Source organism: Euphorbia lathyris, chromosome 8, assembly GCF_963576675.1.
Source record: "Euphorbia lathyris chromosome 8, ddEupLath1.1, whole genome shotgun sequence".
In the NCBI taxonomy this organism is placed as follows: domain Eukaryota; kingdom Viridiplantae; phylum Streptophyta; class Magnoliopsida; order Malpighiales; family Euphorbiaceae; genus Euphorbia; species Euphorbia lathyris.
Genome location: NC_088917.1, coordinates 41570716 through 41642804, shown reverse-complemented (window position 1 = coordinate 41642804; position 72089 = coordinate 41570716). Strand labels below are relative to the sequence as shown.

Genomic DNA, 72089 nt, shown 5'->3' with positions numbered 1-72089 from the left:
TTGAGGATTTTGGTGATAAGTGAGCCTAACCTAAGGGTTCCAGTACTTCGTTGAAAACCACCGATGAGAAAAACTGGCATGTTGATCGGCTGGTAGGTCAGCATGTGCCGAATGAAGCACTGCTCAAAGTTAGACGCTGAAGATGTGGAGTTGACCTTTGGAAAGAGGAAGTTGGTCAGTATGTAGTGTGCCATTTTCTGATGCTGACCCATAAAAGTACTAGCGATTTCCCCTGAATGACCGGCGGTTTTGCAAAACTCAGTGGGATACTTAATTTTACCGTGGTCATTCGTTGTTCTGAGTTTAGCTCCTTCGGTTTTCAGCTTGAGCAGTTTGGCAAGGTAAGGAGGGTTGATAAAGATGTCTTTCCCTTTGACCTTGGTGACCATGTAGTCACTGTTATCATCAGCAACTCTCAGGTTAGCGTAGAATTCCTTCACCAACTCTGGGTAAGTGGATTCTCGAATAGAGAATAGCTCGGTCCAGCCATTCTTAGAAATCCACTCGCAGAAGGGTTGCTCAGCTTCAACAAATCCCTTCGAGAACCATCGGGAGTGGTCAATCTTGTATCCCCTTACACTTTCGTAGACCGGTGTGTAGGTTCTCTCTATTGGTTTCTTCCCCTTGTCCTTCTGTTTCTTTGACGATGTAGCTTGGTCAGCCTGGGGTTTCTTGCTTGGGGTAATGACCTTAGAATGGTCATGCTGACCTTGTTCTTGAGACTTGGTGGGAGTCTCGCTATATTCCTGCTGAGCAGGAGATGGAGGGTTTTCATCGGAGCGGTTATCATCGTAACCGGCACCGGAGATATTCTGAGAATCGTTAGACATGATTCTTAGAGATTTTTGAGAGGTTTGGGATTTTTAGAGAGATAGAATTTGATTGCCAGAATTTCTAAGTGTAAAGAGGTAGAAGTGGGAATTCATCCGCTATTTATAGGGGTGTCGAGTTGATCTGAAGCGTTGAGGTGGCGGTTTGACCTGGAGATAATCAACCGACAATGATTCTGGCATTTATGACACAATCGGCGCATGTGTTTTCTAATTATTGTGCTTACGTCATCCTAGGTGGCTATTTAATGCGCGTGCTAGTATTAATTCTACAACGGATCTTTTACTCAGCGTTAAGAATGTCATACGTTTGGTATTCTGAGTAGTCAGTTTTACGTAGAATAATTATTCGTGTGCTTAGTAACTCAGCTTAAGATAATCACTCAGTGTGTGCATTTACTCAGCATGGGGGATTTCATATCATGTTATACTCAGCATGCAATAGTTACTAATTTAGCACGAATTACTCAGCATGGTAATCACTCAACGTTTAATTTAAGCATAGAATTTTATTGAAGAGGATTAAACATACCGATGGCTTCTCTAAGTATGTTGAATTGCTCACGAGCCAGTGGCTTGGTGAAGATATCAGCAAGCTGCTCATCCGTTGGGACATAGGTCATCTTGATCTCTCCCTTGAGTACATGGTCTCTGATAAAGTGATGCCTTATGCTGACATGCTTCATCCTGCTGTGCTGGATTGGGTTCTTTGATAGATCAATGGCACTTTTGTTGTAACATTTGACTTCAATTGTTTTAGTCTGAACACCATAATCTTCCAGCTGTTGCTTAATCCAGAGAACTTGAGCAACACAGCTTCCAGCAGCAATGTACTCAGCTTCAGTGGTTGACAGGGCTACTGACGACTGCTTCTTACTGAACCAAGACACAAGACAGCTTCCAAGGAAATGACATCCTCCTAAGGTGCTTTTTCATTCAAGCTTGTCTCGTCCGTAGTCAGCGTCAGTGTATCCAATGAGTGTGAAGTCATAAGTATTGGGATACCATAAACCTGCATTCACTGAGCCTTGCAAATATCTAAGGATTCTTTTTACAGAGTTCTCAAGTTCATACTTCTTCAATATCTCCTTAGCATACTTGGTTTGACTGATGAAGATGCCATTTTTCCCTTGTTTGATTTGACGTCCAAGGAAGAAGTTGAGTTCTCCCATCATTGACATTTCAAACTCAGCCTGTATCTGCTTACTAAATTCCTTGCACATGGACTCATTAGTGGCACCAAAAATAATGTCATCAACATATATCTGAGCCAGTAGGGTATCTTTACCCTTCCTCTTAATGAATAAGGTTGTATCAGCTTTACCTCTGACATAATTTCTAGTCAGCAGGAAACTGGTCAGCCTCTCATACCAAGCACGTGGTGCTTGCTTGAGACCATACAGAGCCTTTTTGAGCTTATAAACGTGGTTTGGGAACTTGGGATCCTCAAACCCTGGAGGATGATTAACATAGACTTCCTCGTTTATAACTACATTAAGGAATGCACTCTTAACATCCATTTGAAATAACTTAAAGTTCATGTAACTAGCATATGCACATAAAATTCTTATAGCCTCTAGCTTTGCCATTGGGGCGAAGGTCTCACCGTAGTCAATACCTTCTTGCTGACTATAGCCCTGAGCTACAAGTCTTGCTTTGTTCCTGACTACATTCCCTTGTTCATCTAGCTTGTTGCGGAACACCCATCTTGTTCCTATGGTCTTCTGGCTTCTTGGGTTTGGCACTAAGTCCCATACTTCATTTCTTCTGAACTGATCAAGTTCTTCTTGCATTGCACCCATCCAGAACTCATCGTGCTCAGCTTCAGAGAAGTTCTTTGGTTCCAGAACTGAGACGAATGCTACATTGCTGAGGTATCTCCTGAGTTGATTTCTGGTCATCAGGGTGTTTTCAGAAGCATCAAGAATAGCACTCTCTGAGTGTCCTCTTGGTATTCTGATCTCCTTTGGTAGAGTGATGTCTTGAGCTGGTTGTGTTTCAACAATCTCTGCAGGTATAGATTGGTCAGTGAAGACAATTTGAGTTTCGCTTTTACCTTTGGTCAGCCCTTGAGGTAGTGACTCAGCGGCTGTTTCTTGGTCAGCAGGTGCTGAGTATGGATCATCCTCAGTCAGCTGCTTATCTTTTCCTGCAGGATTAGTTTCATCGAACTCATCGTGCACGGATTCTTCTAAGACCTGAGTTCGTTTATTGAAAACTCTATATGCTTTGCTGTTTGTTGAGTAGCCTAAAAAGATAGCTTCATCAGCTTTTGAATCAAACTTAGCAAGGCTGTCTTTAGTATTTAGAATGAAACATTTACAGCTGAAGGCACGAAAGTATCCAATGTTGGGTTTTCGTCCTTTCCAAAGTTCGTAGGGATTCTTCTTTAATATGGGTCTGACTAGAGCCCTATTAAGTATATAGCAAGCTGTGTTGACAGCTTCTCCCCAAAAGTACTTCGGAAGCCTACTCTCACTCAGCATTGTCCTGGCTATTTCAACCAATGTTCTGTTTTTCCTCTCAACTACCCCATTCTGTTGAGGCGTTCTAGGAGCAGAAAAATTATGGTCAATGCCGCTGGCTTCACAGAATTCAACAAACTGTTGATTTTTGAATTCTCCACCATTATCACTTCGGATGTAAGCTAACTTTAGGTCTTTATCATTTTCAAGTTTTCTTACTAATGTTGAAAACGTCTCAAAGGTTTCATCCTTGCTACTCAGCAAGATGATCCAAGTGTACCGAGAAAAGTCATCTACAATGACCAAGGAAAATCTCCTACCACCCAAGCTCAGCGGCTGGACTGGTCCGAAGAGATCGAAGTGTAGCAACTCGAGTGGACGCTTGGTTGAGACAATGTTTTTACTGTGAAAAGATTTTTTTGTTTGTTTTCCATACTGACAAGCATTGCATAATTGATCCTTTTCGAACTTAAGTTCAGGCAATCCCTCAACTAATTGCTTTCTTGCTAATTTGGCCATGAGGTCCATGCTTACATGACCAAGTCTCATGTGCCATAGCCAGGAATTTTCTTCCTTTGACACTAAGCATACATTTTTTGAAAATTTCTTTTCCAAATTCAGCATAAAGACATTATCAACATGAGGGGCAGTTAAAATTACTTCATTTGTTTTTCCCTCGAGTATTTTACATCTAGTGTTATCAAATATAACTTTTCTGCCATTGTCACATAGCTGAGCTACGCTCAGTAAGTTATATTTAAGTCCATTGACTAGGGAGACTGACTCAATAGTAGGATTACCACCAACGGTTCCTGACCCTATTATCTTACCCTTTTTGTTGTCTCCGAAACTGACGCTTCCACCTCATTTACGCACAAGTGTGATGAACTGAGTTTCATCACCAGTCATATGCCTCGAGCATGCACTGTCAATGTACCACATCTTTGACTTCTCAGCACATCTCAGGCTTACCTGCAATATAGCTAGTTATCTTTAGGTACCCAAGTCTTTTTGGGTCCTTGTTTGTTAGGATCAACAGGTGAAACATCATGTTTAATCTTATGACGACACACTTGGATAGTGTGCCCATTTTTCCCACAGAAGTCACAGCTGACCTTCCGTTGGGGATATCTCGTTGGCTGGTCAGCACCCCAATGCTGAGCATGCCAGCACACCTTTGTGGTGTGTCCTTTCTTCCCACATAAGTCACACTGGACATTCCGCTGAGGATTCCATCTCTGTTGACTAGTACTTCGGTACTGAGTGTTCAGAGGAATATTTCTTTTATTCGGAACCTTGAATTGATTCTGAATAGATGTGATGTCCTTTCTCAGTTTCTTAGAATCTTATTGGACCTCAGAGTCAAACTTGTGCATAGTTTCTATGTTGCGATGCAAAGTTGAGTTGTCTTGGAGAAGATATCGAAGGTCACTGAGTTTGACCTCTTCTATATCGTCACATCGCTTGCTGAGTGCTCTAACCTTCTTTTTACACTTTTTGATAAGTGTGTAGAGGTCACTCAGGGCATTTATCATTTCATTTCTAAGCAGGGGTAGTGATATTACCTCAGTTGAGTGTGCCTCATCGTCAGATGCAATGGAAGGGTCAGCATGCTCAGAAACACAAGGCTTAGCAAGCTCATCAGCCATGAAGCAAATCTTTGCTGACTCAGTGGCATCAGCTTCTGATGATGATGACTCATCACTGTCACTCCAGGTTGCCACCATTGCCTTCTTGATGTTCTTCTTTTCCTTCCTCAATGTAGGATAACTTGATTTGATATGGCCAGTTTGATGACATTCAAAGTATGTGATGGGCTTTGAGCTGTCCTTCTTGTACTTGCTGTCGCTGGACTCAGCTTTGTACTTGTCAAACTTCTTGTAAGGCTTCTTGGAATATTTATCATTCTTTCTGAACAACCTTTTCATTTTTCTAGTGAACATGGCCATTTCTTCATCGTTTGTTGAGCTCCCATCAGTGGAGTCAGCTTTCATGACAAGAGACTTTTTCTTCTTGTCCTCAAACTTCTCCTTCACCTCAAAGTTCTTCATTGAGATCTCATGGGTCAGCAGAGATCCAATGAGTTCATCATACTTGTAGGTGGTCAAGTCTTGAGCTTCCTCAACAACAGTTTTCTTGGCTTACCAGCTTTTGGGAAGACTCCTCAGTATCTTCTTGACTTGCTCTTCCTCAGTAAAGATCTTGCCAAGTCTTTTGAGTTCGTTGATTATGTTTGTGAATCTTGAGTTCATTTCAGAGATTCCTTCATCATCATTCATTTCAAACAGCTCGTACAACCTCATGTGCTGGTTCACCTTGGACTCCTTAACTTTGTTGGTTCCTTCATAAGTGACCTCCAGTTTCTTCCAGATTTCCTATGCTGACTCACAACCTGAAATTTTATTGTACTCTGCAGCATCTAACCACAGTGAAGCATGTTTATAGCCGAAGCATGATTTTGTAGCTTCTTGAGGTCATCTTTTGTCCACTTAGTCTCAGCTTTAACAACCGTTTGGCCGTCAACAGTTTCAACAGGAACAAATGGGCCTTGGACTATAGAAAGCCATGCACTCATATTTGTTGCCTGAATGAAGTTTTTCATTCTGTTCTTCCAAAAGGTGTAGTTAGACCCGAAGAACAGAGGAGGCCGAGTAATGGACAGTCCCTCAGGAAGAATCTGAGTCGTCTGATTTCCTGGGAGGAAACGAGTGTTGTTCTCAGCCATTGTGGGGATCAGCTCAAGATACTTATATCTTGCTCAGTGAGCTTTTAGGCTCTGATACCACTTGTTGGTCCCGTGTAACGTGACAAGATTAGTTTCGAGGGGGGGGGGGGATAGGAACTATTCTAAATTTTTTTCCGTTAAGGCTGACTTCTTTTCTTTGAGAAAAGGGTTACACAGCAGTGCTGAGTAGTTTAAGACACAAGCTTAGTCAACTGGTGACTAAGTCTGTTTCTCTTCTTGAATCAGGAAATAACACTTGAGTCTATTCCTGAACTCAGCTTCTCAATGCACTTAACTCAGCGTGAGTTCGTTACTTGGTCAGTTTTATAGTAAGCAATATATAAGGGAGTTAAGGGTTAGAAATATGTTACTCAGCAGACATATCCTGGTTCGGCCTCTCTACCTACGTCCAGTCCCCGGAACTCGTTCCGAGCTTTTTGAATCCTCTACTGAGCTCTTTAAAGGTAGAGCATGAAACCTTTTACAACAGAAGCTGAGTATACAAGAGTACCTTCCTCTATTCCTCTACTCACTCCTATTACTACTGCTGAGTACTATAACCGAGTACTCAGCTTCTCCTTTCTATACTTTTAGAAATGATAAGTGTTTGTCCTAAACAACAATTGCTAAGACACTTTAGATGAATAAAATCACTCTAGACTTTTACACAAGATTGGAATTGGTGTAAGATTTGCTTTGCTTTTCTCACAGAACTTCAAGTATCAATTTGGTCAGCGTTTCGACTTAATTGAAGATCTGCATCGAATGAAGCAATTGAGAGGCCTATTTATAGTGACACTTCAAGCATCGGTGATTTTGAAATTCGAAATAACCGTAGGAGGCAAACGGCTTCCTGTCGCTTTCACTCAGTATGTGCTCAGTGTCCTTGGCCAATCAGATTCTTGTATCTTCTGTCTTCGGCAGTGCTCAACAGCTTTTCGTCAGATGGAACAGAATGTTTCCACATTTATAGTAAAGTCTTCCAGACAGCTTCCTGCGTCTTCTGAGCTTTACCCAAAATAGAAATACTTTGTCTTCAAGTTTGTTCTGTTCTACCGCTGACCTGACTACCTTGTCGCTCAACTCAGCAGCTTCGTCTTGAAGCCATTTAGATGAAGGCTTCTCGATCCTTCTTCATGCTGGGCTGGCGTTTTACTTAGAACGACTGCATTTTGTCTTCCTGGGCCGTGAGGTCTTGATCTATAGACTTGGGCTTGACTTTCTCTTGTGGGCCTTTAGGCTTTTTATCTTAATGTCTTATAAGTCAAATAACTCAACATTGAATGAACACATTAGTGTGAATAAATCAAAGCATTTAAATTTAATGTGTTGGAATATTTTTATCACTTACATAAATAATTTTGTCAAATAAAAATCATGTGGAAAGGTGTTTCAACACCCGGCAGTACAGTTACGGGCAAATGGAAGGATACCAAGTTTGTTGGAATGTATGTATGTTTGAGTGCACTCAATTCAGCATTCAAGGCAGGATGCAGAAAGCTCATATCAGTTGATGGCTGGTGGTTGAAGGGATTGTATGGAGGCTAATTATTGTCTGTTATGGGCATAGATCCCAATGATTGTATATTCCCTATAGCATATGCAATGGTGGAGACAGAGAGTAAGGAAACATGGACATGGTTTCTGGAATTACTAGCTAATGGTTTGGAAATAAATAACAGCAGCCAGTGGACATTCATGTCTGACAGGAAAAAGGTAAGTAACTCATAACATTGTTTTTGGTTTTCAGTAATTTGATGATGGTCCATATTTATATTGGTGTGCATTGACAGTGGCTGATTGGAGCAGTTGAAATGCTTTCCCAGAAGCAGAGCATAGGTTATGTGTACGTCATATGTACACCAATTTCAGGACGAGATTCAAGGGGAAAGAGTTAAAAGATCTTCTGTGGCATGCTGCAAAGGCACCATACTTGGACTAACATGTGGAGTGGCTGAATAAGATAGAAGCAATTTCACCTGAAGCAAGAGAATGGTTAAGATAGAGGCCTAGTGAGCATTGGTCAAGGGCTTGCTTCTCATTAAGGTATTAGGATGCACATGTATAAGTTGTTACTGATATAATACTTGACTTTGTGTAACTGTGTAATTGTGTATTGGCAGGGCGCAATGTGATATGCTATTGAACAATTTATGTGAATGCTTCAATAAGTATATACTTGATGCAAGAGATAAAGGCATCATTACAATGTTCGAGATGATTAAAGTAAAGCTTATGAAAAGAATTAAGAGCAAAGCTGAGCTAATGAGGAGGAGTAACAGAAGATTTTGTATAAGATATTGAAAAAACTGGAAGCAAACAAGGATTGGGCTAGACATTTTAAGCCAACCTTCTCTGGTGGTCCTAGAGTACAGATAAATGGCTTAGGTGAGCAATATATTGTGAACTTGGATGATCGTGAGTGCAGTGTCAGAAGATGGCAGTTAACAGGTATACCTTGTTACCATGGATGTGCTGCCATAATTGCACAAAATGATGATGCAGAGAACTATTTAGCAGATTGCTACTCAGTTGAGACATATTTGAAGGCATATGTACAATTTTTAGTGTTATGTGTGTGAATGCTTACAATAGCATATTTGACAGTGTGTTCTACTTCGTATTTACAGGTGTATAACTTTATAATTGAGCCAACTAATGGCATGGACATGTGGCCAGAAGCAGATTCAAGATTTCCTACTGAACCCCCATCCGCAGTTAGAACAAAGCGTGGCAGAAAAATTAAAGTGAGGAAAGAGGCAGAAGAATTAGAGGAGGCAGCAAGGAAGGGCAAATTGAGTAGAAAGGGGAACATGTACATGACATGTAGGAAATAAGAGGGTAAGGGTCATAACAAGAGGACATGTTCATCCCAAGGACAGCCATCAAGTGCCCCGCAGGTAAAGGTTATAGAAATTGTGAATGAGTTGTTATTCAATTTATAGTAAATTGTGATTGAGTTGCTATTGAATTGCTAGTAAATTATGATTGAGTTGCTATTGAATTGCTAGTAAATTGTGATTGAGTTGTGTAATTTAGTTGAGTTGCTATTGAATGGATAGTAAATTGAGTTGCTATTGAATTGGTAGTAAATTGAGTTGCTATTGAATTAATGGTAAATTGTGTTGCTATTGAATTGTTATTGAATTTTTCTCAGCCAAAGAGGGCAAGAACCAGTACACACATGCCTTCCAATGTGCCTAGCCCAGCTGCACAACCAACATCTGTTCATTGGTTTATGGATGTAAGTGTACCTCATATAGCATTCTGTGCTAAATGCTGTAAAATTGATGTTGCACTTTGTTAAGAGGCTGATGTTATTAAAATGCTTGCTGTAGGGTTCAAGCTAGAGCATTCCCCCAACTCAAACCTTAACTAATGCTGGTGGACCATAAAGTGAGGCACGCACTCAAGATTCAAATGCCATGGCCTTGAGTGTTACTTGTTCTGTATATTCTGGAACCTGTTTTGGTGTGTTTTTGCACATGTTTTTGGTGTTATGGCACATGTTTTTGGTGTTCTGGCAAGTGTTTCTGATATGTTCTTTAAATTTTTGGGACCCGTTTTTGATATGGTATGTGTATACCCAATAGTGCCTTTGTAAATCTTTGGAACACATTTTGCTCAATGATAGCAATCTCTGTTTTTTTATCAATGAAAGCACATGTTTTTGGAACATATTATAGTTTGCTCACACTCAAAAGAGAAGTGTTGGTTTTAAGCACATATAAGTGTATTGCCTAATGCCCCGTAATTATGCCCCATAATAATGCCCTTTGTAAATAATGCACCTAAAACCATCATTTCTATCTAACCCATCAATAGCTTAGAAATACAGCTACCAAGAAAAACAGCATAAAAAATCCCAACCGAGTTGCACATTTGTCCTCTCTTGCTTTCTTTCTCATTTCTCTGGCTCTGGATTAGTTTCACTCCTCCCTCTATTTCTCTTTCCATTGGCATGTCATTATCATCGTTTCGTTCTCTTCACAATTCTTCAATCTCTCACATTCTTTCTCAATTTTATCTAACTTCCGCAGTAATCCCAAGATGACAGATTTTGCCATTTCGTTCATTGGAGGATCCATCCACTCAAAGAATTTACAAGCGTTTCGAGTCTGACAAAGAGAAAAAAAATTAACAGAGCTTAACAGATCACAGAGAAGAGGACGATGCAAATTTTTGATTTAGAACTAACTTACCCCAAAATTCTTACAGTTGAAATATCTTCTCACTGGGTTTGAATCTCTCCAAGACGTTGAGAGAGGTGTTTGGATTCCGCAGTGGCAAATTCATCCTCCCCCAAAGTTCTGTACATTCTGCGCAGAGGATGAAGAAGGCTTATCTTGGATCTTTTTTTGAGTTTCGCAGCCCCCAGCCCTTGCGTTGCGTGTACAGGTGAAGCCCGCTATTTTTAAAGATTAGGGTTTTTCCTTTTTTGTTTTTTTTGCAGCTCTCGCGATGAAGAAGAATCATGGATGAACGAGGAAGACGTAATGTCGGATGAAATAGGAGAGAGGAGAGAGGAGAGAGAATTTATATGTTTTATAATTTTTTTAAGGGAAATAGAAAAGCGATGTAAAGGTCTTTTCGCATTAATTGGGAAACGTTTTTAATTAGCTGAAAGTGGAAATAGATGATGTGGCAGCGTTGACCTTAGTTGACCAGTCATAATAACCGGATGTACACTTTAGTGTGAGGTCATCTGAAGTTTGTACAATTTAGTATGCAAAATTAAAGGTTGTACACCAAAGTGTGATAACAGGTAAAGGTTGTACACCACGTATGTAATTGTTGAGCGATTTCCGCAAGTGCACGGTTTCGCTTGTAGTAATAAGATATCGATCCCACAAGGAACGTTTTTCAACAAAAACTTATTTAGGTGTAGATTAAATACGGCTTAAGGTTTATATTAATAGATAATCGTTTATTTGAAATTGGTTTTGAGATTGATTGAATAAGAATTAGGGAAGAATATGTAGAATGTTAGAAATCAATTCTGTTTGGAGTATGAATTACAAAACAGAAACGTTTAGTGTTTAGAAAAAGAGAATAAATGTATTCATTTGCATTAAGCAAAGAAAACAACTTTAAACTTTGTATAAATTATAAAAATGTAATAACGTAAATTCCTTCAATTAAAGGGCTTTGAACTGCAGACAATCCTCCTACGGTCAGGTTAGATTGCTACCTTAACCAAATTAATTCTCGAAGAATGAATTTGCCTAAGTGTTCAACTAAGTTTCCTTGTAAAGATATTGAATTTAACTACGTTTTAATGAAAACTCCAGAACTCACTTCGGATCAATTACAGAAGTGCTACATAAAAATTTATTGAATTGCATGAACTTTATTAGATGAAGTATGAATTTGATACAAGTTTACAGAGAACAAGAAGCATAGAAGCTTTCGTCGACTTTCAAGTTCCGGGTCGTCAATCCTTTCCTCGAACCTTGATAGAGTTTGTCAGGCTCAGGGTCGAATCCTCTACTTAATCTTCTCGCTGAATCTTCGGAATAGAGATGGGTCGTCTACTACCAGAATGTAAACTAATATAAACTAACCTAAATCTAAATCTAAATGCTACTGTGTTTGTAAGTATTTGATAAACAATGTGTGTACATCAAATTGCTTTTTACAAAATCGAACTTTCCAACTCTGAATCGTTTAACTCAGAATTTCTGCATTAATTTTGTACTAAATCTTAACTCTAAAAAAATCATATATCAACTCTGAAATCAACTCTTTATTTATAGATGTTGAAGAGTCGAGTCTAAGGAACGTATCTACTGCGAAGGGACGTTCTTATCCAATCGAACGGACGCGTTTCTTTGAAAACGAACAAGTATATGTTGTGCTGCCTGAATTTCTGAACTTACCGAGAATGTAAATTCTCAGCCGAGAATGGAGAAACATTTTTTCAGCCTTCGAACGAAAGGGGGAAGTGTCTGGGTGACGCGTGTCGCGACCGAGAATGGAGGATTCTCGGTCGTGACACGGGATGTTTTTCTCCGTTTCTGACTTCGTCCTCGTCCTCATTTCGGTGCGTTTGATTTTCGTCGTCTTTGACTCTTTTTGTAGGGTTTTCCTTTGTTTTTGACCTCTTTTCGTTCCTATTTGGATTTACCATATATTTAGGTACCTTGCATGAAAGAAACATATTCGGACGTAAAAGTACGCTAAATAGATATAAACAGCACAAATTCGTAGTGAAACTGATGTAAATATTAATGATATTTTAGGTATATTTTGGGCTTAACAAATCTCCACACTTAATCTTTTGCTAGTCCCGAGCAAAATTTCACTGAATTTATTCTTTAACTAACCTCTTTATGAAAATAAAACATATATCTTTGTATTTCATTTTAAATTAGTTAAGCCGAAAAGACTAACTTCGCATGGCAAATTTATACGCAAAATATCAAACTAACTTAGAATAAAAGCGATTTATCATTCATCTTGTATTTCCAATTTTTAAATTGAAGTATTCAGGACGATATATAAGCACGCATGTTATTGAGTCTTTCGTCTCAATGCATTTCAAAGCACAAAATTTCCTTTCCCAAGACCTAAACTATTGCATTAAAATGAATTGAATAAGTACTTAGGTTAATTTATTTGCTTAGTTACGCCCGAGATAAGGGTGGTCTCGATCGTAACTTAATATGCATTTATTATTTGCTTTTGTGTTCGCTTAAGCGGTACCGACCATGCCATGGGTGGACGCAATCGTTACGTTAAACTTAAACACGCTTAATTTTTGTTTTAAAACGTTCCTTCCATACCTCGATTGTGATAAGGGTGATCGCAATCGTGGCCAAAAGTAAACGATACTTCATTTTTCTTCCCTTTTATACCTCGATTGTGATAAGGTTGGTCTCAATCGTGGCCAAAAGTTAAGAATACGACTAATTAATTATCATGAATTATAAAAATTAAAATTGTAAATTGGGAAAAAGAAAAATAACACATTCATCCTATATTGACTTAAAATTCAACATGTATTATGGCTAAAGTTTCCTTAAAAACTTCAATTGGTGTTAATGTAAGACGAAATCAAACCGAGCTGAAAATTGTTAGTTCAATTTAATGCCTATAAACCTAATTGAAAATTAAAAATAAGATTTATTGTATCATGATATAAAATAGAGATCGGAAATAAAGAATTTATTTACTTAAGTACATTTACTCGAGACATTTTTACTTAAAATCGTATCGAAGATTTGTGAAAAATTTAAAAATATTGTCCGTATAGAAATATTATTTCTATTGATAATGATAACCTAAAAATAGCCATAAGTTAAATGTCGACTTATACATATGAAAATGTAAGGTTATAATGATATTACTTAAAATAATGTCATTTTGAAAAATACTATGTAAAATACTATGTTTTGAATAAAACGTTGCAAAATGTGTTGCATTTGCATCAAAGAAATGTTGCCTTTTAAAAAATGTTAAATGTTGCGTAAAAATTATTTCGTTGCATTAAGTCGTAATAAAAGTTAAATGATATATGCAATATCTCCTCCCACACTTAAATTGGACCATGTCCTCATTGGTGCAAAAATCGATAAAACACGAAAAATTATACGGAATAACTCATACGGAATAAGATAAAAATTAAAGTCATCTTAAGAAAATAGAAAAAGCATTCATCATAATTGAAAAATAAAATTGTACCAAATAAAATGGAAATAAAAATTGTACCAAAACATAACAAAGGAAATGTTAAAGAAAAGATAAAACCTAAGCATGTGAAGGTGAATCCGGTGGAGATGGTGAAGTTTCAACGTTTTGACGATGGAAGAACGAGAGCATCCGACGACGGGTGGACTTGTGCTCCCTCCTCAAGTTGTTGAAATTGTCATTCATTACCATATTGTTCTCAACCAAATCATCAATCCTTAAATTCATTTGTCGATTATGTGAATTGATTTGGTTCAAAATCCGCCTTAAATCAACCGGATCATCTTCTTGTGGTGCTTGGGGTTGTGCTTGTGGTGCATCCTCCGCTTCCTCCTCTGCTCCTCCTTCTTCGGTACCTACAAATTGAGAACTCGAAGCTCCTCCTCCAATATTACCACGAAGATGGTCAATACGTGATTCATAAACAAAAATGAGAGGACATGAAGAAACCAATAAGTGAGCTCGTTCAAGAGCCAAAATATTCAAAAGCGGAACATAGCCATGGTAGGTAGACATATCATAATCGGCCAATTCTCCACGTGCACCCAAAACTATAACGGTAATAAAATTACCTAGAGGGACTTGAGTAATGTGAGCCCTCGAAGCACGATACAAATTTTCAAATAGCATACCAATGCTATCAACCCTTAAACCCTTCAACAAGCAATAAAAATCGAACAAATCCCGAACTTGAATCTTGGAACTCTCAACACGACCAAACAATGAAAAACTCAAGAATTTGTGAAAGAAAAACAAACAATTGTCCTTAATCATCTTGGTTGAAGTATTTTTTTGAATAAAAATGGTCTTAACCCGAAAGAGTATTCCAAATTGTGTCATTATCAAAATCCTTAGGCTTGTCAAAGAAATCACTAGTAGGAAAACCAAACATATTTCCCATTGCTTCATAATCAATAGTGTAAGTCACACAATTGTTTCTAAAGGTAATGAAATTCTTCTTGTTACCAATTTGCAAAGTGACCAAAAATTCCACAATATACTCCGTAATACTAAGAAATCATTGAAGCAAAAGTTTGCCAACCAAAAGTATCAAGGTAAGCAGTAATCCGAGTAGAGAAGTTTAACTCTCTTACCGAATCAAAATCAAGAAAGTGCATGTCCACAAACTCCCTCTTCGTATTTGAAAAATGAGTGAAGCGAGCGGCCTCTTCCTCGGAAGCTATATCAAAATAAGCTCCACAACGTATACGAAGGCGATTGGCTTCCGTAACCTTGGGTTTAATTTCGACAACTTTGGTTCTAGGCATGATGATGGTGTTAGGGTTTGAAAATAGAGAAGAAGAGATGTAGAGAGAATAGCGAAAGGTTAAAGAAGAGTTGGGAATGGTAAGGGTTAATGAATGAAAGAGAAGGTAGATGAAAGGGGTAATTGATTGAGAATGGTGATGAATAAATTGGGAAGAGTAAAAGTTAGGTATTGGGAAGAGTTTAGAGTGAGGGATTGGGTAAAAATTGAGGTGATGTGATGTTTGTGTAAGGAGTAGGTATATATAGGGTTGAATAGAGTGAATTTTAGGTAGATTAGGAATAGGAATAGGCAAATTTTAGTGCCAAAATCGGACTCTACATGCCATATAACACGCGTGTCGCGACCGAGAATCCGGATTCTCGGTCGCAACACGTCAATTTCAGAGAGAAAATTTCTCTGAAATTGGCTCGTTTTCACTGATCTCACCGAGAATATTTAATTTTCGGCAGAGAATTCGCCCCTAGTGGCTGAAAATCGCGCATATGAACTCTATTCGTGCAATTTTCTGAGTAATTACACTCTGAAATGAATTAAAACTGTACCTGTACTTAAAAATGCAATTTAAAAAGCATTCAATACAAGGAAAACCAAAGGTTTGTCCTTATTAATGGGGGAATAATGAACAATTATGAAACATTAATGCTTTAATTTAGAGTTAATGAATCATTAACGTATATTGAAGTATATAAGTTAAATGAATCTTCTTAAATGAAATAAATACAAGTTCATGTATGTATTAATTCATTTTAAAACCTTAAACTGTTAAACAAACGAATTAAGTATGATTCGGATACATAATTTGATGAAATTATGGACATATGTGTTAATTATTATGGAAGATCATATAAGTTCATTAAATCATTATCATGTTCATATTGTAAGAATGATTAGAATTGATTAACATGAAATGGATTTTATACAGATTGATTCATTATCGTATAGAAATTGGAACAGATATATAAACCAGAATCAAACTAAGAAACGAACTGAAATGAATAGAAATTTTATTCAATAACACATATTTACGAATTAAACAACATATATGTTGGTCTCGTGTAATTAGTTCCAGGGGGGTTAGGAACTAATGTAACTTTTTCGCTTAATTATGCTGACTTAATTTAATTCTTTAAATTACTTTACTCAGTTTTGGTCAGCAAGGCCGAGCGAGATGTAACACAGCTTTAGTCAGAGGCTGACTAGAACCGTTTTACTTGTGAGTTGGGAATTAACACTTAAGGTCAGCTTCCAACTCAGCACTCTGATTACTCAGTGTCAGCTTATCAATTTATATCCTGAGTAATTTAAGCAAGCAACACATACATATATATATGAAGAGAAAGGGTTAGAAATTACTCAGCAGACTTATCCTGGTTCGGCCTCACCGCCTACGTCCAGTCCCCAGAATCCTTCCGGGATTTTTCAATCCACTACTGAGCTCTTTAAAGGTAGATCACAAACCGTTTACAAAGCAATTGAGTATGCAAGAGTACCGTCCTCTATTCGTCTACTCAATCCTACTGAGCGCTATAACCGAACACTCAGATTTTCTCTACCACTGAGTACTAAAACCGAGTACTCAGCACCACTCTCTCAATTTTTACAATTGATACAAATTTGTTCTTTCTAGATAAAGAACACTTTAGATGAATACAAATTCAATCTAGACTTTTACACAGAGATAGGATTTGGGTGTAAGTATTTTCTTTTCTTATTTGTATGTGCTTGTATGTATGCTTTTCTTTTTGTACTTCGGCAAAGGATCCAAGTGATGAACTTGTCCTTTTATAGTGAAATCTGATGCTTCAATCATTTGAATTTGGATGTATCCGTTGAGCATACTCAGCAGATACTCTTGAGATTTCCCGATCCAAGTTATCGATTCTGTCATCCGGGCATAGGATTGATGATACATCCTGAGCAAGGCAGTGTCATATTGTTGACATTGAGTGTTTGTTTGCCGGACCTGCGCAAGGGTGGTTTGAGTGCATTGCAGAATCTCATTTATCTTCACTAGGTCAGTGTCCATTTCCTCTTTATTCAGGTTGAGTAGGCGAATGGCTTCACCAATCTTTTCGATGGAACACTGAGAGGAGGAGGAGATAAGGTCACGAGCTCCGGTCATCTCAGAGGTCAGTTGGGAGAAATGTTGATTAACCTCAGCAGAGGTTGCATATGTTGAGTTCACAACTGATAAGGCATTGAGTTGACCTTGGATGGCGTTCATATGATTTACCATCATCAGTTGGAGTTCGGCCAGCTTCACTATTGACTCTTGCTTGGGCTGTTGAGATGCGAACGATGTCATGACACTCATCAAGTCTTTGAGACCCTTGATTTCAGTCAAAAGCTGAGTGACAGAGGAGATATGTGTTGGCTCAATATGACCAGACCCAGCAGTATCGGCATTAGTTTGATGAATATCCTCAAGTAGAGCTTGAGCTGAGTCGATAATCTTCCTGCCAGACTCAGAAGCATTTAAGTAGGCATAGGATTCATCAGTTTGTGGTTCAGAGGCCGGAATTTTGTCAGCACCGGATGGAGGAGGTGTTTGGTGCTGAGAAGTAGAGGTGCCAGCTTGGTCAGCAGCTGCACTTTTAACCAGGTCAGCAGCAGGAGCTAACTGATTTTCATTCTGCTTTGTTGGAGTAGGAAGAGGTGGATCAGCAGAGATATTGACCTGCTCAGTGTCGGTCTGAAGTTGAGTAGTTTTTGAAGGTTGAGGCAATTCAAGACTGATTTGAGCAGGAGTTTCCTTTGCTAATTCATTGTTTTGAGCAGCAGGAACTTCGAGCACTTGCTCAGTGGAAGGTTGAGCAGAAGTGTCGGCAGAGATTGGACCCTTAGGAACTGTTGGGTCGGCTTGTTCCTCAACTCGAGAAACAGAGGCTTGTTTTTCCTTGAGTTGTTCCGGAGTGGGCTCAGTGACAGTGGAGAAGAATTGGAACTGAAGCTTGGTGAGGTCAGTGATTGGATCTCTGAGTGGGGAGTCATCCAACAAATCAATGAGGTTGGGCTTTTGAGCCTTGCGTTTGAAGCGCTTGTCCGTACTGTCCTTAGGAGTTTTGGTTGGTTGAGTAGGATCAGCAGGAATAGACTCAAGGGACGCAGAGGAGGAGTTAAGGTCAGTACCAAGGCCTTCCACAACCTTTTCCTTCACTGGTGACTCAGCAAGATGCTCAGCTTGGTCAGCATCTACTGGTTTACTTTGCTCAGCAGCAACTTTCTTCGCACTAGAGATTATTCTCAGCTTCCTCGGAGCTGTGTTGATATCTGATAACAACCCAAATTATTCTTGAATAAGGAATAAGGGAAAATTAATAGAAATAATGGCAAACCATTATTCATTCTAAAAGAGATATTTATGCATGATTAATATGGAATTAATGACAATTATTGCAGGGGTGGATATGCAAATAATGGAGAAAAGTAAGGAGTTTCTATCATTATGCCAAACCACGTGGACCATGGCGAGATACGCCCGATGAGAGCGAGTAGTGGAGACCCGCCATAGCTCTCAAGGAAAGCGTACATACGCCTTGACGGATCTAAGAATACCAAAAGGCGCCTCTATTACCATCCATGAATGGGAATAAATACAATTAAATGGCAATAAACAGCCATTAAAGGGGAATAAAGGCTTGATTGTTCGAATACCTCAACTCTGAGGGTTTCAATGATAAATGCTGGGATTAATGGAGAATTGATAGTAATCAAAGATGGGTAATGACACGACTCTTCACCTGCTTCCCCATTAATGCTGAAGGTTACAGAAACCTATATAAATACCCCAGCTTCCTAGGATCAAAGGTACACTTACTGATTCTCTACTTTTGTGCTTACAGTTTATTCTCAGAAATATTACTGACTTTGGCATCGGAGTGTCCCCGGCGGATCCCAACGGCGCCTCACAGGGAAGTGCTCCGATCAAGGATTTTCCCAAGTTATCAATATCTTTTGCGGATTGGTCAGCTTTCCGCTTTTTGTCCTGTCTAGTTCGGTCAGCGGGTTCCTTTTCAACCATTATCTTCTTCCCTTTCTTGGTCGGCACATCATGTGCTTCTTCAACCATATTATCCCCTTCTTCATTTTCAGCTGGTTCCTCTTCAACCGCTACCCCCTTTCCTTTCTTAGGCTTAATGGGTTGGTTATAGGCTAAGCCGAACAGCAGTGCCATTGTGATTTTCGTACCCGAAATCTCAATTTCTTCGACTAAGCTCACCTGGTGGTCCTGAAGAATTTTTGTGATGAGGGAGCCCATCCTGAGTTTCCCTGTACTTCGTTGGAATGTGCCTGTTAGGCATAAAATTGACTACATTTTAACGTGTTAATTATAATGAATTAAGGGTGTTTGTAGTGTTTTATTGCAAGAAAGAAGGTCTTATAGGTGCTTTTATGCAGATAAGGAAAGACTTAGCCGAATAGACTGGAAGCAGCCTGTTCGCACATACCAAGAGGAGATTATGCCATTCTTTGATCCAACGGTCAAACACCGGAACTTCTGATGATGGACAGCGACTAGACGGGATGCAGGTACGACAGTAGTTGCAGGCAAAGAGGCGGATAAGTGCAGGCGGAAAGCAACATGATGAAAAGAAAGCTCGGCCCTTGAGTGTTCAAGGGTCAAAATGATCTTCACCCCTTTTAGCAATTTTTAGATTTATGAACTTTTGACTTTGTTTTGTAATTTATTTTGAGCGGATACTTTTCTAGTACCATTTTGGACCCTGTCCTTTCCTTTAAATAGAGGTAGTAAGGAAGGAAAGGATCGCACTTTTTAGAAAACACAAATATAGACCTTGCGGAGGAAGGAGAGCTCCATAGATGGAGTTTTAGAGCTTTAAACTAGCAGATTGCTAAATAGTGCAGCCAGAAGGAGTTCTTTAACTGTTTATGTGCAGAGCTGGACCTCCTGTTTTTCCTATCGATCTCGAGTTAGAGAGAACGTGTAGACGAAACTGAGCGGGAGCTCGACGTGCAAGACAAAGAGAGCGACAAAGAGAAAGAAGGATGGCTAGAAGGGTACCACCCGAACAGCCAGTTCAACCCAATCAAGAGGAAGAAGGAGAGAATAACAATCCTCTTGTTATGAGAATCAGAGACTATTCGAGGCCAACCATGGAAGGACATTCGTCGTGCATTGTGTTGCCCAACGAAGGAAACAACATGTTTGAGGTGAAAGCATCGATGATACAAATGTTGCAGGCAGCAGTACAGTTTAATGGATACCAGTCAGAAGATCCAAATGGGCATATCCAGGAGTTCATAACACTATGCAACACTTTCAGATCAAACCGAGGGGTTTCTGACAACGTGATCAGGCTAAAGCTGTTTCCCTTTTCTCTAAGGGATAAAGCAAAGAACTGGTTGAGAAACTTGCAACCAGGAACGATCACCACTTGGGAAGAAATGGCCAGCGCATTTTTGATGAAATATTTTCCACCAAGACAGGCCATTAAACTCAGAAATGAGGTATCCCATTTCGTGCAAGAAGAGGATGAATCCTTACCCGAGGCATGGGAAAGATACAAGGGACTACTAAGAAGGGGACCAAATCATGGCATCCCCATGTGGATGCAAGTGCAGAACTTTTACAATGGAGTCACCAACATTTATAAAATCCAGATCGAATCCATTTGGAAACCCTGAAGATCTTGAACCACAAGCCTTGTATGACCTTATTGAAAGAGTAGTGAGCACGAGTTATAACTGGCACTCCGCCAGGAGTGAAGGAAAAAGAACGGGAAATGATGATGTTGTGTCAAAATTGACCAGCCAGGTGGAACAGATTGCCAGCCAGCTCGGCAAGATAAATGTGTCGTCGATTCATAACGAACCGTCGTTCAATGATATATGTGATTTTTGTGGAGGGTGTCATTTCAATACCAACTGCCCTGGAGTTAAACAAGGGAAAGGTAAGCAAGGAGAATGTGATTATACCGGGTATAATCAAAGAAATCCACCAAATCCATACTCAAACACCTACAACCCAGCAACAAGAAATCATCCAAATTTCGGATGGACAGGCCAGCCTAATCAGTAGGAACAACAAAGATATCAACAACAGCAAGGAGGACATTACCAGAGGCAACCTCAATAGCATTATAAACAACTTGTTCCTCCCAAGGAAGACGTAGAGCCAGACATGAAGACAATGATGATGCAGTTCATGAAGCAGACACAAGCGTCAATTAAAAATCTGAAAACACAAGTCCATCAACTAGCTGCATCTACGTCAAAAAGGAAGGGAATAATGCCAAGCAACACAGAGCCAAACCCCAAGGGCGATGTCATGGCCATCACTCTGAGATCTGGTAAGCAAACTCAACCAATTGTATCTACTGATGAAAATGCTGAGTGTGCAGGAACATCCGAAAAGGCTGAAGGAGAGCAGGAACAAACTGTTCCTAGTCAAGAAGAAACCGTCGGGATAAAATCCACCAGTGATCAAGATCAGGAGGAACGAGGAAAGATGCACAAGCCACCTCCACCCTATGTTCCACCTGTACCTTATCCAACAAGGTTAATTAACAAGAAGCTGGAAGAACAAAATTCTATGGTGCTCGACACCTTGAGGAAGTTGCATATCAACATTCCCTTCGTGGAAGCACTTGCCCAGATGCCGACGTATGCAAAATTCCTGAAAGACATCTTGTCAAACAAGAAAAAGATGGAAAACATCTCAATGATCCAACTCAACAGGGATTGTTCTTCAATACTCCAGAACAAGCAGCAGCTTCCGAAAAAGCTAAAAGATCCAGGGAGCTTTTCTATTCCCTGTTCGATTGGCAAGTTAAATATTGAAAATGCACTATGTGACCTAGGAGCTAGCATAAACCTTATGCCATATTCTGTATATGCTAAGCTAGGATTAGGGGAACCACAACCAACCAGAATGTCTATTCAGTTGGTCGATCGATCAGTGTGTTATCCTAGGGGAGTCGTGGAAGATGTGTTGGTCAAAGTAGGAAAATTCATATTGCCTGTTGATTTTATCATAATGGGCATAGATGAGGACTTGCATGTTCCTATTATCCTAGGTAGACCATTTTTAGCAACGGGTAAAGCATTGATAGATGTGGGAGAGGGACAACTGTTATTAAGAATTAATGGGGAAGAAATCATTTTTAGAATGAATGAGGCCATGAGACGAGCTAACACTAGTGATGACACATGCTATTTCTTAGATGATTTCCAAAGTCTTTCCACTTTGCAAGAACATGACACTCTGGAGACTCTCTTGGGAGAAGAGGTGAACTTATGTGACGGAACAGGGTGTTCCATTGAATCAAACCTGCCTACCCCTCCTCTAGATCCTACTGTTCCCACTCATCAAGAACCACCTGAGATACCTATTGTGCCATTAACTAAACCCGAACTAAAACCTTTACCCTCACACCTCGAGTATGCCTTCCTAAAAACACCCAGCGGGAGCTCAGTAATTATATCTTCAAAGTTAACTGGTGATCAGAAAGCTCAACTCATGGAGGTGCTGCGAAGAAATAAGGATGCAATCGCATGGAAAATTGATGATATCAAAGGAATTAGTCCAATAGTCTGTGTTCACAGAATTTTGATGGGGAAGGATCACAAGCCATCTATCCAGCCACAGCGCAGATTGAACCCCCCACATGAAGGAGGTGGTGCGAAAAGAGGTGATCAAGCTACTGGATGCTGGAATTATTTACCCAATCTCCGATAGCGTATGGACAAGCCCTGTTCATGTTGTACCAAAGAAGGGAGGAACCACAGTGGTGCTCAACGAGAAAGACGAGTTGGTCCCCACGAGAACCATAACAAGATGGCGAGTTTGTGTGGATTACCGGAAGCTCAACGAAGCTACAAGGAAGGATCATTTCCCTTTGCCCTTCATTGACCAGATGTTAGAACGGTTAGCAGGGTATCCATTCTATTGCTTCCTTGACGGTTACTCGGGGTACAATCAGATTGCAATTCATAGTGAAGATCAGGAGAAGACAACGTTCACATGTCCATATGGAACCTATGCCTACAGGCGCATGCCATTCGGACTGTGCAATGCTCCAGCCACGTTTCAAAGATGCATGATGTCTATATTTCATGATATGGTGGAGCGGACTGTAGAGATCTTCATGGATACTTCTCTGTTTATGGAGACTCTTTTGGAAATTGTCTAAACAACCTCGAAGCTGTGCTTGTGCGATGCAAGAAGACCCACTTAGTCTTGAATTGGGAGAAATGGCACTTCATGGTTACTGGTGGAATTGTTCTCGGGCATAAGATTTCTGAAAAGGGAATGGAAGTGGATAAAGCTAAGGTGGAAGTAATAGAGAAACTGGCTGTTCCAACTAATGTAAAGGATGTGAGAAGTTTCCTGGGACACGCAGGGTTCTACCGGAGGTTTATCAAAGATTTTTCAAAGATTGCACTGCCTTTGTCAGCTTTGCGTCATAAGGATGTGGAATTTTCATTTGATACAAACTGTCTGAAAGCGTTTGAACTATTGAAAGGCAAGCTGATCAACTCGCCCGTACTGGTAGGACCCGATTGGGAACAGCCTTTTGAGATGATGTGTGACGCTAGCGATACATGTGTGGTAGCTGTTCTTAGGCAGAGGATTGAGAAGAAGTTCAGGCCTATCTATTATGCAAGCAAAACATTAACCGAGACCCAACAAAACTATACCACTACCGAGAAGGAGCTCCTTGTAGTAATGTATGCTTTCGACAAATTTCATCCCTACTTGGTTCTGTCAAAAGTCATTGTTCACACAGACCACGCTGCGCTACGCTACTTGTTCGCAAAGAAGGATGCAAAGCCAAGGTTGATACGGTGGTTACTCTTACTTCAAGAGTTCGATCTCGAAATTAAGGATAAGAAGGGAACGGAAAATGTGGATGCTGATCATTTGTCAAGAATTCCTCACCAAAGCAGCCAGGAACAACCAGAGATTTTGGAAGATTTTCCAGACGAGCGTCTATATACTATACAGCCTGCTCCGTGGTTTGCCGACATTGCCAATTATCTAGCCAGTTCACTGAAACCTCACAACCTGTCCACTAATCAAAGGAGGAAGTTCTATGCAGAAATTAAAATATTATTTTTGGGAAGAACCTTATCTTTTCAGGTTGTGCGCCGATCAAATTATTCGCATGTGTATATCTCAAGAGGAGGGACATGCTGTTCTAAGCCATTGTCATAACAGAGAAGCAGGAGGACATCATAGCGCTAGCAGGACTGCAGCCAAAGTACTTCAATCAGGTTTTTTCTGGCCAACACTTTTTAAAGATGCCAATTCGTTTGTTCGCACTTGCAATGAGTGCCAACGAACATGTAATATTTCAGCTAGGAATGCCATGCCCCTCAATAACATAGTTGTTTATGAAATTTTTGATATATGGGGAATAGATTTTATGGGACCATTCCCTACATCTTTTGGGCATAAATATATCTTAGTGCCTGTTGATTATGTGAGCAAGTGGGTTGAATCAATGGCTAGCCCCACTAATGACGCCCGTGTGGTTGTAAAATTCCTAAAAAGGTTGTTTGCCCGATTCGGTGTCCCACGAGCGATCATTAGTGATCAAGGAACCCACTTTTGCAATGCCAAATTTGAGAAGCTGATGGGAAAGCTTGGAGTCTCTCATAGAATTGCCAAGCCTTACCATCCACAAACAAATGGACAGGTTGAGATTTCAAATCGAGAAATCAAGAGAATTTTAGAGAAAACTGTTGGCAATTCTAGGAGAGACTGGGCAAACAAGCTTGAAGATGCTCTTTGGGCGTATAGGACGGCCTATAAGACACCAATCGGAATGTCTCCGTTTAGATTATTGTACGGCAAGTCTTGTCATTTGCCGGTTGAAATGGAACATAGGGCCTTTTGGGCATTAACCTTCTTAAATTTTGAGCAACAAGCTGTGGGAGACCAGAGAAGACTTCAACTCTGTGACATGGAAGAGTTCAGGCTGTTTTCGTATGAAAACGCTATAAATTACAAGGACAAGACCAAGATGTGGCACGATAGAAAAATCCAGACGAAGATGTTTCACGAAGGACAGAGAGTTCTCTTGTACAATTCGAGACTCCGGTTGTTTCCTGGAAAGCTGAAATCAAGATGGTCGGGACCTTATCTGGTAAACAAGGTGTTTGGTCATGGAGCAGTTGAAATTGGCAAAGAAGGTCAGGAACCTTTCAAAGTAAATGGGCAAAGATTGAAACCATATCTGGAGAATGATCACACAAGGAAGATTGACACAGTCCACTTCCAAGATCCCCCACGCCAATAGAAGCACAAACAGGGTGTTCGCTACAAACACCAATTGTAGCACAAGTAACATTGCATTTTTTTAATTAGTTTATATCTTCAGTTTTGTTAAATAATATTAAGGGTAGTTAAGATCAAATTTTGTGTCATATGATGGTCCGTGATTTCGGTAATTCCTGTGCAAGCAAAGACGTAAAACTTTTCCCTTCCATATGGGTCAAGTTTTACATTTTTACTGGTTCTAAGTAGAAAAATGAAATAAACTTTTGTTGAAGAGTTATCCTTGGGAAAAGGGAGGCGAACTGTGGACTGAAAAAGTAAACATCTAATCGTCTGTCACTGGGTACCTACTCTACTTATTATCCTTTCTCGGTAAAACCAAATGGATAGGAGAGTAATGAATTCACATTTAGAAAAATGACCGTTCGCCACCCAGGAGTCTCTTCGAATGAATGCGCCTTTTTCCAACCACTCGTCCAGGTGGCGTTCATTTGAGCGTTATCATAAAGACGGGTCGGCAACAGGTCGTTTCATTCTTCTCCCTACTTAAGGAGACAGACCAAATTACGGACCCTTGTTCAACTTTCTTTCTTTTTCACACCGTTCACCACATGTTATGTGATCGTTATCGTTGGGAAACCCTATTTAGACTTGAGCACAGGATGAGGACTCGAGGGTCTGGCAAGCAAGTTAAAATCGAGGGCACAAAGAAAGAAAAGGGGAAGAGAAAAATGACGGGCACAAGCACGATTGCATTTGTTCCCGACGAGAAATTAGTAAAGAAGCTCTCCCAATTCAAGCACGCCGCCACACAAAAATATTATGATGATCTCGCGCAGCTCGAGTTCGGGCTGATACGAACTGTGTGCTGGGATACATTGAAAAAACTCAGGCTTGCTGAAAGAGTGAGGAAACTCATGGAGGCGGTGCATTTCGGGTGCTTCTTCAAAATGAACGAACCGGCATATAAAGAACTCACCTTGGAGTTTCTTGCAACTTTCAAACATGATCCCTAAATCACCGACCCTGATGAGGAAGGGAAATTTAGTTTCCGGCTCATGAACCACACTCAACGGCCATCCTTGAACATGTTCAACAATCTCCTAGGAGCGGCGGATGACGACGACTTGGAGTCGAAAGGATACAAAGGGGCATTCATTGAAACCCCTGATGAGTTCATCCCTTCGGCTTTCTGGCATTCAATCTCGGGCCAGCCAAGTTATGATGGAAGTGCATCCAAGGCGTCGGGTATCCAGGATTATGCTATCAGGTATCTACACAAGCTGGTCTCAGGCACCATATTCGCACGTGAGAATCAGGCCACCATACCTCATGCCGACCTCACCGCTCTGTGGAGTATGGTGCAAGGAAAAAGGATGAACCTGGGTTTCTGGTTTGGGGAGTATATTAATGCGTTTGGAAAGAAGAACTCGTCGGTAATTTGCTGTGGTAGTATTGTAACCCGTATAGCGGAAGCCATTGGGGTGTTCAAACCTGAGGATAAGAACCGGCTCACGGTGGTTAACCACCCAGACCAGATAGATTTGAAGAGCCTTCAGAGTATGTTGTTTGGAAGGATGGTCAATGGGAAATGGGTGTGGATGCCGGATTTTGTGGAAGCCAGAAGAGTTGAAAGTAGAAAGCGAAAGAATGAACCCACTGTGTCAGTATCCTCCGAGTCGGAACAGATCGAGCACGCCAAAGATTTGGGCTTTTACCAGAAGTGTGCCAAGCTCACCAACGAAGACATTCTTACCAAGTTCCATGCCCTGTTCGCTCAAAACCAGGCCAACAGAGAAATGATATTTGCTCTTGAGCAAAAGTATGCTGCGCAGCAGGGAGAGATTGACATTCTGAAAACTCTTTGTATTGAGGAACATGGGAAGGAGAGTCCATCTGGTTTTTCGATCAAAAGTTCGGTAAGAACTAAACTTGAAACACCTGCCAACGCCGCTGCCTCCTCGAAAGGGGATGGCGCTACTGCCGCTGCGGAGAGAGAGCTTGATTCCTCTCTTTCCCCTCCCACCTGATTACTTCAAATATGTCGCTGTCCTAAGCATCTGGTAACATCTATCACCCTTCTTTTCAAGTTCTTGCTCACTCTGTACTTTATCATGCGGCTATTGTTTATTGTTTGCTTTCCTTCATACCAACATTGAGGATAATGTTTCATTCTAATTTGGGGGTGGGGAGGGATTACAAATTACAATATCTGTATGCATAAACATGATAAAAAGCCTGAACAAGTTGTTAATTAGTTAAATCTTATGAATAACAAGTAACCCCCTGTGATCTTTGATTCATATTGTTCTTAGTAAATTTTCTTTGTATATATTCCTCATTATGATCATTTCTTAGTACATATTCTTGTGTTTCGATTGTTTTGTTTTACAGTAATCACTGAACAGACTGTGCTGGTTATGAGTGGAATGTATGAGGATAGCCTAGTGTTTGATTTATGTCTTCCCAAGTCTTGAAGTTCCGCAAATTTTGAAATTTTAAATCTTTTTTCACAAAAGGACCCTTTTGCCTTAATGCATAGCCCCCTAAAATAGTGAGAACTTGAGCCCGCAATTGCATTTGAATATGCATTGTTTCTTTTTATGAGTGGGCCAGCACTTACTATCTTTAGGGAGAATTTGCTTGGCTATGCCCTGTTGACATGAAGATGCTTTTTGACAAACATAGGAGGAGAAAGGCATTTAGATTCATAATTCACTACACAAATAGCCTACCCGTGCATTGCACTCACATTATTAGGATAACCAACTTGAGCCTTAGCATGTTCTTTCTTAAACACACACCACATAAAAATGCCCATTCCTTTCACTATTATTCCAGAATACCTTGAATCTGTCTCATGCTTTGAAACAAGAAGAGAAATACAAAAATATGAGTTATGTAGATAAAAATACTAACATTTGAGGTATGATGCTGAAATATGAGAAGATAAAAATCTTTGAATAAAGTCTTTTAATCTGGAACATGAAATAGAATGCTTGGATGGTCATCTTTTGTGTGTTTAAAAGAATAGTCTGGCCATTTTTATGAAACAGGCTGTGTAGAGTGTTTAGGCTAAGAACAAGAATTGCTCATGTGCTGAGAATTGGGTATAATTAAATTTTGTTGCATGGAGACAGAATTCTGACACTTAAAAAGCCATTCACTTCCATGCCTGAGCCTTAGCCTAACATTACAACCTATGATCAAGACCTTTGGACTATGTTTGGAAAAATGTTGATCCATAAACGCAGGACCAAAAAGCAAACTCACACCCTAAGGGTGTATTTTCTGAGCTGGGGAGTGAAGTTGTAATTCCTTTCCCTATGGCAAACAAATGTCATACGAGAGTGAGTGAAAAATTCCATTCCTTGGTGAGGCATTAAGATAGACAAGTTGTTCTTTGTGAAATTTGAGGTCTAATTTTAAGCTTTAAGGAATTTCTCGAGAAGGGTACACGATCTTGCACTGGTATAACCTAATAAAAAAAAATCATAACTTGCACGTATTCTGTCATTATCTCTTCAGAGCAAAAACAATTACTATCGTCCTTTCAAATTCTCTGAAAACATTCAAATCTTGTCTCCATATTCTTTCATTCCTAACTCTTTTTTCATGTAGATTAATTTGTTTTCTATCTGTTGTTTACTTGAGGACAAGCAAAGATTCAATTTGGGGGTATTTGTTAGGCATGAAATTGACTACATTTTAACGTGTTAATTATAATGAATTAAGGGTGTTTGTAGTGTTTTATTGCAAGAAAGAAGGTCTTATAGGTGCTTTTATGCAGATAAGGAAAGACTTAGCCGAATAGACTGGAAGCAGCCTGTTCGCACATACCAAGAGGAGATTATGCCATTCTTTGATCCAGCGGTCAAACATCGGAACTTCTGATGATGGACAGGACGCAGGTACGACAGTAGTTGCAGGCAGAAAGGCAGATAAGTGCAGGCGGAAAGCAACATGATGAAAAGAAAGCCCGGCCCTTGAGTGTTCAAGGGTCAAAATGATCTTCACCACTTTTAGCAATTTTTAGATTTCTGAACTTTTGACTTTGTTTTGTAATTTATTTTGAGCGGATATTTTTCTAGTACCATTTTGGACCCTGTCCTTTCCTTTAAATAGAGGTAGTAAGGAAGGAAAGGATCGCACTTTTTAGAAAATACAAATATAGACCTTGCGGAGGAATGAGAGCTCCATAGATGGAGTTTCAGAGCTTTAAACTACCAGATTGCTCACTCGCCAGTATGAGTGAGTAATCCTTTTGAATGGGCTCGGCCAGTCGGGGCCGGTAATGTAAGTTTCCCAAGTCTAGTAATGAATGAATGATGTTAATGCAGGAAGTGTTTGTTGAGGCTTTATATTCCAATGCTTATGCATGTATGCTTGTGTTAGATGAATGATAGGACACTGCTTTCATCTTCACCGAATGATCTATCAAACATCCAACCCCGAAGCATAAATGTTAGGTGGTTTTATCAAGGGTTTTCTCAAAGCAACTTGTTTAGTCACTAGTTTTCATAACTACCAACATCTGTCAATATAAAAGAATCACACACTACGAACACCCTGTTCTGCAAAGTATTTCTTGTAAACTTTGGTCCTCAATCCTTGTGGATACGATACTTGACTTATCACTTTATTACTTGTATCTAGTGCACTTGCTAGAGTCCATTCAGGAGACAACAACGCCGATAAGGAAGACGGGCATGTTGAGCGGTTTAAAGTTCAGCATGTGCCAGATGAAGCACTGCTCAAAATTGGAAGCTGAGGAGGAGGCGTTGATCTTAGGGAATAGGAAGTTGGTCAAGATGTAATGAGCCATTTTCTGAGGCTGACCCATGCACGTACTGGCTATTTCTCCTTTATGGTCCTTGGGTTTATAGAACTCAACAGGGTAATCGATTCGTGAGTAGTCGTTCGTAGTTCTGAGTTCTGAACCTTTGGCCGTCAGCTTTAACAGTTTAGCGAGATAGGACGGAGTGATCATGATGTCCTTACCTTTGACTTTGGTGACTAAGTGGTCAACATCATCTTCGGCAACTCTGAGATTCGTATAGAATTCTCTCACTAACTGTGGATAGGTGGTGCCGGGGAGAGAGAAGAGCTTGGTCCAGCCGTTTTTGGAGATCCACTCACAGAAAGGTTTCTCAGCCGTTACAAAGCCTGGGGAGAACCAACGGCAACGGACGACCTCACATTTCTGTATGTTTTTATATACGGGGAGGAATACCTTCTCCTTAGGTTGCTTGTTCTTTTTCTTTGACGGAGTTGCTTGGTCAGCTTGAGGCTTTTTGCTAGAGGTGCTGACTTTAGTTTGGTCATGCTGACCTTGCTCTTGAGACTCAGTGGAGGTCTCTTCATAGTCCTGCTCAGCAAGAGACGAAGGATTTTCATCGGAGCGATTTTCATCGTAATCGGCACCGAAGATGTTCTGAGAATCGTTAGACATGATTCTTTGAGAGATTTTGAGAGGATTTGGGATTTGAGAGAGAGAGAGAAATTGAATGCCAAAGATTTCAAATGTAAAGAGGGATTAGTGGGAATTCGTCAACTATTTATAGAAGTGTCGAGTTGATCTGATAGGTCGGAATGGTGGTTTGACCTCGAGATGATCAATCGACAGTTATCTCTAGCATTTATGACACATTCGGCACATGTGTTTTCTAATTATTATGCTTACGTCATCCTAGGTGGCTACTTAATGCGCGTGCTAGCATTTATTGTGCAACTGGCTTCACTTAGTATCTAGAATACTAAACGTTTTTTACTTTCTGAGTGCTCAGTTTTACGTAGAAGGAATATTTGTATGCTTAGTAACTCAGCTTATGATAATCACTCAGTATGTATGTCTACTCAGCATAAGGTGATTTTATGTAATTCATATTAGCTAAGCATGCAATAGTTACTAATAACTCAGCATGTAAAAATCACTCAACATTCATTTAAGCGCAGAAAACTATTGAAGAGGATTAGACATACCGATAGCTTCCCTTAGTATGTTAAATTACTCACGAGCCAAGGGCTTCGTAAAGATATCTGCAAGATGTTCATCTATTGGAACGTAGGTCAGCTTGATCTCACCCTTGAGTACATGGTCTCTGATGAAGTGATGCCTAATGCTGACATGCTTCATCCTGCTGTGTTGGATTGGATTTTTGGATAAGTCAATGGCACTCTTGTTGTCGCATTTGACTTCGATTGTTTCAGTTTGTACTCCATAATCCTCCAGCTGTTGCTTAATCCATAGGACCTAGGCCACACAGCTTCCAGCAGCAATGTACTCAGCTTCAGTTGTTGATAGGGCCACTGACGATTGCTTCTTGCTGAACCAAAATACTAGACAGCTTCCAAGGAAGTGACATCCTCCTGAAGTACTCTTATGCTCTAGCTTATCTCGTCCATAGTCAGCGTCAGTGTATCCAATAAGTGTGAAGTCATTTGTATTTGGATACCATAAACCTGCATTAACTGAGCTCTGCAAATATCTAAAAATTCTTTTCACAGCTATATAGTGAGATTCTCTGGGGACAGCTTGATATCTCGTGCAATAACATATTGAGTACTGAATGTCAGGCCTACTGGCAGTTAGATAAAGTAGAGAGCCAATCATACCTCGATATAACTTGCTGTCTATAGACTTACCTTTCTCATCAGCACAAAGCACAGTATCAGTACCCATTGGGGTAGATATAGGCTTACATTCTTCCATATCAAATTTCTTTAATATTTCTTTGGCATATTTGGTCTGACTAATGAAGATGTTGTTCTTCCCTTGCTTAATTTGAAGTCTGAGGAAGAAGTTGAGTTCGCCCATCATTGACATTTCGAACTCAGTTTGCATCTGTTTACTAAATTCCTTGCACATAGATTCATTAGTAGCACCAAAGATAATATCATCTACGTAAATTTGTGCCAACAGGGTATCTTTACCCTTTTTCTTAATGAATAAGGTTGTGTCAGCTTTACCTCTGACATAGTTCCTGGTCAGTAGGAAACTGGTCAACCTTTCGTACCAAGCACGTGGTGCTTGTTTCAGGTCGTACAGGGCCTTCTTGAGTTTATAAACGTGGTTTGGAAATTTTGGATCTTCAAACCCAAGAGGCTGACTAACATATACCTCTTCGTTTATAAATCCATTAAGAAATGCACTCTTGACATCCATTTGGAATAGTTTAAAGTTCATGAAGCTAGCATATGCACATAAAATTCTTATGGCCTCTAACCTAGCTACGAGTGCAAAGGTCTCACCATAGTCAATGCCTTCTTGCTGACTATAGCCTTGAGCTACAAGTCGGGCTTTGTTCCTGACTACATTACCTTGCTCATCTAGCTTATTGCGGAACACCCACTTTGTTCCAATGGTCTTTTGATTCCTAGGTTTTGGTACTAAATCCCATACCTCATTTCTCTTGAACTGATCAAGCTCTTCTTGCATAGCATTGATCCAGAATTTTTCGTGCTCAGCTTCGGTGAAGTTCTTTGGTTCATGGACTGAGACGAACGCAATATTGCTAAGATATCTCCTGAGTTGATTTCTAGTCATCAGGTTGTTCTCAGCATCATCAAGAATGGACTTCTTCGAGTGTCCTCTTGGAATTTTGATCTCTTTGGGTAGTGTTGAGTTATCAGGAGCAGGTGTTTCAACAATCTCTGCAGTTTTAGATTGGTCAGCAAAGGTAATTTCTGCTTCGTTTTTACCTTTGGTCAGCCCGTGTGGTAATGACTCAGCGGCTCCATCTTGGTCAGCGGAAGCTGAGCATGGGTCATCTTCGACAGACTGACTTGACTTACCTGCAGGGTCAGTTTCATCAAACTCGATATGGACAGACTCTTCTACGAGTTAAGTTCGTTTACTAAACACCCTATATGCTTTACTGTTAGTTGAGTACCCTAGAAAGATCGCTTCGTCAGCTTTAGAATCAAACTTGGCTAGGTTGTCTTTTGTATCGAGTATAAAACATTTACAACCAAAGGCACGAAAATATCCAATGTTGGGTTTTCGTCCTTTCCAAAGTTCATAGGGGGTTTTCTTAAGGATAGGTCTAACTAAAGCCCTATTGAGTATATAGCACGCTGTGTTGACAGCTTCACCCCAGAAATACTTTGGAAGCCTATTCTCACTCAACATTGTCCTAGCTATTTCAACTAATGTTCTGTTCTTCCTCTCAACTACCCCATTTTGTTGAGGAGTTCTAGGAGCAGAAAAATTATGGTCAATGCCGCTGACTTCACAAAATTCATCAAACTGTTGGTTTTTTAATTCTTCGTCATTATCACTATGGATGTGAGCTAATTTTAAATCTTTGTCATTTTCAAGTTTTCTGATCAATGTTGAGAACATCTCAAAAGCTTCATCCTTGCTACTCAGCAAGATGACCCAAGTATACCGAGAGAAATCATCTATAATGACCAAGGAAAATCTCTTTCCGCCCAAGCTGAGTGGCTAGACAGGTCCGAAAAGATCCAAGTGTAGTAATTTCAATGGTCGTTTGGTTGAGACAAAATTTTTACTTTGAAAAGACTTTTTAGTTTGTTTACCTTGTTGACAAGCATTACATAATTGATCTTTCTCAAATCTAAGTTTGGGCAAACCCTCAACTAATTGCTTTCTTGCTAATTTGGCGAGGAGGTCCATGCTTACATGACCAAGTCTCCTATGTCATAGCCAGGAATTATCTTCCTTTGATACTAAGCATATATTTTTTGAAAATTTCTTTTCTAAACTCAACATGAACACATTGTCAACACGAGGGGTAGTTAAAATCAAATCATTTGTTTTCCCTCGAGTATCCGACACTCAGTGGCATCAAATACAACCTTTCTACCGCTGTCACACAGCTGAGCTATGCTCAATAGGTTATATTTGAGACCCCTGACTAAGGAGACTGACTCAATAGTAGGGTTTCCTCCGATAGTACCTGATCCTACTATCTTACCCTTTTTGTTGTCTCCGAAGCTTACACTTCCACCTCGTTTATGCTCAAGTGTGATGAACAGAGTTTCATCACCAGTCATATGCCTCGAGCATGCGTTGTCAATATACCAAAGCTTTGACTTCTCCATGCACCTCAGACTCACCTGCATTTTAAACTATTCATCTTTAGGTACCCAATTCTCTTTTGGGTCCTCGTTGGTTAGCATAAACAGGTGAAGCATCATATTTTATTTTGTGACGACATACATTTATGGTGTGGCCATCTTTACCATAATAGTCACAAAAAACTACCCTTTGAGGGTATTTCCTCTTTTGGTCAGTACGATGGTGCTGAGCATACCAACACACGTTTATAGTGTGTCCTCTCTTTCCACAGCAGTCACACTGACTGTTCTGCTGAGTGTACTGTTTAGGCTGACCAGTACTATGATACTCAGCATGTGGATAGAACCTTTTCTTAGCCGATGTATTCGACTGGTTTTGTATAGTTGCGATGTCCTTTCTCAGTTTCTTGGAATCTGATTGGACTTCCGAGACAAACCGATGCATGATTTTTAGATTTTCATCTTGCCTGGTGTTGTCCTGGAGCAGATGTCGGAGGTCACTCAGTTTGACCTCTTCAATCTGATCACATCGCCTGTTGAGTGCCTTTATTTTCTTGTTACACTTTTTGGTCAGTGTATATAGATCACTCAAGGCGTTAACCATTTCATTTCTAAGCAAGAGAAGAGATGTTACCTCATTGGAGTGTTCCTCTTGGTCAGATCCATCTGAGAGGTCAGCTTGCTCAGATCGGCAGTGGTCAGCAGATTCGTCAGCCATGAAACATATGTTTGCTGACTCAGTGGCATCAGCTTCTGATGAGGTTGACTCATCACTATCGCTCCATGTCGCCACCATTGCTTTTCTGCTACCTTTCTTTTCTTTCTTTAGAGTTGGACAGCTTGATTTAATGTGCCCAGTCTGATGACATTCAAAGCAAGTGACAGGCTTCGAGCTGTCTTTCTTGTATTTGCTGTCGCTGGACTCAGCTTTGTATTTATCGCTTCTTCTGAATGGCCTTTTACTGTTCTTATCATTCTTTCTGAACAGCTTCTTCATCTTCCTGGTAAACATGGCCATCACCTCATCATCTGATGAGTCAGCTTCTGTTGAGTCAGCTTTCATGACAAGTGATTTTTGCTTCTTGTCTTCTGATTTTTCTTTAGCTTCAAAGTTTTTCATGGAGATCTCGTGGGTCAGCAGAGATCCTATGAGCTCATCATACTTCTATGTGTTCAGGTCCTGAGCTTCTTCCACAACTGCCTTTTTAGCTTGCCAGCTCTTGGGTAGACTTCTCAAGATTTTCTTCACCTGCTCTTCTTCTGTGAAGTTCTTGCCGAGTCTTTTCAGCTCATTTATGATGTTGGTGAATCTAGCATTCATTTCAGAGATGTCTTCATTGTCAGTCATCTCAAACAGCTCGTATAGTCTCATGTGTTGGTTCACCTTTGATTCCTTGACCTTGCTGGTACCTTCATAGGTCACTTCCATCTTCTTCCATATTTCCTGTGCTGACTCACAACCTGAAATTTTGTTGTACTCTGCAGCATCTAACGCACAGTGAAGCATATTGATAGCCGAAGCATTATTTTACAGTTTTCTAAGGTCATCCTCTGACCACTCAGTTTCACTCTTAACAACTTTCTCGTTGTTTACCATTTTGTAAGGCACAAACGGGCATTGGACTATTGCAAGCCATGCACTCATGTTTGTAGCCTGAATAAAAAATTTCATCCTATTCTTCCAAAATGTATAATTTGATCCGAAGAACAAGGGAGGCCGACTAATAGATAATCCCTCATGGAGTATCTGTGTTGTTTGATTTCCAGGAAGGAAACGAGTGCTGTTCTCAGCCATTTACAGGGATCGGCTCAAGATAGTTTTATCCTTGAGTAGTGAGCTACTGAGTTCTGATACCACTTGTTGGTCTCGTGTAATTAGTTCTAGGGGAGTTAGGAACTAATGTAACTTTTTCGCTTAATTATGCTGACTTAATTTAATTCTTTAAATTACTTTACTCAGTTTTGGCCAGCAAGGCCGAGCGAGATGTAACACAGCTTTAGTTAGAGGCTGACTAGAACCGTTTTACTTGTGAGTTGGGAATTAACACTTAAGGTCAGCTTCCAACTCAGCACTCTAATTACTCAGTGTCAGCTTATACAATTTATATCCTAAGTAATTTAAGCAAGCAACACATACATATATATATATGGAGAGAAAGGGTCAGAAATTACTCAGCATACTTATCCTGGTTCGGCCTCACCGCCTACGTCCAGTCCCCAGAATCCTTCCGGGCTTTTTCAATCCACTACTGAGCTCTTTAAAGGTAGAGCACAAATCGTTTACAAAGCAATTGAGTATGCAAGAGTACCGTCCTCTATTCGTCTACTCAATCCTACTGAGCGCTATAACCGAACACTCAGATTTTCTCTACCACTGAGTACTAAAACCGAGTACTCAGCACCACTCTCTCAATCTTTACAATTGATACAAATTTGTTCTTTCTAGATGAAGAACACTTTAGATGAATACAAATTCAATCTAGACTTTTACACAGAGATAGGATTTGGGTGTAAGTATTTTCTTTTCTTGTTTGTATGTGCTTGTATGTATGCTTTTCTTTTTGTACTTTGGCAAAGGATCCAAGTGATGAACTTGTCCTTTTATAGTGAAATCTGATGCTTCAATCATTTGAATTCAGATGTATCCGTTGAATTCAAATGGTCTTCTTGCGTCATTCACTGGTCAGCATTCAGATTTGCAGGCTAATCTTGTCGTCTGAAATTAGCAGGCGTCAGGCTTGTCTTCTTCCGCCAGGTTCGTCTTCTAGCGCCAGTTTTGTCTTTTAGCCAAATGCCAGTTGACCCATGCGTCTCGAAACTGTCTCTTTGTGTGATTCCAAAGCTTCTGAATTGGCGCAGATCCTTGTCGGTTTTTGACTTTTAGTTAACGAATCATTGGCGCTGTCCTGATGAACACTCAGCTTGACTTTAATAGACGTTGCCTTCGATCTTTATCTTTGACGAGGCTGAGTTGCGTTCTACTCAGCTCCTTTGGTCAGCTTCGTCTTCAAGCGTTTATTCTGAAGAAGACTTTTCTTCTATGATACTGAGTTGTGTTCTACTCAGCTTCTATGGCTTATGCGGACTTCGTCATGTCTTACTTTTTATGTTATCATTTATAAATATACTTAACATTGAACAAACACATTAGTACAATTAAATCAAAGCACTTAAATTTAATTGTCTTAATCATGGGATTAACTTAAATAATTTTGTCAAATCAAAATCATGTGGAAAGGTGTTTCAACAATATATACAAAGAAAAAAAAATTAAAAATGAAACAAACACAAACAAAAACAATCAAAACCTAAATTGAAACTACATAATCATCCCGTGGAAGTGGGATTCTTCTTTCCCTATAACGTTCAATCTTCATCTGCATGAAGATCTGTCTTTCTTCCGTAGAAAGAAACCTTGGGCCAACCCGAAAGATACGTTTCACGAAGCCCTCCTATTCCAAAAATTCATAATCCATCATTGGAAATGGTTCTGCATCAGTCCAAGGAACAGATGCTGCGCCTTTGGCTCCCAATATTATGCCACAAATTATAGTCCCATATCCAATGGTCTTTTCTTTGGAACGAGAAGCGGCAATCAAACCTTCCATCAATATTTTGGAAGAATTGACGGTGTTGCTTTGAAATATGTTGCCTAAAACATACAAGTCGGTGTCCTGGACCATACTGCTGCCAGTTCGTCCAAACAAACTATGACACAGGAACTTGTGCAAATAAATCATCGAATTGGAGTGGATGCACTTGTTGTATGCGAGACTTGGATTGAAATGCCAGAATCCCGTTAACATCCTCCAGATGTCTCTAGAAGTCATATCCCTGCCAGGATGGTGGTATGAAGTATCCCGTGGTGGGAAACCAAACCAGGAATATAATTCAGGGTAACCGAAGGTGAAAGTTTCGCCATCTTTGCGAAAACTAAGACGAACCCGACACTTATTCACGAAGCGTACTGTACATAGAAACTCAAGGATCCAATCTCCGATGATTGGAAACTTCATGTGGGCGAATTTGGTCCAGCCCAAATTCTCTAAATAGCGATTCATATCATCGTTAATCCCGAGTTCATCATTTAAGAACTCATCCATGTAAAGCATTCCTACGAATATAGCATAACGAAATCGATAATAATGTCTGCCTTCATCATGGTTATAAATTGGGAATGGGGCACCATAGCGTTCTGATAAATCAGTACGCTTACGGCATGCAGCAATAATCTTCTTGGAAGATTTGAGTTTGGTAGTTATGGTGTTTTGAGGAACAAAAAGGTTTCTGTAACTTTGTTTGAAAATGTGTTTAGAATATCAGATTTTTTTGTCTGACAGAGATAAATAGAAAGGTAAGTAACAGAACTCTTAACCTCTTGATTTATTTATAGGGATCATAAGATGAAATAGTGTGTCTTTTTAATGCGAAAAAGCATAAAATCAGACCTCTTGGAGTTGAAGAAACTCAATTTTTCGAGTTTGAACAGCTATGTCTGCTGGAAGAAGAAGAAACAGGTCTGATGGTGCAGAAAACACCCGTGTCGCAACCGAGAATCCTGATTCTCTGTCGCGACATGCTAATTTCCTCTTAGAAATCAGGCGTCGAAACCCCTATCTTCTGATTCTCGACCGAGAATATAAATTCTCGGTAAGATCAGAAAATTTCTTACCTTCTTGGACAATTCTGAAAGTGTGAATTCTCAACTGAGATTCATGGATTCTCGACCGAGAATTGCTAATTTCTTCTAATTCGAACTATTTACCTAAAATCTGATTAAAAACATGACTTAAATATGTTTTTATGTATTTAAAAATTGATATAAACTCATCTAATAACTAAAAATCATAAAAATGACATGTGTAAAAACAAAATAAAATTAAACAAAATTAAAAATAAAATCAAAACTAATAAAAATTCAAATAAAAACTAAATAAAAAAAGTACACGAAAATTAACGAATTAATCTTCATGAAATTCTATTATGAACTCAATTCCCTTAATTGGAGCATTTGCATAATAGATTTTGCATCTATTACAGTTAACCTTAAAGCGAACTCCGTTAGGTCCTTCAAGTTCTAAAGATCCATAGTCGAATGTTTTGACGACTAAATATGGTCATGTCCATCTAGACTTAAGTTTACCTGGAAATAATCGGAGTCGTGAATTAAATAACAGCACCTTATCTCCAACGCTAAAGCTTTTGACTTTAATTTTGGCATCGTGCCATTTTTTCACTTTCTCTTTATATATTTTTGCATTTTCGTAAGATAAATGACGTAATTCATCCAACTCATTCAAGTCAAACAAACGTTTCTTACCTGCTTGTTGTAAATCATAGTTAAGTGCTTTAATAGCCCAATAAGCTTTATGCTCTAATTCTAATGGAAAATCACATGCTTTCCCATACACTAATCGGTATGGTGTCATTTCTATTGGAGTTTTAAATGCAGTACGGTATTCCCATAACGCATTGTTAAGTTTACAAGACCAATCTCTTCTTGAAGACGAAACTGTTTTCTCTAAAATCCATTTGAGTTCCCTATTTGATATCTTCGCTTGACCATTCGATTGAGGATGGTATGGCGTTGATACACGGTGGTGTACTCCATATTTTCTCATAAGCGATTCAAAACTTCGGTTTATGAAATGGGTACCTCCATCACTTATCATGACTCTAGGACATCCAAATCTACAAAATATATCTTCAAGAAATTTAACGACAATCTTGGCATCATTCGTCGGGGTTGCAATTGCTTCAACCCACTTTGAAACATAATCTACGGCTACTAAAATATAAGTTTTACCAAAATAAGGGGGAAAAGGTCCCATGAAATCGATCCCCGACACGTCAAAGACTTCAACTTCTAACATGTTCGTGAGAGGCATCTCATCTTTCCTTTCTAAATTCCCGGTTCTTTGACATTTGTCACAACAAATAAAAAATGAACGAACGTCCTTAAACAATGTAGGCTAAAAGAATCCGCATTCTAATATCCTAGCAACTGTTTTACTAACGCCGTTATGCCCTCCGTAAGAGCTTGAATGGCATTCTAACATTATAGACTCGTATTCACTTTCGCTAACGCATCTCATAATCATACCATCACCACAACTTTTGAACAAGAAAGGATCTTCCCAAAAATATTGCTTAACATCGAAAAAGAATTTCTTCTTTTGTTGGAAACTTAACCCTTCTGGAACAATGTTAGCTGCGAGATAATTTGCTATATCCGCATACCATGGTGACATGACACATTTTATCTGATAGAGATATTCATCAGGGAAATTATCTCGTATATCGATAGTTTCACCTATAGGACCGTTTTCATCTTCAAGTCTTGATAGATGATCGGCGACAAGGTTTTCTACTCCCTTTTTGTCTTTAATTTCTATATCAAATTCTTGTAATAACAAAATCCATCTAATCAGACGCGGTTTTGCATCTTTCTTAGCAAATAGATACCTTAAAGCTGCGTGATCGGTATATATAATAACTTTAGATCCTAGTAGGTACGGCCTAAACTTATCACATGCAAAAACTACCGCTAGCATTTCTTTCTCATTGTGGTGTAATTTAATTGAGCACCGAACAGTGTGTGACTGGCATAATAAATAACATGAAGCTTCTTATCCTTCCCTTGACCTAAAACACATCCTACGGCTAAGTCACTTGCATCACACATGATTTCAAAAGGTAAATCCCAATCGGGTTTAGCAATTATGGGTGCACTGACTAAAGCTGCTTTCAATGTTTCAAATGCTTTAACACAATCTTCATTAAAATCAAAGGTCGAATCTTTCATAAGCAAGTTAGTAAGTGGTTTGGAAATCACAGAAAAGTTTTTAATAAATCGTCTATAAAAACCTGCATGTCCTAAAAATGACCGTACTCCCTTAACAGTAGTTGGAGGGGGTAATTTTTCTATCACTGAATTTTTTGCTCTATCCGCTTCTAATCCTTTTTCAGATATTTTATGACCTAAAAAAATTCCTTCATCAACCATGAAATGACATTTTTCCCAGTTTAAAACTAAATTCGTCTCTTCACATCTAGACAAAACTTTATCTAAATTCCCTAAACATGCATAAAAAGAATCTCCATAAACTGAAAAATCATCCATAAAAACTTCCATGATATCTTCAATGAAATCTTTAAAAATTGCAGTCATACAACGTTGAAATGTTGCTGGTGCATTACATAGACCAAAGGGCATTCTCCTATATGCAAAGGTTCCATAAGGACATGTGAAGGTTGTTTTATCTTGGTCATCCGGGTAAATATAAATTTGAAAGAATCCGGAATACCCATCAAGAAAACAATAAAAAGCATGACTGGCTATCCTTTCGATCATTTGATCGATGAAAGGTAGAGGAAAATGATCTTTCCTGGTTGCTTTGTTAAGGTTCCTATAATCTATACAAACCCTCCAACCAGTGGTGGTTCGCGTAGGTATTAATTCACCTTCGTCATTCCTTACAACAGTTATGCCTCCCTTTTTAGGTACACAATGGATTGGACTAACCCATTCACTATCCGAGATAGGATAAATGATTCCATTGTCTAAAAGTTTAGTAATCTCATTTTTGACTACTTCTTTCATATTCGGATTTAAGCGTCTTTGCCTATCCGCTTTAGGTGGCTTATCTTCTTCTAAGTGAATTCTGTGCATTACAATACTAGGATTAATTCCTTTTAAGTCTGAAATTTGCCATCCCATACTTCCTATCCTATTTCTAACAACTTTTTTCAATTTTTCTTCTTGAACTTTAGTTAACTTGTTAGAGATAATTATAGGTAGATAATCGACTAAAAAACGTACCTCAAATGGTTTGGTAACTCTTTAAGTTCTAATTTAGGGGGTATTACAATTGAAGGCGGAACTGGTCCATCTTCTCGAATCAAAGGCTCTGGGTCCTTATCTTCTAATTCTTCTCCCATTATAGGTTCTATTACTTCTTCTTTTTGAATAATGTCATTGACACATTCTTCAACTAAGTCAAGTTTCATACAAGCGAATTCCTCCATAGGATATTTCATTGCTTTGTTCATATTAAACTCGATCTTATCTTCTCCTATCCTTAAAACTACTTTCCCTTCCGATACATCAACTAGAGCACGTCCCGTGTTCATAAACGGTCTACCAAAAATTAGTGGACAATTAACGTCATATGCAAAATCTAATATAACGAAATCGGTAGGAAAAATAAATTTGTCAACTTTAACTAAAACGTCCTCAATTATGCCATATGGTCTCTTAGTGGTCTGATCCGCTAATTGCAAAATCATATTGGTACGTTTGATATCTTCTCCTAAACCTAACTTATTAAAAATAGACAAGGGCATTAAGTTTATGCTTGCTCCTAAATCACAAAGACAACTTGGGAATTCAATATCTCCCAACTTACACGGAAAAGTAAAACATCCGGGATCTTTGAGTTTAATAGGCAAAGTGCTTGACACTATTGAACTAGAGTCCTCAGTTAGCGAAATGGATGAAATTCCTTCCCAACTAATTTTTTTTAAATTAAATCTTTTAAGAACTTACCATAATTAGGAATTTGCGTAATTGCATCCATAAACATTAAATTAATGTGCAAATTTTTAAGTTTATCCAAAAATGTTAAAAGTTGTTTGTCATAGTCCTTATTTCGGACTTTGTGTGGAAAAGGTAGTTTGGGTACAAAAGATTTTGTACTTGAGTCAATTGGTGAACTTTTTGTGTTTAATGTATTTTCTTTGGATTTTGGTAAATCAGTTCCTGGTAATGTTGCATCTCCGGGCATTTTCGGGCCTAAGTAATTTTTCCCTGAACGAAGAGTGATAGCCTTTACATGCTCTTTCGGATTTTCCTCCGTATGGCTGGGAAGACTTCCCTCTTTTCGGGATGGAATTGATTTAGCAATTTGGCCAATTTAAACCTCCAAATTATGGATGCTAGATGAGTGGTTTTTAATAAGCTGATCGAATTTATTTTCGATCCGTTTAAAACCATCGTCATGATTACTTATTTTTCCACCGATAACATCTATAAATTTGTCGATTTTAGAAGATAAAGTGCTAATCATATCTCTTGACTGATTTTGATAATTATTGGAACGATTTTGATTAGCATTTGCATTATTATTATTATCTCTCCAGTTAAAGTTAGGATGATTCCTCCATCCAGGATTATAGGTATTAGAATAAGGATTATTAGTTTGGTTTTGCCCTTGGACAAAATTTACATGTTCGATCTCGCTCATACCTTCATAATCCACATCCGTTTGGATTGGATTACCGTTAGCATCGCACGGTGCCATAAACCTATCAATTTTGTGCGATAAGGCAGAAAATTGGGCTTGTAACATCACAACTGGATCAAGATTCACTATACCTTTAACAGATGATGTGTTTGAGGATGATGGTTTCGCCACTGGTATATGTCCACGTTCTGCGGACCACATACTGTTGTTGATTGCCATTTCCTCCAAAAGTTCTCTTGCTTGGGCCGATGTCTTCTTCATAAATAACCCTCCCGACATAGCATCTAATGAACCTCTAGTTGTAGGATTTAATCCATTATAAAATGTTTGCATTAAAAGTGCATCGGGCAATTAGTGGTGTGGGCATAAACGTTGAAGTTCTTTAAAACGTTCCCAAGCCTCATAAAGAGTTTCATTATCATTTTGAGAAAAAGATGTTAACTCCTTTATGACTCTTGCGGTTTTTGCTAAAGGAAAATATTTTGATAAAAACGCTTGGGCAAGTTGGTCCCAAGTTTCAAATGTTGCACCTGGTATAGAAGTTAACCATTCTTTGGCTCTATCCTTCAAAGTGAAAGGAAAGAGGTGAAGTTTGATTGCTTCGGCAGTCACATCATTTATTTTAAAAGTGTCACAAATTTCTAGGAAATTTGTCAAATGGGTGTTAGGATTTTCGTTAGGCAACCCATAAAATGTTACATTATTTTGCAACATATTAAGCAATGCTGGCTTAATTTCAAATTGGTTTGCATTTATTTGGGGTCTAACTATGCTATTGGTTACACCGGCCACTCCTGGCCTAGCGTAATCCATAAGTGTTGCCATACTTTCTGGCTGCGGTTCTGAATTTTGTTGATTTTTATTTTTCTTGTCTTTCTTTTTCTTTTTAATGGTCTTTTCAATTTCTGGGTCAATTGGGTTTGGTGCTATGCCAGAACTTCGAGAACTACGCATGAACTTGAAATCTTGCACGAACCGAAACTACCTTCAAAACAGAATTTGAAAAATAAATATGTTAGTAAATTAAAATTAATAAATTACAAAAGTTAAAATAAATATGTATAAACCTAGATTCGAAATAAAACATGAAAAATCTAAATTTTTGTTAAAAAAATTGGCGTTCCCCGGCAACGGCGCCAAAAACTTATTGAGCGATTTTCGTAAGTGCACGGTTTTGCTTGTAGTAATAAAAAGATATCGATCCCACAGGGAATGTTTTTCAACAAAAACTTATTTATGTGTGGATTAAATACGACTTAAGGTTTATATAAATAGATAATCGTTTATTTGAAATTGGTTTTGAGATTGATTGAATAAGAATTATGGTAGAATATGTAGAATGTTAGAAATCAATTCTGTTTGGAGTATGAATTACAAAACATAAACGTTTAGTGTTTAGAAAAAGAGAATAAATGTATTCGTTTGCATTAAGCAAAGAAAACAACTTTAAACTTTGTATAAATTATAAAAATGTAATAACGTAAATTCCTTCAATTAAATGGCTTTGAACTGCAGACAATCCTCCTACGGTCGGGTTAGATTGCTACCTTAACCAAATTAATTCTCGAAGAATGAATTTGCCTAAGTGTTCAACTAAGTTTCCTTGTAAAGATATTGAATTTAACTACGTTTTAATGAAAACACCAGAACTCACTTCGGATCAATTATAGAAGTGCTACATAAAACTTTATTGAATTGCATGAACTTTATTAGATGAAGTATGAATTTGATACAAGTTTACAGAGAACAAGAAGCATGGAAGATTTCGTCGACTTTCAAGTTCCGGGTCGTCAATCCTTTCCTCGAACCTCGATAGAGTTTATCAGGCTCAGGGTCGAATCCTCTACTTAATCTTCTCGTTGAATCTTCGGAATAGAGATGGGTCGTCTACTACCAGAATGTAAACTAATATAAACTGATCTAAATCTAAATCTAAATCTAAATGCTACTATGTTTGTAAGTATTTAATAAACAATGTGTGTACATCAGATTGCTTTTTACAAAATCGAACTTCTAACTCTGAATCGTTTAACTCAGAATTTCTGCATCAATTATGTACTAAATCTTAACTCTAAAAAATCATATATCAACTCTGAAATCAACTCGTTATTTATAGATGTTGAAGAGTCGAGTCTAAGGAACGTGTCTACTGCGAAGAGATGTTCTTATCCAATCGAACGGACGCGTTTCTTTGAAAACGAACAAGTATATGTTGTGATGCCTGAATTTCTGAACATACCGAGAATCTAAATTCTCGGCCGAGAATGGAGAAAGAGTTTTTCAGCCTTCGAACGAAAGGGGGAAGTGTTTGGGCGACGCGTGTCGCGACCGAGAATGGAGGATTCTCGATCGCGACACGGGATGTTTTTCTCCGTTTCTGACTTCGTCCTCGTCCTCGTTTCGGTGCGTTTGATTTTCGTCGTCTTTGACTCTTTTTGTAGGGTTTTTCCTTTGTTTTTGACCTCTTTTCGTTCCTATTTGGATTTACCAAATATTTAGGTACCTTGCATGAAAGAAACATATTCGGACGTAAAAGTACGCTAAATAGATATAAACAGCACAAATTCGTAGTAAAACTGATGTAAATATTAATGATATTTTAGGTATATTTTGGGCTTAACAGTAATTTACCCTCCAATCTCCATTTTATATAGTTTTTTTCTTATAAAATTTACTTTATTTCTTTTCACATAATACATTATTATTATAATAATTTTAGTAAATAATATTATATAAATAAGGGGCTCAAATCCCCAAACTAAAAGGGAAAGTTAGAGAAAGAAAGAAAGAAGAAAAGAGGAAAAAAAAATAGAAAAAGAAAAAAGTTCCAGTGACAAAAAAAAGGGATAAAGTGCAAAAATACCTCCAACGTTTACAGTCAGGCGCAATTTTATCCCTAACATCTAAAATGGTGCAATTTTACCCGTAACGTAGGCAGCTAAGTGCAATTTTACCCTAGGTTGTCAAAGTTGAATCAATTTCAGAAATTTATGTTATCGGAGGGATGAAACAGTTGTGAAGTTCCTGAAGAAGACGTACGATTTGCAGAAGAAACTGTACCATAATTGTTGTATTAAGTCGGCCGGTGTCTGAGCCACATAGCAGATAGTATTTTGGGAACTTTGGTGGCAAGTGAAGGCATTAGGAACAAATTAAAAGTGTTGTATAATGTATTTATTGATTTGGAGTTTGAAGGTTGAAGCTTTCGAAGAAGCTGTTACCAGAGAAAGTCGCAGGAGCTTCTTGGAGGAATTGGTTAATCTAATAATACTTGGGAGTGGTATGAATTGATCCAATTTGACAATGTTAGGGGTAAAATTGGTCTTGACTGCCTACGTTAGGGGTAAAATTGCATCATTTTAGACGTTATGGGTAAAATTGCTCCTGGCTGTAAACTTTAAGGGTATTTTTGCACCTTATCCTTAAAAAAATGAAGTTATAGAGAAAGAAAGTCTTTGAAAGTTCTAGAGAGAGAGTTTCTCTCTCTAGAGGATATTTCATTCCAACTTGAGTCATCAGACATTGGAGATCTTACGCATTCCACATAAAGGTCTAGAATGCTCAAAGAGGAGTCCTGATATTAAATCTATACCAGATACTACAGATACGCTCCAACAATAACGCACTAAGAGGCATAAAGTCCCTCACTCCTTGTTTATTTATTTAATTTACTTATTTATAAAATAAATTTGATATATCAATTATGTTTTAAAATGAATTTCTTAAAGTAAAAGGTTTTTCTTTTTATCGGTTTTGGTCCCTATATGAGATAAAAATATTGTTTTCAGCCCAACCCCAAAATAATTTATTTTCTCAATTAGTTTTGATAACTTGTGGAAAAATCCTTGATCGGAGCACTTCCCTGTGAGGCACCGTTGGGATCGGCCGGGGACACTCCGATACCAAAGTCAGTAATATTTCTGGGAATAAACTGTAAGCACAAAAGTAGAGAATCAGTCAATGTACCTTTGATCCTAGGAAGCTGGGGTATTTATATAGGTTTCTGTAACCTTCAGCATTAATGGGGAAGCAGGTGAAGCGTCGTGTCATTACTCATCTTTGATTGCTATCAATTCTCCATTAATCCCATCATTTAGCATTGAAACCCTCAGAGTTGAGGTATTCGAACAGTCAAGCCTTTATTCCCCTTTAATGGCTATTAATTGCCATTTAATTGTATTTATTCCCATTCATGGATGGTAATAAAGGCGTCTTTTGGTATTCTTAGATCCGTCAAGGCGTATGTACGCTCTGCTTGAGAGCTATGGCGGGTCTCCACTACTCGTTCTCATCGGGCGTATCCCATTATGGCGTATCTCGCCATGGTCCATGTGGTATGGCATAATGCTAGAAACTCCTTCCTTTTCTCCATTATTTGCATATTCACCCCTGTATTAATCCTGCAATAATTGTCATTAATTCCATATTAACCATGCATAAATATCTCTTTTAGAAGGAATAATGGTTTGCCATTATTTCTATTAATTTTCCCTTATTCCTTATTCAAGAATAATTTGGGTTGTTATCAAGTGTGATGTAAAATTATGATTTTAGTCACTGAAGTTCATTTTCTTTATAAAAAACATATTTTAACAAAATAATCATTACAATAAAACCTTTTAACTATTTCTAAAAAACTATTTTCGATATCTTAGACTAACTCGTAAGTATGTTGTATAGTATATGAAAACAATTAATTAAAGTTTACATGTGTTTAATAATTAGAAAGAAAGTAATTGTCCACGAACCTAGTATCTGGATGGTAGGGTTGTCCTTGGGGTTTACTGCTTTTTCCTGGTTGGTTGGAACTAGGTTGCGACCCTATCTTTTAAAACTAAGAGTCTTAAATTATTCAATAGTATCAAACTACGCGATGCGATTCCATACATGCTCCCTTGAAAAGTAAGTTATATTTACATGATGCATAAAGCTTATGGTCCCTCAAAAGTAACATCAGGAAGAAGTTACTAAGAAGCAACACCATGAGAACCACAAACAAAGAAAGTTGAAGGCGGGGAGGGCCCGTCCGTCAGTTCACACTTCTCCTAAGAGTTCCACCATCATCATTGGTCCTTTTGGATTTTCGAAGTGACTATTTTCTCTCATTTATTGTGGGGATAAGATTTCTTGATAAGAATTTTTTTCCCTTCTTTTTGAAGATTATGGTTGTTGGATTATTGGTCCATTTATTTGTGATAAAAAAAGGTTCATTAGAGATTAGCCTCTTTAAAACCGGGTATTATTTTTTTCATGAGGCAATTGTTTCAGGAACTCATTTTTAGCTTTTAGATTGGAAAGGCTTATTTAAGATGGCTCGGTTTTTTTAGAAGAATTTGAGTTTAGAGTTTTCCGATTAGAATTTACCTTGGTTTGAGAATTGAGATCTCATCAAGATGGAATGGATGGAGGATGATTGTTTTTCTTTTTCTTTTATATTCATTGGGAATTCATTTATCTCACTCACTTTTGAGGGAAACCCCATTACAAAGTATACATGTACTTTGAGGATATCAATTGTACCTATAGAAGTTTAACCATGCAAATATAGTGGACATGGAAAGTTGGGGGCATCCATTTGCCATTTTGAAGATGCAGGGTCAAGTTGGAAATTTTATTAGGAATCATTTAGTGTAAAGGCATTCTTATGTATGTTTACGTGTAATTCAAAAGATTATGCATCTAAAGACATCTACATATTATATAAAGCAATCATATCATTTCATTGATGGGTGTAAAAGATTAATTCTCTAATAAAACCTAACCTATTATGTTATGAATCAATCCTCGTGAATTTTTTAGCTGAACATTTTCTCGATTATGCGTTAATTGCTTCCTAAGCTACCTTTTTGGATTTTCAACCTACTATGCCATTTTTGTTTTTATTGTGTCATTTATTTTTGTTAGGCCGTCCTTGCGGGTTTTCAACCTAGCATGATTATTTTTCATGATGATGTTGCTTTAAATGATTTTGCTTGAAAGGTCGATGCATCCTAACCTGATTATATTCAAAACTTTGTTGGCTTATTCATAGTCGCATTGACTCTTTTAGTTAGATTCGGATCTTTTTCTAGTATTCGCTTCTGTTGACTAGAATAGGTCTAGTTGAGTTTGGATTTTAGTCATTTTGAAAAAGAAATAAAAAAGAAAACGTAGATAAAATAGCGAAAGATATGGAAGCTGACTAACGTCAGAAAGGAAATTTCATCTCTCAAGAATGGAACTATAACAACTACTGTTTTATAAAAATAAAGCAACAACACAATTGAGAACACAATAACTACTATATATGAAAAAGAAATCGAATAATTACCTTAAAAAACATAAAGGTTTCCTATAATTTTTGACATATTTGTGTTTCCCGATTTTAGTTGTCCATACATCTTCTATTTATATCGGATTTCTTCAATTGGAGATATCAAAGTTTGAATCCTCCAAATGCTTGAAGAAAATGCTACTAAATAATTTATCAATGCAAACCACCTCTAAATAGATATGAATCTCGTAATGAAGTAAGAACAAACTTATAAGACTATATTATTTAAAGTAAGAACAAAATTATAAAACTATATTATAAGAGTATGAAAAACAAAACTAATACATCATCAAAATTAAAAGTTGATAAGGATTTTGGTTTTCGGTGACCAATGAATATAATGGTGGAATATTATCCATCATGCTTTATGTATATGTTTATTTGTAACTTTTGGATTTCTTTCGCTTTCTGTTTTTTCATCTTTGTGTAACTCTTACTATCTTTTATTACTTTATTTAATGGGTTAGTAATTGACATATTATTATTATTAATATATATAAATGACTTTTTTTAAAAAAAATTTGCGCAATGCGCTTACATTAAAAAATGCATCTAAAACACTTCTCCTCATTTCTCTCTGTTTCCGCTATTATATATAGTATAGATAGATTATAATTATTTATATATAATTTATTATTATTTATATATAATTTATAATTTAGTATTATTTATATATAACTCATCATTATTTATTATAATTATAAATATTTATATATAATTTATTATTATTTATTATAATTTATAATTTAGTATTATTTATATATAATTCATCATTATTTATTATAATTATAATTATTTATATATAATTTATTATTATTTATTATAATTTATATATATTTTATAATATAGTATTATTTATATATAATTATTATTATTTATTATAATTATAATTACTTATGTATTTTATAATTTATAATATATATATAGTTTATCATTTTTATATTATAGTTATTTTTTTTTTGGTAGAAATTATAATATATTTATATATTATAACTATAATATATATATTTTTATATTATAGTTATAATTATCTATATATAATAATTTTATATATAAATAATTATAAATAATGATAAATTTTATATGATAATTATCTATATATAATATATCATTTATCATTATATATAAAATTTATCATTATTTATAATTATTTATATATAAAATTTATCGTTATATATATAATTTATTATAATTATAATTATTTGGTGCAGTTAAGTTAAGTTAAGTTAAGTTCGATAGCATTCCGTTCAATTAAGTTAAGTTCAATTCAGTTTAGTTTAGTTAATTTAATTTAATTTTTTTTTGGTAGGATAGGAAAAGAAAAACAAACAAACAAAAAACTGCTCAACCCGGGATCAGCCTAGGAAAACTAACCCCCACCACATCCTCCAAGATCAAAGAAGAGATGAAGACCGGAGGAGAAGAAAATGTAGATAGACCCAACCTTCTAGAATGCCTTCCATCGCAAGACGGTCCGCTACGCGATTCTGCTCCTTATAAATATGAGCAAATCTAATATACTCAAAGGAGGATCCAATCCTTTTAATGCCTTTAATTATGTTAAGGCTATTCAGGCAAATAGCATTGCCCTCAGAAATCATTTTTACCGCTTCTTGGTTATCTGACTCAACAAGAAGCTTCTTCACCCCTAGATTCTTAGCTAGCTTCAGGCCAGAGAAAATCCCCCAAAGCTCTGCAGAAAAGGATGAACCAATACCCAAATTCTGAGAGAAGCCAGAAACCCACCTGCCACCATCGTCTCTAAGAACCCCTCCTGCGGCAATTCTCCCGTCTCTTAGACAAGAACTATCAGTGTTGAGCTTAACCACACCTTCACTCGGCCTACACCAGCCTAAAAGATGGACCTCCTTCCTCTGAACAGCCCTAGCCAAGGGATCTTCAACAAAGCTCTCAACCAAGGTACTAATCTTTTTAGAAAAGAAATCAAGGACATTTGGCTGAGAAACCACTCCTCCTCTAAAAATATCCTCATTCCTCCATCTCCAAATCTGATGGCAAACCACCACAAATAAAAGAACACCCTGATTCCAATCAGGCAGAAGAATCCCTTTAATTCCATCTACAAACCAATCATTCTCTGAATGGGCTAAAAAGGAAGAGAGCACATCCCTAGGGAGAATTCTCCTCCAAACCTCTTTACTTTTCTCACAATCCCTAAGAGCATGGCACAAAGTCTCCTCATACCCTCTGCATCTGCCACAGGCTCCAGAATCCACCAGATGCCTCCTTTTTCTATCCGAATTAGTAAGCAACCTATTCCTGGCCCCAAGCCACAGGAAACTCCTAATACGGTACGGCACTTTTAAGGCCCAAATCGTCTTCCACACCCCAGGGGACGAGGAATCCAAACCCTGATAGAACGCCTGAAAAGCAGATTTACACGAATAGGCCCCATTGTTTGTCAGCGCCCAACAGTAACTATCCTTGTCTTCCATTTGACTACTAATCTGAACACCTCTAATTGTAAGGAGCGATTCCAGACTGAGGTAGGAATCAAATTTATCCCAAATCCACTCACCCTCAGAATCCACCACATCAGCAATCCTCCAGTCCTGAATGTCCAACGGGGGCAAAGAAGTACAAACCTCCAATAAAGGCTTCTTACCTATCCAAATATCCTTCCAGAAGCTGATGGACCTGCCATTACCCACATTCCACCCAATCCCTGAACAAAATTCAGCAAAAACCGCACTAATGCCTTTCCAAAGAAAGGAACAATTAACCACTCTATCCTTAGGACCTCCAAACACCTTATCCTTCCGATATTTACCGCATAAAAGCTGGACCCATAGAGCTGAAGGAAGCTGCCACATACGCCACAGGAGTTTCATTAATAAGACTTTATTATTATCTTTGGCTTTCCTAATGCCCAGACCTCCCATATCTTTAGGCTGACAAACCTCACTCCAAGGAACAAGGTGGATCTTTCTCCCATCCTCAGCTTCCCCCCACATGAATCTACGGTTAATTTTATCAAGATCTTTAAGCACAGGTTCAGGAAGATGACAAGCCTGCATAATGTGATTGGGAGTCGCACAATTGACAGATTGAATTAACGTCAGACGGCCAGCGAGAGAGAGAGTCTTAGCTTTCCACGTGGCACACTTCATATTAGCTTTATCCAAAGTATCTTTAAAAGACACTTTAGACACTCTCTCACTATGGAGGGGGATACCCAGATATTCCCGAGAGAGCAAGTCAGAGGAATACCCGACAGATCACTCAACCTTTTACAGACTCTCTGGTTCATATTTTTAGAGCACATCATTCTTGACTTTTGGACATTAAGCTTCTGACCAGAGGCCGAACAAAAACAATCAAGAATATCCATAATAATACTTAACTGCTCCTCATTTCCTTCCAGAAAGATCAGAACATCATCCGCAAAGAACAGGTGAGTAACCTGGGGATAGAAACTATTGATAGCCACTGGGTGGAATTTCCCATTATCAACAGCATCTTGGATCAGGTGAGACAACCTCTCCATAGCAATAACAAATAAGAAGGGGCTCATTGGGTCTCCTTGACGGATACCCCAGCCCGGAGAGAATTCTTCCGACATATCCCCATTAATCAAAACTTGAAAAACAGGAGAAGAGATACAAACCTTTATTAACCTTCTCCAACTGTCCGGGATCCTAGCTCTCTCCAGACTCTCCATCAGGAAACTCCAGTTGATGCGATCATAGGCTTTCTCCAGATCCAACTTAAGAGCCACAATACCTTTCTTCCCCTTCCTGATCTTCATAGTGTGGACCATCTCTTGGGCAATCACCACATTATCCATCATTTGTCTACCAGGCACAAAACTTCCCTGATTCTGACAAATGATCTCAGGAAGAATGCAACGGATTCTATTTGCCACAATCTTTGTAATAGTCTTATAGAGAACATTACAAAGACTGATAGGCCTCATATGCAAAAAAGAAGAAGGCTTCTCAATTTTAGGAATCAGAACCAGAAGGGTTCTATTCACCATCCCGATATCTTGAGAACCATTAAAAACACCTATGATGAAGTTATAAATACCTTCCTTCACAACCTCCCAGTGCTTATTGTAAAAACCAGTAGGCAGACCATCAATCCCAGGAGCTTTAGTAGCCCCAATACTAAAAATGGCTTGGTCAATTTCTTTCAGGGAAATAGGTTGGAAGGCATCCAGAATACTATCCTCTCCAACCATGGGAAAAGTAGCAACAGAATGAGCCTTCTCCAGATAAACAGGCTCCTCTTTAAAAAGGTCCTTATAGAACTCTAGGGCTAAGCTCCGAATATCATCGTCCTCATAAACCCAATCTCCATTAGAGTTCTTAATAGCATCAATCCTATTCCTCTGCCTTCTAATGATGGTGGAGAGATGAAAATACCTGGTATTTCGATCCCCATCTCTGATCCAGGATTTCCTAGATTTTTGAAACCAAAGAAGCTCCTCCTGCCTAAGCACAGCTTCCAGCTCCTTCTGAAGGGTTCTGAGAAAGCCATTCAAACTGTGATCAAACCTAACCTCCAACCTACACTGAATGCCCTCAATTCTATTCAATAATTTATTCTTCCTCCTAATAATATGCCCAAAGACATTTTTATTCCACCCCATCACATTTTTCCTGAAACCTTCAGCAGCTTGAAGGACATTCGAGTGAGGCTTCTAATTATCATGAACGAATTCCTTAAACTTGGGATGAGACTCCCAAGCCAACTGATAACTGAAAGGTCTCTCTCCCCTCGGATGATTGCCTCTCATCAGCCTAAATAAGATAGGACAGTGATCCGAATGACGGAACGGGAGATTTAACACAGAACCTTCAGGGAAAGTAGTTTGAGCTGAAACATTAGCATAAACCTTATCCAAACGAACAAAGGTACTGTTGCGCTTCCAAGTGAACTTATGACCAGAGGCCCCAAGATCAGAAAGCCCACATAAATCCATACTATTCTTATGGTGAAGGCAGCGATTAACATAATGATGCGAACCCCCTCTCTGATCACTCATAAAAGCAATATCATTAAAGTCGCCAACCACAAACCAAGACTCAGATATGTTAACACTCATAGAGTAAAGAACCTCCCAAAGCCGTTTCCGATTGGCCAGGATAGGGTCAGCATACACCAGGGTAATAAAAAAAAGGGTTTATTACCGGAGACGCTCACTTTACTATGGATAAACTGCTTATCCATGCTAATAATATCGAAATGAACCCGATCTGGCTTCCAGAAAAGCCAAATCCCACCAGCCCGGCCAGTAGCCTCCGATCTAACACATTTCCAGTTCCTAAACTTTTTAACCACCTCATCTGCTTTATCTCCACTAATCTTAGTTTCCATTAAAGCAAAACAAGAAGGATTAAACTGTTTAATTAAATCATTAACATGGATACGGGTAGCCTTGTTAGCCGCACCTCTAACATTCCAAAACAACAAATCCATAGAAAGGAGGAAAACTGACCGCACCCACAAACCTAAGCCGGGTATTTATTAGGGGCTCCTGAGAGCCTCGCCGAGGTACCCGCAGGCCCCCTCTTCTCTGGTAAAGCCATAGTGTTCTGGACACTTTTTTGCTTTCCTTTTAGCTTTTTCATACTAGTTTTATTAACTCCCATAGTCTTCCCAATCCCAGGATCACCACAAAGAATAGGAATACTAACCTCATTTATCTTCTTCTTCCTTTGTGAAGCCAAGGACAGGGACCCCCCCCCCCCCCCCTTAGGCTTCATCTTTGGAGACAAAAAGAGGGTTAACAGATTCAACCACCTTATCGGATGGTTCAACAGACTCCAAACCTGGCATGCTTTGATCAATATGCTCGTCAACCTGGTCAGAATCTTGGACTTCTTCAATAGTCAGGGCCCCAAATCTGGATCCTGAAGTGAACTCTAAAGCATCTCTAGTATCCTCCCTCGCTTTGGGGTTAGGCTTCTCCTTGACACTTGGATTAGCAATAGGCTTTGAAAGGGTAGACTTCATATTAATGTTAATATCAGGAGGACAGTTTTGAACAACTAAAGGTTTTGTTCTTCGTCTAGCAGACCTTTTTGCCACCATCCAGGGCCTAAAACTCCCTCCATTACCCTGGATCCCTTCAGTTCTCCTAACACCACCCTCAACAACCTCTTTTACAACCTTTTCCCTTTTAGGGCACCCCTTCTGAGTATACCATACATGCCACAATCATAACAAATATTATGTAAACCTTCATACTCAATAAAGAACACCTTGCTACGAACACAGAATTTTGACAACAAAGGTTTTGCAAGATCAATATCAATACAAACCCTTGCAAACTTGCCTCTAATAGCACCAATTGTAGTTTTGTCCACATGGTGGACCTTCCCCACCAGACCTCCAATTTTACTGAGAAAATTTTCACTATAATATTCAATGGGAAGGCCCGGGAACCTAACCCAAGTCAAAATCCTGTTAACCGAGCAATCATGAGGATTAAAATTAGGAACCCAAGGCCGTAAGGCCAGAACATGGTTAGAAATAATATACGGACCCCCATTGATCACAGTATTATAATCCTCAACTCGAGTAAATTTAATGATATAGTAGTCATTTTCCAGGTCAGTAATACTGACTTTCCCTTTCCTAGCCCACTGAGCTTGGATCCTTTGAGCAAAATAGTTAAAGCTAATTCTCTTCCCAAGCACTGTAACTATTAAAGAAACCTTCCACTTATCCCTGAGCTCCCGCTTCTCATCTGAGGAGAGCCTAATCACAGGACAAAGAGGATCGTCTTGATCATTATCCTCTTCATCAGAATCAGAGTACATTTCATCAGACTCCCCCACCATCAACACTTCCTCCATACAAGGCTCCTCCTCGACCACCCCCATAACCGTATCTTTCCAAGAACTTTTCCCTATTTCGTTCATACTAACCCTAGACCTAGGGGAAACCGCGTTCCCCTGAACCTGAGTTCCACACTCATCACCAAACCTACCCGACTCCCCTCTATTACAATGGATCTGACCCGAGGCAGCCTGCCCCACTGCCACCGCCCCAGCCTGCCCAGCACCAGCACTGCCCGGAGACTTGCTGCCAGCGCCAAAACCAGCGCCGGCGCTCCAAACCCATTGCCCAGCAGCGCCGCCGGCGCTTAATACGCAGTGCCCTGCGCTGCCGGCACTCAACCCGGCGCTTGGCACGAAACGCCCAGCCCCACCCCCCGATAGCGGAGGCGCCTTACCCCCAGCGTCGGACAACAAAACCGATCCAGTCGCACGAGCAACCACTCGCAGCCGCACATCCTCGTCGATCGTGGCCTCCATCACCCCTCAAACCCCCTGCCACGCCGCCCAGATCCCCACTCGACACCATCCCCTTCTCACGCCCCCCTTCCTCCTTCCATCCTTCACCCCTAATGCCCCACTCCTCCAGCCCGCCTTTCCCATCCCCGCCGATCTCCTCTTCCCGATCTGCCCAAGCCACTGCCGACATCACCCCCTCACCGCCAACAGCCGCCCCCCTTTCCCTAGATCTGTCCCTCACTCTTTTCACCATAAACCCTAGCAGAGAGAGAGAAACCCTAGCATTTAATTTAATTTAATTTCAGTAAAAAAGAACATGATCTTATAGGGAAAAAGGGTTGGTGAAAATGGTTTTTTCGAGGTTCAGACAAGTCTTTGGTTTCCCTTGAAATCGCACTTTGTCTTTGATTACGTCTTGATGAGACACGCTTCATATTGTAGAAATATTTGCCTCTTAGGAACTCATCTAGTAGCTGTATCTTCCTTGCTCAATTCGGTACATTCTACCTTGGAGTTATTTCAGCCTTCGCTAACTGATCTGATGCATACGGAAGGTTTGTGAGAGAGATTTATTGAGTTCTTTGTGAACATAATCAATTTTAAAGCATCGTTATTCATTATTGTTTTCATTTTATTTTATTTTATTCTTTATTCTTGGGTTATTTTTAAAAAAAAATCTATGGTTTCACGTTTTCGCAGATTGGTCTTTGTGGGTTTTTTAAAGGATAAATTTCATCTATGGTGTACAGCATTTACCCTAAATCACATTTTGGTGTACAAACTTCAATATGTCACACTAATATATATGTACTTAAGGGTGACCTCCCACTATAGTACACAGCCGGTGAAAATGACCGGTCAACGCTCAGTCAACGTGCCACCTCAGCTTTGACCGATCAAAAAGTCAAAAAAATTCAACCACTTAATATAAAATCACTTTTATACCCCTAAGTCTCTTTCTAATTTTCCATTCCTCTCTCTAACTACTCTTATCTCCTTAATTTTCTTAATCAAAATCATTTGCTTAACTGATTGTTGGAACTTGCAACATAAAATTTGCTTAATCAAAATCAAAACCCAAAATCAGAAATCGCAGTACATCCACACATATCAAGCTTAATCAAAATCGAAACCCAAAATTTGCTTAATCAAAATCGAGATTTTTGCCCAATGTGTTACTTTTATTGAAAAGCTTCAATTTTTTTTTTCCTCTCTCTAATAGCTATGGCGATGGCTTTGTCTGTTCTGGGATTGTTTTATTACTATTTTTGAGGTTTGGTTTAATGGGTTATCTTCTTTCTAATTTAATTTTATTCTATTCCTATCTTGACGTGTATTTTGCTATCAATATCAAAAAAAAAACTTTAGCTGTTTTTGAGCGAATTTTATTTTGTCAAGTTGGGTTTTGCGATCCGACTGTTATTGTGATGTTTCATTTTATATTGCCAATCACATTATAAAAGTGACACGGAAATTTTAATCCTCCACACGGAAAATAGGGTTTTGGAGCGGTGGAATAAACAATTTGAATTCGACAAGTGCTTATCGGGATGTATTATTTATCAGTGTTGTATTGGAAACGAAATTGCAGGAGCATTTTTTGAAGGTTAATAAATTGTGGCAGAACCTTTTTTCCTCTTATTTCTGTTACCTAAGGTAGAGAGATGAGTTAGAGAGAGAAAGGCAAAAATAGTAAGACAAGTTGTTAGATTGTAGAAAGTAGTAATTTCCAGAAATACTTAGGGACATTTTAGTCTTTGTATACCCTACAGTTTGATAGAATAATCTAGAAGGTTGCCTTTATCTTTGTATATAATAAAGCAGCATTGTATTTTGTTCTGCAATAATATCAATATACACTTTCCTCTTTTCTCATTTTTATCCGAGTTTTCATGGTATCAGAGCTACTGTAGATCCAGTAGTTTTCCGGTGAGCAGATGATGTTTCCGGCGAAGAATGAGAAAGAAGAAACAAGTGTACAGATCATATTCAGAAATTATGAGTTCTAGTTTTAATGAAGGAGAAGATTTCAGCGATTCTGCAGAATCAGTTGAATCAGGATATCGAAGTCGTGATAATCGCAACACGAGCATAAACAACACCGATATTATCAATTCCGAGCAAATTGTTACAGAATCGGTAATGGCGACTGCAAATTCATCACAGAATCAGAGCAATGAAAATCCAGGACTTGCGATTGTGAGCATCATACTTGATGGAACGAATTACACGCTTTAGAAGCGAGTAATGTTGTTGGCGATTAGTGCCAAACGCAAGACAAGTTTTATCACAACTGAAGAAGAACCTGATTAGAAGGATGCAGCGGCATATCTAAAATGGAAGGAGACTAATGATCTGGTATTTTCGTGGATCTTAAACTCTCTTACAAAAGATTTAGCTTCTGTGTTTGTTAATGCTAGATCTGCTAAGGATCTGTGGAAGGAAATCGAGCAGAGTTATGGAGAGAGCAATGGTCCTCTTCTCTTCAAATTGCGTAAAGCGATTTGCAGTTTTCAACAAGGAGGTATGTCTCTGGTTGATTATTTCAATAATATGAAGAGAATGTGGGATGAATATGCTATATTGAAGCCATTAGATAACTGTACTTGTGGTGAATCGAGAAAAATAGCACAAACACAACTTGCTGATGAGCAGTTAATGCAATTTTTGTCTGGTTTAAGTCCTGAATTTGATCACATAAGAGATCAGATATTGATTACAGAACCTTTGCTACCTATTAACAAGGCATTTTCAATGTTGATTAAGATTGAACAGCAAAGAAGTAGATCTAATACTAGCAGTAATTCAGTTGAGTTTGTTAACTATAGTGCTAGTGGAAAAGGTTCAGTGAACACAGGCATGAGTAATGGCTCTGGAAACTATAGCAGTGGTTCAAACAACAATGCAGGTAGTTTTAAGAGCAAGGGAAAATCAGATAAATTCTGTTCCTACTGTAGAAAAGAAGGACATGAGAAACAAGACTGTTTTCGCATTAAAGGCTATCATGAGTGGTTCAAAGGCAAGAGAATTACAGGGCCAGCACCAACTAAGCATCAAGCTTATATGACACAAGAAGAGAAATATGAGAAGGAATCACCTTTGTCTTATGAACAGAATGATGTTGAGGTTTCTAAGAAGGAAAATATGTAGGAAATGATTCAGAAAGAAGTGCAGAGAGCACTGAAGGGCAAAATTACAAAACAGGAATATTCAGCTTATGCAGGATTTGCCAACTTTGCTGGAGCATGTTCAGGTAAAATTTCAAATCCTGATGTGATTGAATGGATTGTAGATTCAGGAGCCACTACTCTTATGACCTCAAATGTGAGTATAATGACTAATATAATCAAATTAGGATATCCTCACAGAGTGTTTCTTCCTACAGGAGAAGTGCATATAGTGCACTATAAAGGGAAAGTAACTTTTCAGAAGAAGTTTACATTGAAAAATGTATTACTTGTTACCACATTCAAACAGAATTTGTTATCTATTAGTAGATTAATGGCATATCACAATGTCACAGTACAATTTTGGTCTAAGCATTGCTTTTTGCAGGACCTGAAATATGAGGAAATCCTGACAGTGGGCACAATGAGGAATGGATTGTATTACTTAACTGAAGAGTCTTTCAATAGAGATGTAATAGCTAGAGTGTGGAGTAATTCTAGGATACTATCCAGTATCAGTATATGTAATAAGGGAAATAATGTAGCATTGAATGTCAAAATGGATGTAAAACAGGATATGCAAGTTTGGCATAGAAGGTTGGGACATATGTCAGCTGAAAAATTGTCTCATATGTTTGATTCCGTAGATTTGAAGTCATTTTCACAATGTGAGGTTTGCATCATAGCCAAACATGTGAGGTCTTCGTTTTGTAATAGTTCTATCAAATCAATGAAAGCTTTTGAGTTGATTCATATAGATTGTTGGGGACCATATAAACAGGTTTCACTCAGTGGGGACAGATATATGCTAACTATTGTTGATGATTATAGTAGAGCAATTTGGACTGTGTTGTTCAAAAGCAAAGATCAAGTGCCTATTTTGATTAAAAATTTCCTGCTTATGGTGAAGACTCAATTTCAGAGTCAAGTTAAAGTCATAAGGACAGACAATGGTACTGATTTTACTGGGCATGCTACACAGATCATATTACAAGAACAGGGAATATTACATAAGAAGAGTTGTGTATATACCCCTCAACAGAATGGGGTAGTTGAGAGGAGACATAGAAGTCTCACGAGTGTAGCTAGATCATCGTTGAAGGAAGGTCATCTATCAATCAAATTTTGGGGAGAAGCCATGTTACACGCTACTACTTTGCTAAATGTGTCTCCTACTAAGGTTCTAAGTTGGAAGACCCCTTATCATGTTTTATATTGTAAACAACCATCATATGTGGATCTGAAGATATTTGGTTGTAGAGGATATGTTTTAAATGTGAATCCTAGAAGAGGAAAATTTGATGACATGTCTATTCCTTGTGTCTATCTAGGAATATCATCTGGTCAAAAAGGATGGAAGATGTATGATAACAAAGAAAATCAGATTTATACATCAAGGGATGTAAAATTTGATGAAAATACTTTTCCATTTGCTACTAATAGTGTTAATGTGCAGGATAACAATGAGACATTGATTGCTGCAAATGACTTACACATGGAAGATGCGCAATTAATTCTGCCAAATACAGATACAGAACAAGTTATTCAAATGGATACTTGTCATGAGGAATATGAAGATGGAGATAATGATTATCCACATCATTCAACCCTTGAAAACTCAGGGGTTTCTCAACAAACTGAGGTGCAACCAATAGTGAGACCAACAAGAACACACCATAAACCAGCATGGATGCAAGATTTTGTTGTAAATCAAGTGTGTCATGATGGTCAAAGCTCTATTCTGTTAAGCCAATAGCAGACTGCATATCTTGTAGAAATGCAGAAAGAACAGGAGCCTAAGAATTACAAAGAAGCAAAAGGCCAAGACAAATGGGAGAAAGCCATGAAAGAGGAAATCACTGCTTTGGAGCAGAACAAGACATGGAAGTTAGTACCTCTACCAGAAGGTAAAACAACTATTACTTCTAGATGGATCTTCAAGGTTAAATATGATTCAAATGGTAAAGTATCTAGATATAAAGCTAGATTGGTAGCTAGAGGCTATAATCAGAAATATGGTATAGACTACCATGACAGTTATTCACCAGTTACAAAAGTTACAACAGTCAGAGTGTTCTTAGCTGTTGCAACTTCAAACAGTTGGCCTATTCAACAAATAGACATTAACAATGCCTATTTGCATGGAGAAATTGAAGAGGAGTTATATATGGAAGCTCCTGAAGGGTATGAAAGCAATGGCATGGTGTGTAAACTAGAGAAATCCCTCTATGGCCTGAAACAGGCAGGAAGACAATGGAACAAAGCTTTTACAGCAAATTTAATTCAGTTGGGATTCATCAAATCTATACATGATTACTGCTTGTTTACAAAAACAACAGGAAATCACTTCTTGGCTTTAATTGTCTATGTTGATGATATTCTCATCACTGGTACGTCTATGCAGTTAATTGATGAAGTTAAACAAGCCTTACATGAGTCTTTCACAATTAAAGACATGGGAGAAGCAAAATACTTCCTTGGTATTGAGCTTGCAAGGTCTGAGAATGGATTGTTGATTTCACAAACTAAATACATCAGAGATTTGATTACTGATACTGGTTTGGATAATGCACACAGTGTGTCAAGTCCTTTCCAAAGTGGGGTCAAAATTGATGATGAGGCTGAAGATTATGCAGAACCAGATAAGTTCAGAAGATTGGTTGGAAGACTATTATATTTGGGTTTTACAAGACCGGATATAGCATATTCCACTCAACAGCTTAGTCAGTACATGAGTAAACCAAATGTAAGACATATGGAACTTGCTATGCATGTAGTGAGATATTTGAAGGGGACAATGAATGCAGAGTTGTTTTATAGCAGAGAAGGAGAGTTAACAGTAATGACAGCTTATTGTGATTCAGATTGGGGAAGATGCAAGATCACAAGGAAATCTGTCACGGGATATTGTGTGTTTGTAGGAAATTGTTTGGTTTCATGGAAATCAAAGAAACAAGGAACTGTTAGCAAGAGTTCAGCAGAGGCTGAGTATAGAGCCATGTCAACAGCATTATGTGAATTAAAATGGCTATCATATTTGTTGACAGAATTCAAGTACAAACCTCAGTTACCTATTTATCTATACTGTGACAACCAAGCTGCCATCCACATTGCTGCAAATCCAGTATTTCATGAACAAATGAAACACGTTGAGATTGATTGTCATATAGTAAGGCAACACATGGAGTTTGGTTTCATTTGTATTTCATACGTGAACACTAATAATCAGCTTGCTGATTTACTTACTAAACCGTTGACAGGTCAACAGATGATCAATGCTCTACATGAAATGCACATATACACATGTGCTACTGCTGCAAATTGATATACTAGCTCTATCTTCAACTTGAAATCACTTTCAACTTGAAGAGGCGGTGTTGGATTGTAGAAAGTAGTAATTTCCAGAAATACTTAGGGACATTTTAGTCTTTGTATACCCTACAGTTTGATAGAATAATCTAGAAGGTTGCCTTTATCTTTGTATATAATAAAGCAGCATTGTATTTTGTTCTGCAATAATATCAATATACACTTTCCTCTTTTCTCATTTTTATCTGAGTTTTCAGAGGAGTGAGGATGGTTTAAGAGAGAGAAAGCTAGAGTTGAAAATAGGAAAAGGGAAAGGAGAAAGGAGGAAGAAATGTATAAAAATAATTTCATATTACGTGAGTCTTTTTTTTTACTTTTGACTGGTCAAAGCTGAGGTGGCGTGTTGACTGGGCATTGACCGGTCGTTTTTACATGTTGTACACCATACTAGGAGGTCACCCCTAAGTATGTATATATTAATGTGACAAAATAGTCTCAAGGTGTGTTGTTTCATAGTTTCTTTTGATTTTTTTTATTAAATATTTAATGCATTGGGGTTGGAATCCAATTTTTTTTAATTAAATCCAGGTGAGATCGGTTTACTGAATTGATTCAGGGTTTATGGTGAAAAGGATTAGGGAAAGATCTAGGGAGAAGGGGGTGCCGGGTGGAGGAATAGGGGTGGTGCCGGCTTTGTCTAGGGCAGATCAGGAGGAGGAGGAGGGCGCCGGGGATAGGGTGGAAAAGTTGGATTATTGGGGTGTTGGGTTGGATGGGGGCAAGGAGGTGCGGGTCTGAGAGGATGCAAGGGGATCGGGGGATGGTGTTGGCGGTGCGGCAGGATCGTTAGAATCCGATGGGCAGGGGACCGTGCGCGGGCGAGCGGCTGGGGCAGGGGTTATCTCCGATGCAAGGGGGAAGGCGCCTCCTGGGCAGGCTGGATCTGCTGCGGATGAGGCGGGGCGGGCTTTTGAGGGTGCCGGTAATGTCACCAGCAGTGGGCAGGCGGGATCTGCTGCGGAAGGGGCGGGGCGGCTTTGTGGGAGTGCCGGCGCTGTCGCAGGCAGTGGAGTTAGGGTTGGCGTTGGGAGCACCGGAGCTCCTGCTGGGCTGTGTGTAGGGGATGCCGTCGATACGGCTAGGCTCTGCGCTGGGAGTGTCGGCGCTTCTGCAGGGCCGTGCGCAGGGGTTGCCGGCATTCCTGCTGGGCAGTCAAGGGAGGGGGCTGGCACGAGGTCGAGCAGGATGGGGGTTAGTCAGTTTGGGGCGGCGGCTCTTGTGCAGGCTGCCTTAGGTCATATCAAGGAAATAAATGGATTGTCGGTCAGGGTTGGTGAGGAGTGCGGGATTCAGAGTCAGGGTAACTCGGTTTCTCCCAAATCAAGGGTGGTGAATAATGGCATAGGGCAACTTTCGGGGAAAGATACAGTTATGGGGGTGGTGAAAGAGTAACTTTGTATGGAGGAGGTTAGGATGGAAGGGGATTATGAAGAGGTGTTCTCCGACTCACATGTTGAAGATGGTGAACATGATGACCCGCTTTGTCCGGTGATTAGACTTTCGTCAGCAGAAAAGCGCGAGCTCAGAAAGAAGTGGAGACTCTCCCTAATAGTTACACTTCTTGGGAAGAGAATTAGCTTTCACTATTTCGCCCAGAGGATACAAGCACAGTGGGCTAAGAAAGGTAAAGTTACGATTACCGACTTAGAGAATGATTACTATGTCGTTAAATTTACTCGTGTGGAAGATTACAATGCTGTGGTCAATGGAGGGCCATATATTATTTCCAACCAGGTTCTGGCTTTGAGGGCTTGGGTTCCTAATTTTAACCCTCATGATTGCTCGGTAAGCAGAATTTTGACTTGGGTTAGGATTCCGGGCCTGCCTATTGAGTATTATAGTGAAAGTTTCCTCAACAAAATAGGAAGTCTGGTTGGGAAGGTGCATCATGTGGATAAAACTACGGTGGGAGCAATTAGAGGCAAATTTGCTAGGGTTTGTATTGATGTTGATCTTGCTAAACCCCTGTTACCAAAATTCTGTGTTCGAGACAATGTTTTCCTTATTGAATATGAAGGATTACATAACATTTGTTATGATTATGGTATGTATGGACATACTAGAGAGGGATGCCCGAAGAGGGAGAGGGTGGTGGAAATGGAAGCTGAGGGTAATGCTGGAAGAACTGAAGGGATCCAAGGTGAGGGGGGGAATTTTGGCCCTTGGATGGTCACGAAGAGGCCTGCTAGACGTAAGACTCAGCCTTCTGTTGCTCAGAATCGTCCCCCTGATATAAACCCCAAGATAAAGGCTATCATTCAAAATCCTAATGACAAGCCTAGTATCAAAGAGAAACCTAATCCCAAAGTCAGTGAGATTCACAGGGCTGGGGCAGAGACCAGTTCAGGTTCCAGGTTTGGGGCCCTGGCTATTGAGGAAGATCAGGATGCTGTTATGGTTGACGAACAGATTGATCAAAGCATGCCAGGATTAGAATCTATAGAGCCATCAACTAAGGTGACTGAAACTATTAACCCCCTTTTTGTCTCCAAAGGTGTATCCCAGGGGAGTTCCCAGACTTTGGCTTATCAAAGGAAGAAAAAGTTGAATGAGGTTAGTGTTCCTAGTCAGGGTGGGGATCCTGGGATCAGGAAAAGTATGGGAGTCAATAAATCTAGTATGAAAAAGCTTAAAGGCAAACAGAAAGGTAGCCATAATTCTTTGGTTTTAACTGAGAATAGAGGGCTTGCGGGTACCTCGGCAAGGCTCTTAGGAGCCCCTAATAAATACCTGTCTTAGGGTTGTGGGTTCGGTCAGTTGTCCTCCTTTCTATGGTTTTGTTGTGTTGGAATGTTAGAGGTGCGGCTAGCAAGGCTACCCGTATCCATATTAATGATCTTATTAAACAGTTTAATCCTTCTTGTTTTGCTCTGTTGGAAACTAAGATTAGTGGAGATAATGCAGATGAGGTGGTTAAGAAGTTTAAAAACTGGTACTGTGTTAGATCGGAGGCAACTGGTCGGGCTGGTGGGATTTGGCTTTTCTGGAGGCCAGATCGGATTCATTTTGATGTTCTTAGCATGGATAAGCAGTTTATTCACTGTAAAGCGAGTATCTCCGGCAATACTCCTTTTTTTATTACCCTTGTGTATGCTGACCCTATCTTGTCTAATCGAAAACGGCTCTGGGAGGTTCTCTACTCTATGAGTGTCAGCATTTCTGAACCCTGGTTTATGGCAGGTGACTTTAATGATATCGCCTTTATGAGTGATCAAAGAGGGGGTTCCAATCATTATGTTAATCGCTGCCTTCACCACAAGAATAGTATGGATCCGATCTGGGGGCTTCTGGGCATAGATTCACTTGGAAGCGTAATAATACCTTTGTCCGGTTGGATAAAGTCTACGCTAATGTTGTAGCTCAGACTTCTTTCCCTGAGTGTTCTGTGTTGAACCTCCCGTTCCGTCATTCGGATCATTGTCCTATTTTGTTTAGACTTTTGAGAGGGAAGCGTCCTAGGAGTAAGAGACCGTTCCGGTATCAGTTGGCTTGGGAGTCCCATCCTAAGTTCAAAGAGTTCGTTCACGAGAATTGGAAACTGATAGCACCCATTTGTATAGGGTTTTTAGGCCCCTTTTAGCTTCCTTTTGCTTTATTTCCTTTTAATTTCAGTAGCGTTTTATTATCTTTTAGTTTAAATTAGCAATTTCCCTTATTTTTGGCATTTTCGGTGTTTTCAGGGATTTTCAGGGACCTTTCGTGCATTTCCGGATCATTCAGGGACCATCAGAGCACTTTTGGGATTCGTCAGGGACCATTAGAGCACTTTTCGGAAGTCCAGGGACCTAATCAGATAAAAGCCGGAGCCACAGTTCCTCAAATAGGACCTGTCTCAGCGAGACATCACCTGTCTCGTCGAGCCAGGCCCTCGTCTCGTCGAGACAGGCCTTGTCTCGACGAGACGAGGCGGGGGAAGGCGCGCCTGCGCCTTCCCCTTTGCTAAAATTCGCGGATCAAGGCCCTAAAAGACCATTTAACACTTTGTAAATGCCATTTTTACCCCTGAGGCATTAGGGTTTCCTCCCTAACTCTATAAATAGGGAGCTAAACCTAATCTTCTTGGGGGGGATTAGCCATTTAATAAATTAGAGAGCCGCTAGGGTTTTCTCTCCTCCAAAATGTAGATTTTTAGCTTTTAGATTAGATTTCCTGCTTTCTAGATTAGGTTTTATTTCTGTTTTGTCTTTTCTTTCAAGAACAATTGATGGGAGAAGTTCCTCATCTTCTATTTTTGTAATCAGAATCGGCAAAACGGGTTTTGGATTTCTATCCTTTTCCCTTTTATCTTTTGCGATTATATTCAATTGAAGCTTTTTCCGTTATTCATGATTTCCTCCTATTTTGATTAGTTTGTCTATGAACTGATCCCCATCCAATTTGGGATGGGGATGAAATTGATTGTATGAATATGTGTGATTAGGGATCTAGGACCTTTGATTGATCAGTTTATGCATGCTTAATGCCTAGGTAATGTTAGGAACAGGATTTATACTAGAATGAACATTGATAATGATCAACTAGCCTGTTTATGTATATAATATGCTTAATGCCTGTGACCCTAACATTAAATAGGATTATAGATAGATGAGAACCTGACCACAGAATCGTCTATACCGAATTTGTGTAAATCTGACTTCGCTAGAGACCACGAGGAATGAGGCTTTATGGCTGGGCTACGGCTTTAGCTTTAGTTGTCAATAAACCTAATGCTTTGCATGACCTAGGGTATATGCCTAATCAAGCCGTCACCCGAATGCATGTGAATAGGTTAGACAAATCCCGTACAAATTTGTCTTTCACTTAGGACAATTACCTTCAATCATTGGTAAAACACAAATCTGAACTCCCTAAACCCATACATAGGATTTAATCAAAGGAATCCTCAACCTATATTGTGCCATCCATCAATTCACCTTCTACCCTGTCAATTGTTCACTTTATTTTGTTATGTTTATTTCCTTTAATTCAATTAGTTAGTTATTAAAAACCCAAATTTTTATCCAACCCTCTAAACAATTAGATCATTCTAGGTAGATTTACTAGTTGTAACAAATAGTCTTTGTGGTTCGATCTCGTGCTTAGCACAATATTACTTGTTGCGATAGGATACACTTGTCCTATTAAATGCTATATACTTTACGAGCATCAAGTTTTTGGCGCCGTTGTCGGGGATTATTTTGATTATGATTAGATTAAATTTGCTTAGAACTATTCATTTTTAATTAGATTATATTTCAAAATACCCGACAACAACACCATCAAGTTTTTGGCGCCGTTGTCGGGGACTATTTTGTTTATAATTAGATTAAATTTGCCTAGACCAATGTGTTTATAATTAGATTATATTTCAAAATACCCGATAACAACACCATCAAATGTTGCCGGGGACTATTTTGATTATAATTAGATTAAATTTGCTTGGAACTATTTTATTTATAATTAGATTATATTTCGAAATACCCGACAACAACACCATCAAGTTTTTGATTAAATGTTGCCTGGACTATTTCGATTATAATCTATGTAAATTGAATAGGTTGAGATAATTGTTTAGATATGTATATATATATATAAAAAAAAATTCGGGTTTTTCAAAAAAAAAAAAAAAAAATTTCGTGTCGTCTCGCCGAGACACTGTTCATCTCGGCGAGACACAAAAAAAAATTATTTTTTTATAAAAAAAAAAAAAAAATTCTCATGTCGTCTCGCCGAGACACTGTTCATCTCGGCGAGACACACCAAAAAAAAATTATTTTTTTTATTTTTTATTTTCTATTTAAAAAAAAAATTGAATTAACGTTTTTTTTTTCTTTTCTTTTGCTTTTTCTACTCTTATTCTTTGGTTTTTTCTATTCTTATGTTTGTTTTCTTTTTTTCTATTGGCAGAACCCTCTAATCGGAATACTCACCGACACCGGATTGATTTTCAGGACTGCAACTTGGAATTGAAAATTTAGCATCGGAAAGTCGGGGTTGGATTGACAAGCCACCCCTGAGGGAGTTTTTCTATCCTATTTCTTTTCTGCACTTTATGTTTTACTTTTATGTGATGATGGAAGTAAATGCATGTTGTAAGTGTGAGGAGGAGATACTAGGATATGATGATTTTTTATTCTGCCATTTGCATGTTTTTAATTTCTTTTTGTTTTTATATTAGGTTGCATGTTTTTGTTTTAATTTCAGGATTTAATGCCTTTTGTTTTCGTTTGCTTTTTAATTCTTGGAATAAAAAGAATCCTAGGCAGTTGAATTTGATACATTTAGCTATCCCGACAATACAGTTGACAATGCGCTTAAAAATTTGCACATTCTAAATGAAATTGATGCATGAGAAAAATCTTGAACAACGTTTGAGTCTCCAAAGAGTATTATTTGCCTAAAATTGACATGGAACGGAACGTTAGTTGAGGCTAGGATTGATACAAATAACCCTTCAATTGTGAGTTAGAGCCATAAAGATCAATATTTTAGACTCATGATTAGGAACAATTGATCTCTTAGGTGTGGGATTACATTTATTGTCTTTGTTGAACTACGCTTCGAACGATCAATCAACCACACAGAGAAACAAAGTACACAAAGATCACAGATTGGATCTTGAAACAACAATCAAAAGAATACACACAGAATTTACCCTGGTTCGGCTTAACTGCCTACATCCAGCAACTTCACTAATCAATGGAGATTACAACAAGATTGAAACAGTTTCTCCTTTTCCAGAAACTCTCGTGTTTTCCCAATCCCCAATTCAGATTATCACAGTGTACACTTATGACTTAGTCTAAGAATCTCTCGTGTGAAACTACTTCCCAACCCAGACCTTTTATAGCCTTTACAAAGTTGTGAAAATATCCAAAATATCCTTACTCAAAAAATGTACAAACTCAGCAAGACCTACTGACCAGTGGTAACACAGCAAGACCATGTTGACCTGTATTATCACCTCAGTACCATGCTGACCACAGCCATGCTGACTTGATAACTCAGCATTCCGACTTCTTGATTTTACTCTTACTGACGGGTTGACTTACAATTACGCTGACTTGTTGACTCAGCATCATCATCAGCAAGTGATAGAAAACAACGACTTACAATCTCCACCTTGTCTTTCTATTCACTCCATCAACTAGTGAAGAAAATATACTCAAGGACCACTGACCATCCTAACCAGTTTCAAGCAATGTTCAAATTTATTACTTGAAACAGATTTGGTCAGCATGTCGGCTGGGTTATCCTCAATTCTCACTTTCACCACCTGAACAGTACTAGTGCTAATCACATCCCTGACGAAATGCATTCTCACATCTATGTGTTTGGATTGCTCGTGAAAAACTTGATGTTTTGACAGATGTATAGCTCCTTGGCTATCACAGTAAATCTTCAAACCATCAATCTGTGTCACTCCAAGTTCCGTTAAGACTCCTCTCAGCCACATAGCTTCTTTTACTGCCTCTGTAACAGCAATAAACTCAGCTTCGGTTGTTGACAAAGTCACAACTGACTGTAGACTTGCCCTCCAACTTATTGCAGTTCCAAACACAGTGAATACGTACCCGGTTTGGGATTTTCTGGTGTCAATGCTACCAGCATAATCAGAATCAACAAAACCTGCTACATCATCCACTATGGCTTCAGCTCCACCATAACTCAAACCTTTACTCAGTGAGCCTTTGACATACCTCAGCACCCACTTCACCGCTGACCAATGAGCTCTTCCTGGATTTGCCATGAACCTGCTGATGAGACTCACAGCATGAGCCAAATCTGGACATGTACAGACCATCGCATACATTAGACAGCCTACAACACTCGAATATGGCACCCTCTCCATGTCTTCCTTTTCCTCATCAGTTTGAGGACTTTGCTTACTGCTCAGCTTGAAGTGACTTGCAAGTGGAGTGAGAACGGCCTTTGAATTCGTCATACCAAAACGTTCTAACACCTTGCTCAGATAAACTGACTGACTTAGGAATAGCTTCTTTCTTCCTCTGTCTCGAGAAATTTGCATCCCTAAAATTTTCCGTGCTGACCCGAGATCCTTCATCTCAAACCGTGTGTTTAGTTGTGCCTTTAACTGATTTATGGCTGCTTTGTTTTGACAAGCTATAAGCATGTCATCAACATATAACAAGAGATGAATCTTAGAGCCACCACTAAGGTCTCTACTATACACACACCAGTCATAACTAGACCTATGAAAGTCCTGACTTATCATAAACTCATCGAACTTCATGTACCACTGTCTAGGGGACTGTTTCAGACCATATAGAGACTTCTTAAGCAAACATACCCGCTGGTCTTTATCTCCTATTTCAAAACCCTCTGGTTGTTGCATATATATGACCTCATCCAGGTTTCCATGAAGAAAAGCTGTTTTGACATCTAACTGTTCTAATTCTAGATCAAAACGAGCTACAAGAGAGAGAATAATCCTGATAGACCTATGTTTAACAACCGGTGAAT

At 38.8% G+C, this 72089-nt stretch overlaps 2 non-coding genes across 2 annotated transcripts; one reads left to right on the top strand and one right to left on the bottom strand.

Moving 5' to 3' along the window:
- Positions 1-20433: 20433 nt before the first annotated feature.
- On the bottom strand, positions 20434-20540 carry LOC136204943 (small nucleolar RNA R71). Its single transcript, XR_010675754.1, has one exon. It is a non-coding gene; the product is annotated as a small nucleolar RNA R71 (small nucleolar RNA).
- A 23318-nt stretch (positions 20541-43858) lies between these two features.
- Positions 43859-43965, top strand: LOC136204965 (small nucleolar RNA R71). Its single transcript, XR_010675775.1, has one exon. It is a non-coding gene; the product is annotated as a small nucleolar RNA R71 (small nucleolar RNA).
- Positions 43966-72089: the final 28124 nt, after the last annotated feature.